At 38.2% G+C, this 72089-nt stretch overlaps 1 protein-coding gene across 1 annotated transcript; it reads right to left on the reverse strand.

Annotated features, from left to right (window-relative positions):
• Positions 1–6377: 6377 nt before the first annotated feature.
• LOC118257031 (atrial natriuretic peptide receptor 1-like) lies at positions 6378–41157 on the reverse strand. The gene is made up of 23 exons (XM_050716545.1): positions 41104–41157; positions 40101–40197; positions 36272–36404; positions 33690–33813; positions 31378–31482; positions 30651–30753; positions 29128–29273; positions 26476–26548; positions 23945–24092; positions 22947–23033; positions 22536–22679; positions 21516–21637; positions 19743–19884; positions 16297–16345; positions 15239–15343; positions 14174–14293; positions 13147–13240; positions 12345–12432; positions 11466–11605; positions 10227–10379; positions 9192–9290; positions 7083–7174; positions 6378–6542 (listed from the first exon to the last, which is right to left on the reverse strand). The coding sequence occupies exons 1-23, from the start codon at positions 41155–41157 to the stop codon at positions 6378–6380; spliced, it is 2583 nt and encodes an 860-aa protein (XP_050572502.1).
• Between the last annotated feature and the right edge of the window lie 30932 nt (positions 41158–72089).

Below are 72089 nucleotides of genomic sequence, written 5' to 3' on the forward strand. Positions count from 1 at the left end.
AACATGTTGCCAGTAAAGACATCATGCTAAAGCATGCAGTTTGGACAAGGAGCAATTTTCTGAATCCTGTAAGGTTTCTATGTAAATACTGTTATCAATAGTATTAAAACGTGTAGGGGATTTTCCTAATATGTAGACTAGAGGAATTTTCTTGACACATTCTTGACACACAGCATGGGGCATCAGCTGCAAAGGAGCTCTGCTGAGCCTGTTTGTAATCTGCAGACAGTCCGAACGTGTGATGCCTGCTGGGACAACTAGGTACGTTTGCTACTTGTCTGGTGTTATAAGCGCTTTTATGTCTTGTGTTCTGAAACAACACAGAGACCAAATCTAGAGTTCACTTGTAATGCTTTCTGGCAAACTTTCATCAGTAAACATTGCCTCTAGTTTATCAGTCCTCTCAGTGGAGGGATATCAGACCCCGTATTTCTTTACCAGACAGGAAAGTCCAGCTATCGTTGCTTTTTAAACCATTTGCTACTTTCTGTTGAGAACAGTTGTGAGGACCTTCCATGACTATCCTATTGTTAGATGCCTGCAGAGAGGTTTATTCTTATTTCTTAGAAACACTGCACCATGCGTAGGTGTATATATGTCAACCACTTGTTTGCAAGAGCAGGTAACAGAATGCATGGTGGTAAATCCATTTGAGATCTACACATGGGACCCCCTGTCTTTCAGTCATCTCACATCAATTTTCTGCCTCAGCCCTATTGCTGCTATTCTGAAAGTTTGAAATTCATGTCCTTTACAAGAAGAGAATTTATATATATATATATATATATATATGTATATATATTGTGTCTCTTTAAGGCCATCTTTGTTCTACCAACAGGATACAGAGAGTTCAAATGTCCCAGGACCATGTTTTGTCATAGCCCCTTTGAAATCACAGCTCCATTACCAATAGCAAACTCAGATTTTCCACTCCTTTGCATTCAGTAATTCCCCAAATCCTTGGTAAAAGCCTTGAGTCCTTGGTCAGTCCTGCTAGATTCAGTACTATTATCTTTTCAACGTACAGTTTTATTACTTAGGGAATGGAAAAGGGGTGAATACTTTGAAAATCTGACTCTGTACCTTGTCCTAGGGCAGCAAGAGCAGAAAAAGACCCACTGGAGCTATTCATGAAAGCAGGAGAGACCAAAAAGGCTTCACAAACAGTATTGCATTACTGAGTTATATTCTAGTCTCTTAAAAATTATGTCCAGTGCATTCTTCATTATGTGTGGCTTCTGTTCAGTAGCTTACCCTGAACAGGCTCCCCGGGAAGGGACAGTGAGCGTTCTTCTGCCTGGAGGAAGAATGCAAGAGTTACAGAAAAAAAAAATAGGTACGTAGCAGGGGTCTGATTCCAGGAATGCCAGTTTGTCTTCAGATTTCATCAAACCTCTTATTTACACATGATTTTATTTGACCATGAAACGCATCGATAACCATTACCAATTGTGCCCAATCAAGTACAAAAGGATGCAATGACAGTAGCTTTGTTTTTAACATTCACGGGCTAGGAAGAACCTATTCGATTGCCACAGAAATACAAAGTAAAATTCCAAAAGGTGTTAAAAGTAAAAAAAAAAAAAAAATAATGTAGAGCTTCAAGGTCAAACTTAGTGATATATAAAAACTGTTAAATCCAACAGTACAAGGTAGTTTCAAAAAGGGTACACATGTGCGTAAGACCTAGGGCAGTGCAAAAATGGGTAAAAATATAGAAGATGGTTCCCTTATTCACTGTCTGAACCAGAGGGCTGTGGTTAGTATGTTATGGGACACCATATAGACTCATGTATGCTCATTTGAAGTTTCAATTATCAGGGTTCCCACACCAAAAAAAATCTCACATTTCAAAATGCTTACTTCATACCTCTATATCAGAAAGTGCATTTTTAATAGGTTTTAAATTAGGAAGAGAGGGAATTTTCCCCCACTTTCCGTGGAGAGAACATTCGGTTGCAAATGATTTTATCTTTGTATTCCTTGCTAGAATGTAATAATGTTTAATCCCGTGTTTTGTACTGCCTGGTGTGAGGTAGGGCACAGTCGAGACAGGAGTTAGGAAGACAGAGTACTCATTATCTGAAAAGCAGATGTTAGCCAGCTGGAGAATAATCAGAATAAACTTGCATAGCCTTGCCTTTTTACTGGTCTGAAAGGACAGCCCCAGAAAGACACTCTTAAAAAACCAAAGACTCTTACTATGGAGGTCAGTTCAGATGGAAGGGCTATTAATTACTATTGGGGATCTAGGTGGGGTGGGAGAGAGATAACTACCTGCTCTGCGTCCTGGGGAACCTCATGCCAATCTTTTCCTCAGACCCAACCTTCAAGACACCGCACAGCCTCTGACTCCATCATTAGGCTCAGCACTCATACTATGCCCTTGTACTGTTTTTCATTCCACCTGATTTCCTTTCATTTTCTTTAAACAAACTAATGTTTCTTCATAGCTGTACGAAGAAGCAGACAGCTTTTCTGTTTACGCTAAAAGGAGCATGGAACAGGAGATATCTGCAAATATCAATAGCAAATTAAAGATATTTGCTGGGGATAAAGACTAACTTTTCATTGGCAAAATACAGTCTCTTTCCAATGCAAATGGTTTGAAAAAAGTCTAGGAAGTTTTACACCTGGAAATACATTAACCATTTTTTTTAACTTGTTGCGACTTTTTTAAATGTTGTGGTTATTCAATCTATTCCTCAACATTCAAAGTGAAAAAAAAGTGATGGTTTATCAATCCAATTAAAGACTTTCTTAAGTCATTTTTTTGTGTTATGAGATTTATTTAAAGTACATGCCTGCGTCCTCACCTGCATGTATATCGGGCTGCAATGGGCAATAATCATACAATAAACAAACAATAAAACACACAAGATTTTCATAAGATCACCACATCATGAATACATTATCGGTATCCATTGCATTATGTTCCATAACTGTAGACACTGAAATGACTGGGATGTGAATCTCTGCAGATTTAATGCATCTCATAGATGTGCATCATGCTGCTTGTCAGACTTCACAGAGCAGACAGCAATCAGTCGACAGAGCTTTTCTGCATTGCCATGGTCACGAGGACTTTAGACAGCAGCTTCCAGGGGAGCCACAACACCTCTCTGTATTTCTCAGGCAGTGAGAAATACTGGGAGCTATAGCAGAACCTTCTGGGGAGCTGAATTTCAGTAGCATTTGTCTCAAGTGAATTCCCACACAAGGATATAGATTTAGAGCAGCAGAATGGGGCAGCACTTTTGTTTTGCAGGTGATACAAAGACCACCTTGCCCTTGTATCTGAAGTTTCATGGTGGCAACCATCCTGTGTTCCCTCAGTGGGATCAAACCTGAGATGTCTGCAGTGTTCAAATCTGAGACACTTCTAATATAGCTGTCAACAGTTTTGTGACTTTATACTGGATATTGATTTGCAGTAATGTCTCCTTATATAGTTATATTTATAACTAGAATGTTTATATATAAATATATTATATTATGCGTATTATATATATATATATGTACATATATGCTTGTGTGGCCACAATACAGAGGAAAAAAAAAAAAGAAAAAAAAAAAGATCTCTGTAGTTATGTCATACCCAGAAGGTAAAAGCAGGGCACATCTCACAGGCTTTATGCTGCAACCACCTTTGCTGAGCTAGTTGTGTAGTACAACCTCTGAAGATTGCTGCATTTTATCTAATGCCTGATAAAATCTGTGTAACTCTGTAGTGCACGTCCCTGTAACTTGCCTGTTGTTTTGGTAGGTGGAAATGAAATATGGCTGTAGGCATCGACAACAACTTTCAAAAGTCTTGAGTTAAATCTTACATACTTGCCAGTTGGCTGAGGACACTTCAGTTTGTATCCGTAACTTTCATTACTTCTGTATTCTGGAAAATGAACAGTTGTATCACAGTCAGACGACAACTGACATTAATGAGGACTACTGTTTGAAGTCTCAGGAGAGATACCACAGATTCAACAGAACTTAGAAAATAATCTGGTTCTCATTCTGGAGATACTCTCTTCAAGGAGAGGATCAAGAGACAGTGAAAAAACTGAGAGTTAGGATGGCACTGGTGCTCCCTGAGCTGCACCTCTTTTGCAAATAGCCATACAGACTTCAAGCCGCTTGAAGTCAACAGGAGTCTGTCCATTATCATCAGCAGAATTTGAATACTACCCAAGGATATCCGTGGTGGAGGCTGATCATCCAACAAGATCGCTAATGGTCACTCAGCATTCATTTATATCTAGAAAACTTTAGACTCAGAACACATTCGATTCTAAGCTTTTAATTCTGAGAACATTAAAATAAAGCAGGTGAGTTAAAACTGCAATGCTTCTCCAGAAGAACATATAACAAAGCACATGCTTTCACATTCATATTTGATAAAAGATCCTTTGGTATGCACCTTTCTAGTAAGAACAGAAAGCATGCTAACTCATTAAAGGGATAATGTAAACTACATTATACACCATGCAGTACTATAATATGGCAGAGAGTTTCAAAATATCTATGTAGCATTGGGATAAAGGAAAAGTTTTTATTAAAGGTCAGCGCTATACTCTGGACAACTGAAAGGTTTATTTTGCTAAGATTTCAAATACGATAACTGTACTGCACCAGGTACTAATATGAAATTCAAAAATAGAGAAAGGAACTTTTCAAGTTTATAAAAAAATACGAAATGAATTTAAAATTCAACTTTTTAAAAATTAGGACAGGTTCCATGTTGGGATCTCATGTGCTAAGATAGCTCTATGCATGTTCCTTGCCAATATTGCCAGTATTCCCACAGATTTCTGAGACAGAATTTCACTCAGTATGTTCTATTTTTATTTTTTTTAAACTATTATTTCAAATAAGTCTTCTGTAACATGGAAGGATTTAGGTTTCTACTTCCATTAAGCATCTCGGAGCAATCTAATGCTATTGCTGCATTTACTTCCCATAGAAGCTGAAGAAGAAACTGTAATGTCAATCTCTTCTTACTATCACATACCAAATATTCAGCATTAAAACTATGCTGACTTCATGGGAACATGGGCAACTAGTCAGCTGCTTGTTTGAGCTACACAAATTTACAGACAGAAAAACTGCTTTTATATGTATGTTTTTGTAAATGTACGTAGGATCAGGAATGGACTGGAGGGTAAGGAAGCAGAAAAAGGAGAGTAAATGCTGCTATGTCACTTACAGTCCTTCCTTTTCGCCTCCTCCCAGTCATGTTTGGCCAGCCCAGATGGCGTTATGGTGGAACTGCTGTGACTCTATGCTTTCTTCAACTATTTTACATATCTAATTCTGTTGCACTTTTAATCAGTTCACCTGAACTGCCCAAACTCTTCAAAAATATGTTAGCCTTGGAAAGTAATTTACTGCCATAAATTGAACCCTAAAAAGTACAGGCAGGTTTTACCATACATACACTTTGTCTTTAAAGAAAGTCAATACCAGCAATGCTTACAGACCATGTTCATCAACAGATTACTCCACTTGTAGTAATGCATCTCTCTTTACAGGAAATGCTTGTTCAGGAATGACCTTTTCTAAACCGTGTCCTAAATTACACAGTGACTCAGAGGTCTGCCTGGTTTCACAGTCAGATAACTAGCCAGCAATAGGGGGTTCACAGCCACTTTAGTCAAAGCAACCACATAATACAAGCTAATGTTAAGTGTAGTGTTTCAGAGAGGTCCCAGAGCAGCTGAAGACAAGGGCAGCTGTAATGGACTCTCCTCTGTGTAACAGCTTGAAATGCTTTCCATTGCTGTCCTAAGGTTTTCAGATCTCTGGACAAACATGGAAGGTATTACTGAGTGTCGAATCTATGGAACTATCCCAGACTTTCTTCTTATTCTTTTTATGCTCCTGGCAATGGAGATGAAACTGAAGCAGGAATCCAAATTCTCATTTGGGCTTGTATTGACTACAATTGCACTGCTTCACTCCCTCTTTGACTGGGCCTTGTTTTCTATCACAATCTACATGTCATGTTTTTCCTTTCTCACCACAAAACCAATCACACCCACAAGGTTTATCATACTACTAAACAGTAACACTACTCTGTCTATTTCTTTACTGTCAGAGCAGCTACAGGCTTGAATGTCCAGCCGACCGGCTGTGAGGCAATGGTGGCTACTGGCCATTACCCAGTAACGCCCAGGTTTTTTGTTTGTTTGTTTGTTTTTGTTTGTTATATATTTTTTTTTATCTTGCCACTGGTAGAAGAGGAATACCAGTGAATAAAATCTAGGCTAATACAACCACAAGGCCAAAGGAAGGGACATGCTATCTATTTTCTTGCTTTCTAAATCAGCAGGGTCATCTAACAGGCTGAAAGTCGTATGGATGTTGAAGTCAGTGAGTGGCTAGTAAGCAGGACTTGAGAGAGGATCACCCTGAAAGACACCTGGTATCAAACTAAACGAAGTTCTGTTGGGATCTTGAAGAGTCACAGATGGGCTGGGGACTTCCTTCTGGGTGGCAGAGGTTTTCTTACCTTCAAGCCAGTAAGTTACCATGTCTCCTTTCCCCTGAGGAAGAAAATGAATCATGGGGTTAAAATACCACCCATCATTTTTGTAATAATCTTCTCATATCACCTTAAGTAAGTCCTGAAAGGAAGCTGATGTGCCTGTCAGCCATTTTACATGTAGGAAAACAGGCACCAAACCTTGCCTTGAAAGACCGTGCTCTAATGGAAGCACCATGGATTAAAGCAATTATTTGAAGTCCCATCCAAAACTGCGTCCACAAGTATACTAGTCCTCTTATGGAAGTGTTACTATTTATATTTTCTCTTAATTAACATATTTGATTTCATTAAGGAATGACTTGACAAGCAGTACTTCCAAGCTGGGCTTAGTCCTTCACTCTCTGAATTATCAGGGTTGTCCATTAACAAGCCCATGGAATTGGTCCTGATTTAAAGCCTAAGCCCCTCTTTTAAGGGTCAGGAAATAAAACCCATGGATTTTGAGATACAGAGGACTGCATGGGTTAAAATTCAGGAACTCCAGAGTACTTTCACACTCTCCTCTCTGAAAAGCTGAGTATAAATGTTGCATACACACCTTGACTTGTAAATTCCCACGGCATACTAACACATACTCTCCAATCTGCTCCAACAGCTGGTATGCACTTGAACTGCACTGTATTTTAAGAGCTGGAAAAAGAGACAATTGTCATATTGTTGTAATGATTTAACCATTCAAAACAGACATATATCCCTCTGTGTGCCAAAGACTTCAAGGCTCATTAATGAACTTCCTCTTTCTGTTTTCATGTCTTTGCTGTCATTCCTCTGTTATTTGAAATGTTCACACACAAGCTCCGATATCCTGGCCTCTTTGTGAGGGCATCTCGGGACAAATACATGGCTGTCAGCAAACTCTACTCTTCACATCCTGCATCCAATATTATTTTTCTACTCCTCATAGCCACCTGACTGAAATTACTGACAAGCACCCTTTTCATCTAGTGAAGAAAGCTCTACATGCATAGTTTTACATCATGGTTAATAAAAGCCCAGTGCTGCCATCATACAAAAAGTTTTCAGCGAAGTCTAACCATAAAGGAAAATGCCATTCTTGCTCTGTCCCCAAGCCTGTAAATAAAAACAGGGGTAAGGGATAATACTACAATACTTCCACTATTCATTTATCTATTTATCTGTTTATTTTTGACAATGTTTTTTTCCTTAGCTGAGAAACTATCTGTACCTAAACATTGGCTGTTTGCCTTTTGCAAATGAGAGAATAAAGATCAAAGAGCAGGACAGATAGTATGAGTTCAGAATACTCCTGCTTTTGAAAAAAAAAAAAAAAAAAGCAGCAAATTTTTGCACAATGTGGAAAATTGCCCCCCAAATCTTTTATTTTCCTTTTATTTTTCTTTTATTTTTCTTTTTTTCTTTTTTTTCTTCTTTATGAGATACATACAGAACAAAAGATGAAATATCAAGAATGACGGAAGTAGATTTTGAAATCATCACTTTCAAAACACTTTCAATGAGACCATACAAGGAGCCTGAAAAGAGGATGAGGAGGAGAGGAGCTTTTGGGGAGAGTGACAGGAGGAAAAATGCTGCGTGTGTTCCACTCATTTGCTTTGGAAAAAAATGTTTATAATGGTAAGAAGGAATGGATCTGGCTTGATTCTCAAATCCCCAGGCTAATCCTCCAAAGCCATGATGTAGGACCACTCTTCTTCTTCCTGCTTTGTTTTTAGTGGATCATGCAAAATATTGAGTATCACTTTCTATCCTAAAATTAAATTTGACAACACCTCAGATTTCACCTAATTCAAAAATTCATTTTAGAAAGCATCACAATATAAGCCATAAAACTATTTAGCTTCATTTCATGACTGAAAGAAACAAAAACATGGCATCCATGATGTCTGGCCTTGATTCATTCCCTCATTCTTTATTATTTTATTTTTTATTTTATTTTATTTTATTTTATTTTATTTTATTTATTTTATTTTATTTTATTTTATTTATTTTATTTTATTTTATTTTATTTTATTTTATTTTATTTTATTTTTTCCAGTTCTTGTTGTTCAGGCTAAAATATTTCAGAAGCTGAGATTCAGATACTCATACTGGCTGAAAATAAAGCTTGTTAGCTATACATGGGGTCCTGTTATCCCCTGGGAAGAAGTGAAGATAACTCCGTGGTTTAATCTACAGAGATTTCTGTCTAATCTCTTTTTTTGGGAAACACATATATAACCTTCTATATTGGCTAAAGACAGACACAGCTCCCATGGCATCTTACTATCTCCTGTGTTCTTCCTGGGATGAAAGTTATTAGTTAAAAAAAGGATTCATGAAAATATTTTTCCTATAAACGCAGCTGGGTGCAAGGAAAGAATATAAACAGTTAACCTACACATTTAACTCTTTCTTTTATCTTCTCCAAAATCTGATTCTTGTACACCATTTCTTATTGTAGAGAACTGCAAAGCCATGATCCCCCTCTAAGACTTGGGAAATCAAGGGGATGGTTACAAAGGTTGTAGAGAACAGCATCTGCAAATTTGGCTACAGAAATCAACACCATCCTTACAGAACTTGAAGTCATTGAAATAGGACAGGACTCGACATTTCTCAGCATAACATTTTTGCAGTACTCATTAAGGGGTGGTCAGAACTGCAGCTGCAGTTTGCAGCTTGATACCTTCACTGGTAGATTCCATCCTGGAAGCTGTGTTCACGGTATCTCCAAATAAACAATACCGTGGCATTTTGGTCCCAACAACCCCAGCTACAACTGCCCCTGTTAAGAAAATAAAATAAAATACGTTGTGTTTTTAAATCACATACTCAGCCATAGAGCCTCCTGGCTGCTTCCTACATTTCCTTATATCCCATTTATTAAAAAGATAAGGAAGAAATGCCAGTACTATCTTGGATGGATTATGCATCATGTTTACATATGCCTTGCAGAGAGCCATGAAGGGAACTGCAAAAGGGCGTCAAAAGAGAATAGTGGAGGAAGTAAGGATGGGATGGAAGTATCATGCATGAGTTTCTGCACCTGCAGAAATCATTTTTCAACACTACGAAAGAATATTTTGTAGGACAGGGAGATAGGAATGCTCACAGTAGGAGCTGCCCGCAAAACATCCTCTAGTCATGTGGAAAAGTGGGAATAGGAAACAACCTGCTCTTGCTGAAGGCAGAAAATGACCATGTGCTTCAAATATTAGTTTTGATTCCTTCATGTCAGCCCCAGGGGATTTGAAATACAGAAGATCTGATCTTTGCTGAGATAACATAAGCCACTCAACTTGCAGATGCTGAGCTGCACAATACATGTCCGACTCTGTCTATCAAAAAGGAGCTGCAATCATATATAAGCTTAGATCAGGGAGCTGGGAGTCTGAGAGTGAAGGCTAGAACAAAGACTGAAGAAGCAACTCACTGTTCTGAGAACAGAACAGATGAAAAGGACAAGTAACAGACACAGAATGCAGTCCCCACTTAGATCAGTACCTTAAAGTACTGGGACCATACTGTGTTTCCAGTGTTGGATTCCAAACTGTTTTCCCAAAGTTACATGTACCCAATAACCTATTCTGCTGGGATGACCTCTATAAGGTGCTCCATCCCATGTCAGGAAATTTGCTTCATTTTTAAATGGAGAGGAAATGACAGTACGGAAACATTTGTTAAACCAGAGGGGGATTCTTTCACAGCCCTCTCAACATACCTGAATGTATTCCTGCTCTTATCTTTAGGAGGGTGTTGGGCTTGTGTGGGATCTTAAACGTCTTGCAGACGGCCACAAGGTCTAAAGCCATGCTTGCGATCTCACCGGCATGAAGGATCCCATTCTCTCTGGGTACTCCCGACACTACCATATCTTTAAATAACAATGCAACTGTGTTAACCTTTGAATTACACACATGATTACCAGATGCTGCTAAGTTAGAAAAACATAAAAGCACTATTTCCTCATATCCTGAGGCACAGCTATACCTGCTGTGCAGAGACAGACAGAAACAAGAGAAGTACAGAGCAACAGCTCATGTATGTAATTACACTGCCTCTGAAAAACATTGGATTTCCTTCTTACTTTTCATAAGGCATATCCCTCCCTCCCTCTCCTGAGGATCTTTGGATCTTTCAAATGGGACAGATAGTGGGCAGGTGGCTGCTTAATACCTTTTGTCTTTGGGTATATGATTCCCACCAGACCCTGTCCTATACCTACTGGCAGCGACTCTTACTGTGTGGGTGAAGAAACACGTCTCTTCGGGATTTCTCAGGTGCATTTTTTCAAGAATTCTGTGCTCTATAAAGTGTTCAATCAAAAACCTAGCTTGTTTTATTTTGTTATGTTTTAATTCTCTACTAGCTAAAGAATTCCTGTTTGTCTCATCCAAAACTGCTGGATTCTGCTGGGTTTTGGATGAAACTCAGCTATAATGATAGTCAGGTGCCAGAAGGTTTCTACAATGGCAATTAAAATGTTGTTTTCCTAAAAATCCAAAAGGAATAGGCAGCCAAACCCATACAGACTGGGGCAGAAGGCTGTCGCTGTCTTTGAACAAAGACAGAGATAGTATAGCTTAGAGAATGTCATTTATGTTCCCATGCAGAAGGTAAATTTTTCAGTCTTGCTGCTGTGAAACAAAAGTTTCCAATTGGGATTAGTCAGTTGCCAAGGTTTAAATTTAGACCTTGCAGGTCATAGGAACTAAATAAACATCAGGGATTGTTCACTCAGCCCAAACATCCCATCCACAACATTCACCAACTGCAGAACTGATGAAATGTATGTAGGAAAATGTTGCTAAAAATTGCTAAGGGTGTGCTAGGACTTCTGCCCCAATTGTTTTGTGTCTTCCCAGTGGTAATAAGCTTTGCAAATCTCCTTCACCTGTTCTTAATTGTCATCAGTCTCTACCCTAATGTCCCATCATTGCCCACAATTCAAGGAACTTACAGGCATCTCCTATTGTCTCCACCTTATAGACATCATAGTTATCTATGATTTCATCAAAAGCTGTATAAAGCTTGTTCAAGAGATCTACCACTTGGTAAGGTGTGCTGCTGCTGGAAAGCTGAGTGAAGCCAACTATGTCACTGTAAAGCACAAAAAGAACATAGGCATTGTCTTAGCCACAGCAAACTGGTAATCCCAGACACACAATAATAATTTCTCAGTTGAATTTGCTCAATATTAATTTTTTTTCAGTATTTCCTTGGCTGAGTATCTTACAGAATAGTTCTATCTTCAAACATTTGCTTAAAATGAAAATAAATGCCTCCCATTTAAAAGGACTGACTGACCTAAGTCTTTCTGCTTACGAATGGCATAAACTTTTTTTTTTTTTTACGGCTACACTTTAATCTCTCAAAGACTATTTAGTCTTCAATTTTTGATTATGTACAAATGAAGAAAGAGAACTTAATAGCTATCCACTTATGACAGGTGAAGATGTAATACAGTTGTTGCTTCAAGCACACATAACCACACCAAGTGTCAAAACCTGTAAAGGTATGTGGACTCTAAGCAAAGATATGCTTCCTCTACACAGCTAAATACTGGAACCTTTACTTAGGCCTATCCTGTGTAATACATACATAGAGTGATTTTAGAGCTCCGCAGTAGTTTCATTTTTTATCTGCATTATTTTAATGAAAAAAATAAGAATGTGAGAATTTTGAAAGACGTTCATTTGCAGAGTCAAATGTTGCCACCTGGTACAAGCAGTGGCAGTTTTGATAGAGATTTGGTGCTCTGCTAGGAGCTTCACCTCTGCTAAGAGCCTAGATGTTTCTTCAGGAGTCATTTCTATTACTATATTTCATTTTTATTTACCTGAAAAAGATGGTGGCACTTAAGTAACTTTGAGCTTGTGCACGTTTCCCCTGCCTGAGATCATCTGCTACTTGCTTTGGCAACATACCTGTTATAGAAGGTAGCATACTGTTACTATTTTGACATGGATAAAAGAACACAGCAATCATAACATGCTTGTTTAAAGGTATAAAAACAATGTTCATAAAGGTGAAATATTTTTAAGGAGAAAACAGTCCAGCAACAAAATCTATTCTTTTTTAAGGTGAGAATTCACAGTAAATCTCACTGATAACAAATCCAGATTTTTCAGATGACCCACGATTTTTAGTTAAGATAAATCAATATCTATACATTCCAAGCTTGTTTATTATCTCTTAGATTTTCTTGATCTTCATTATTTCTGATCTTGCACTTTCATGTCCTTTTCCTTTTCCTCTCCTAAGAGTTATGCCTATTCCACATTTCTTTTATCCTTAGGAATTCCAGAATATGTGCTTCCATCAAAAGTAACATCAATCCAAAATTCCCCAATATTTACAACTATACAGAAGGACTGCTAAACAGGATAAAAATAAGCCAGAGCATTGCAGATTATCCAGTCAAAGTCTCCCGATATTAGAGCATTGACTTTTACTGGGGGGAATATAAAAAGCAGTTCAACATCTTTTCAAATTTGCAAGGAACATATGCATCAATTAATCACCAACTAAACATTATTTTTTAAATAATCACCTATTAAGGCATTTCTCTGTTTGTAATCAGAAATTTAAAATCAAATATTATTGAGAAGAATATCCAGCTTTTTTGCTACAGAACTTACTATACAACAGACGATCAGTCTTCTGTTTTTCATGCATTAAATCCTGAGTTCTCTCAGAAACCAGTATCTCCAGGTGTTTACTATATTTCTCCATCTAAATAACATGGAGAAATGCACAAAATAATCCATTTACTGAAACAGATTCACAGTTGGATAGGATTTAAGCATTTGAATGATTTTGCTTTGAAAATATTTAGATAAGCAAAGGCCCAGGTCTGAGATAACTAAATTTTCCTTAAAAAATCCAAAGACAAGATTTCTCCATAGGTAAATTAATGATTCCAGATTTTAAATTGTTGCTTACACCTAAGAAGGCGGACATCAATCCTAGAGATTTCAGAGTCTATGTAAAAATTAGAGGACAAATCCAATACAGAGATCAAGCTACGGATGTATATTAAAATACGTTACCAAAACCGAAGAAGAATGTAATTCTCAACCTTTTGTCAAAATCTTACAAAGCTCTTTCATAAACTTTCCTGCTATGCTATGCTATACTATGCTATGCTATGTTTTTTGCATCCTTGCTCTGTGGGAGGCAACAAGCTGTGGAGACAAGAGTCTCTTTTCTCCTGGTGGGCTTAAGATGCTCAAAATGCATCTGTAAACATACTTGAGGTATGCAGGGATTCTATACCCCCAGTTCTGTAAAACCACCCCCTAGCCACAGGGGAGGCTGTAATTTCCTGCAAGTACATAAAAAAAACAATGGCATTTGAATGAAGAAACAAAAGTGTTCCCCTGTAAAGAAGTTGAAAAATTTAAGAACTGACAGAAATGGGATGAGAAGGAAAAATGGGCCTCAACAGAACTGCAGCTTATTTTTTTTTTGCAGTTTAAATTACAATTAATCTGCTGGAGGTGAGTGAATGACTGAGTGTTTTTATTAAATATAAATGAGATCAAACAAAAAAAAAAACAAAAAACAACACATACACAAAACCCCACACCAAACAAAACCAGAAGTAGAGATGTGAAGGCCATTGTAACCAGATTAATTTGAATTGGATTAAAAATCTAAAATTACCAGAGTCATCATCATGTCAACAGGGCTAACTTTATTAGGATTCATCTTGTATAACATTTTCTTGACTTGTTCAAACGTAGGCCTTTGGACTGGATTATTTTTTCTGCACTTTCTGATTAGCTGTGACACAGAAAGAGAATGAGAGAAACAAACAGCCTTTTGTCATTTCATGCACAGGTAGTGTTTCCAATTAATATTATTTTTTTCTCGGTGCTAAAAATGTGTGTGAAGCCCTATCTACAGCTTGTGAAAAATAGTAGGACTATACTGAGGTCTCCTGAACTATACAGATCTATACTGTATAATTGAATGAAGAATTTAAGTTCATGAAAATTCAGCTAGGGGAAATCATGAAGTAGATGTTCGCATTAGTCCTGCCAAACTCTGTTTAAGCTCTTGTCTTGTGTTTTAAGTCATTGTTATGCAATTGGAGTCACATGAAGACTTGTCTGTACAAAATATTCACAAGCATTTAAAAACTCAAATACATCTTTAAAACATTAACTTCCCACTGAAATCGAATACTGCTTATGAGAAGCTTGATACATTTCAGTTGCTACAAGGCACAGAAGATTAATTATTTAGCTCTTAAACTGAAATAAGGATGCCACAATTTTGTTCAGATTTAATTGAACAGAGATGGAATGAGGTTTCTTTTTAGTCAGTTTGAGGCTACAAAAAACATAGATCTTTTGCATGAGAATCAAATTGAACTCATACTTTGCCTGAAACATATACTTCAACATTTGAAAGCACTTCATCTGTAAGCTAAACAGATACAACTAATATAAATTATGCATGGAACCAACACATAGAATAAACTGAAATTGCACACAAATCATAACTGAATATTAAGAAAAAAAAAAAAAAAGATTATTACACTCAAAATTTGAGGGGACAAATTGACTGTTTTTTTTTTAAAGGATATTAAAGAAATTTCATTGTGTTTTGTTTGAGATGTGCTTCTTGATTTCTGAGTTGCTTACGTTCATTGCCATGAAAGTTCAGTCACATTTCTTAAGTCTACTTCAATAAAGAATTTTTGTATGTAATATTATATCTCACCTCTATGTAATCTGTGGGACATGGGCAAGAATTCTCAGCCTTCCCTGAAATTAATTCTGCCAAAGGTGGACACCAAGAATATTCAGCTGAATGCACATCATCTTTCTAGAGAAAAAGGGATTAAACAAAGCTGAAAAGGTAGTGTGTTTTTATATATCCTTTTGACAATACATTACTGTGATCATCATTACTTTTATGACAACTTCCCATCAGCAGAAGATCACTTCTGTTTTTAAATAAGAGGACAGAGAGAAAGAAAATAACAATAATAATAATTATATATATATATATATATACACATATATGAAGTTCAGTCTAATCTGAGCAGCCTTGTTTATAAGCTTTTTCATAGCTGGAAGGGTTCAGTCTCAGTATTTGCACCAAGTAAACTAAAAATTAATACCTGGCAAGACATTTGGTGACTTTTGAGAATCAACAAGACCTTTGTTGGTCTGTTGTCACAAACCCTTAGAAGTGGAAGAATGTCAGCTTTGAGTTTTAGTTTTTAGAACTATTGTTGTGCAAATTATTTCAGACAGTACATTGTTACGTATCCAGAACCTCTAGTCTCACTTTCAAGGTGCATGTTTTTGTTTGCCACTTAGCACTGATCATGAGACACATGCAAACAAGACATTTTCCTTATAAAGAGGTCAGGTGCTCTTTTAAGATATTCTTACCAGTGCAATACTCCACTGAAAGTGTCTATGGATGGCAGGAAGGGCAAGGAACAACTGCATACAAAAGAAAGATGCTAAGGCATACCTTTGTCCTCACATTTAATGTCAGAGAGCTGACACAAAAGCAATTTTGGAAGTACAATTATTTTCTTCATACACTCTTCTCTAAAGTCCTGAAGGGGAGACTGTTAGGTTTATGTGGAAACCCTAGTTGCATGTTCCATTGGAACTGAATTTGCACCGAAAAATCCAGAGGAAAATGGGTGCTTAAACAAACAAACACGAAAAAAAGGTACAGGTGCTCAGCATTTGATTTGTATCTTCAGCAGAAACAGAATTAAAATTACCAGGCAGACTTCAAAGTTCACCTTTACTTACTGGCATAGGGTCACTTCTTGTGGCAATTTCTAGTAAAATGATGGCATAACTGCAGAATAAAAGGAAACCAAAATCTTAATGAAGTAACAGCTGATGGAGACAGTGATTTTAACTTTTGGGGATTTCTCATTCTTCCCCACTTTATGACTGAAAGCTCAGTATCCCAAAAGAGAGGATGGCAACTTTTCTGCTGTTACTTCTCTGTGTTTTTGGAGATATGTCACTGACAATTTAACTGTAACCTACTTGCACAGTTACCATTCTGAGAGATGAAGCATTTGAGTTTGATGGACAGCAAAGCAATTTTCTCTGGAATTTAATAGAACCCAGAAGGGATATGTGCAGGGACTACATGACACCCACCTATACAGAACAGGTCTGTGCTCTAATAAATGGGCAGGAGCAGGTTCATCAGAATCATCATCAAGAAGAGTGGTCCCTTTTTCAGCATAGATCACTGTTCTGGAAAATCGCCGTAAAGTTAACGATGAGACACAGTGTGCAGAGCAGATTGTATACAAAACGAATTTTTTCTGCTTCTTTCTGAATGATATTTTCATCATTGACATCTTCCTTAGATGAACCAAGGTTAAACACATTCATCAAGGGTGAAGAATGGAAAAAATGGGTTAATGACTTTGTGTTCAGTCTTGTTGCTGAACTCGCAAGAGATCTTTTGGAACAGTGATCTCTGAGAAGCCAACAACTCCTCCAGCCAGCAATACTGATAAAGCTGTTCTTGCCTCTCTGTATATTCAAACTGCATAACAAATAACACACTATATGCATCTTTTCCTGAATACATTTATTCTTATGGGGAAAACTGCTTTGCAATCTGTTGTACTGCTAATGGTTGGTCTGCTCAGCATGGCATCCTAGCCATACAATGGGTATAGCTATCTATCTTCTGTACTACTGGTAGGACACCACTACCAAACAGAATAGTGCGTATAAACCATACTGAATAATGTAGAATTAATCTGATGAGATTTTTATGTTCTTTTGGGGGGTGATTTGGTAGCAGAAAGGATTACCAGTCCTGGTGAGACAGCAAAGCTCAGATTTTTCATGGAGAATGATTAAATGATGGTAACTCCAAGAAAGCAGTATCGATTTCATTCATCTTTAGCAGCAGTGTTCAAGAAAGGTCCTAACAGAGCGGAAAGTGAGATTCACATAACCATTACAAATCACGAGAAGCCAATCTAGGAGAACCTGTGACTTGAAACAGCCTCTTCAGCTTGATTAGGAGGTTCTTTCATGTTCCTGTTCTCATTTCCATTTTAACTTTCCCATCTGACCAACACATTCCCTGGAGAACTTTAAAAGCATATGATTCATCTGTAAAAATTACAAAATTACAAAACCTGCAGTCTTTGCTCTTTCTTTATTTGGGCCATATCTTCAGGAATGTTAACGGAATTTTTGCACAGTAATTTTTGACACTGAGGATTTCAAGGCTAGGTCACTACTTCCTGGTTGGTGATACCACACATTTATCAGGAAGGCTTACCACTTGCTCGTATCAATGAACACAAACTGTGATAAAACGCAGAGTTTGAAGACTACCTCAGTTAAATAGAAAAACCTGTTAATACTAGAGAATACTTTTTCTTCAGTCTCTTTTTCTTCGTCTTTCTTCCCTGACTTTATATTTCATCTCTTGTCTTTTTTTTTTTTTTACCAAGCAAGAATTATCTGCAGTACAGCAAAAAGAGACCTGGATTTTTCAGACACAAGAACTGACAGCAAGATAGGTTCAGAAAGCATTCACTAAACCTGTCAAAAGTTCATTGTGTATTCATCAATGATATGAGAAAATCAGCTGTTAACACTATTTTAAGAGGAGTTCTTGGCAAGAAATGGTTTCCGGAGGCCAGGTTGTCTGCGAAGTCAAGTAATGTCATCTAATCTGAATATGGGCAAAGAGTAAACCAGGCAAGCTGCAAGGAAATAACAGTTCCTGGAAAATAGAATGCTTTCTGAATGTGGAGCAATGATAAATTGCAATGCGTAAGATGACTTTAAAATTACTGCTTAGTTGGAGCACAGTACTTTCGAAGACCAGTCAATACTGAAAAGTAAGGACCTCCACAGGACAGAACGACAATAACCAAATATATTAACATAGTGACAAACTGCTTTTTTGAAGCAAATTCAAATGGCATATTTGGACCACCCATAGATTTAAAAAAAAAAAAAAAACCTACAGAGACCTCAAATTCTTATTTACACAATCTGACCTGATAGAATAGATTAAAATAATAATGTCCTAGCAGGTATCATTATTGTATATGCACACCAGGGAATAACATACATGAATCCAGTAAATCTTGTGTTTATATACAAAATCACATCTTCACACTACATAATTTTTAATGTATCCTAATTGAAAAAAAAAAAAAAGAAAGATTTAAACAACATTTTCTGTTTCTAGAACTAAATTTTCAGTAAAAGCCCTGCAACAGTCACTTAAGGCCATAAGCATTTATTGTGGCCCAGTGTAGGACTCAGACTTTTTGATAAAAGACGGTAATATCTACCCTTTGGTAAATGTTGTTAATAAACAGTGCTAATAACTATGCCCTTGTCTACTCAATCTGCATTTCAATCTTTATTTGAATTCCAGTAGTTTATGTTCTGCTAGCTACTAAATTTGCCAGATTTTGCAGATTTGCCAATCTGCTGTACTGGGAAAAGGGAAAAAAAGGGGGGGGGAGGGGGGGGGAACAAAAATCTTGTAGTCCCATCTGTCCTACAACTTCTCCTTTGAACTGGTTTTACCTAACTACTGGAAATAAGCACAGAGGAAGAACACATTGAAAGAAGACACATTGGAAGACACCAAGAACACATTGATGCTTAATAGAGAAAATATGTGGGAAAAGGAAAAAATATTGATGATTTTTTTTTAAACGCAGTACGATACCTTTTTTATTAGATTACTATTCTCTGAAATTTCAACAGTAATCCTTTTTATCTGAAAAGTGGTTGGATCTGCTTTATAGGAGATCACTTTGCAATAGCTTGTTTGGCTGACAGGTTTAGCCTTCCACCACTGGCAAGGCAAAACTCGATAGCCAAATAAGTGATTGCAATGATCTCCCACGAAGATTTTCAGAAGGAGAGGGATTGACTAATTCACTTGTACATTCATTCCTCTTCCTAACTCTAATTGTTCTCTGCAAACAAAACATTGTCACTGTGTGCATGCAGCAAAACTATGTGTTTACACAAATTATAGAATGATGGAATGCATAAATATGTTATGACTCCTGAAAAATTGATGCCATTAACTCTTTTTAATATTGCCATTACTGAAAATCCTTTTTAAAATGCAATCAAACGTACCCCTGGAATGACCACAGAATTACACTGAGACTAATAGTGATGAAAGAATATTTGACTTGAGATGGGATTATTAAGTGACAGAAACAGGAAATTACCTGTAGACGTCTGTCATAGAATTGGGTTCAAAGTCTGAAAGGGAATGGATTTCAGGAGCTACGTAAACCTGTATAAAATGCTGCTGGTATGAGCTCGACCCTTCAGGAGAATCTTCTCTTCTGTATGACTGCAAACCATAATCTTACATGGAAGAAAACAAGAAATAAAACTGTTCAGCATTTCTCTGAACACACATGAATTGGTATATAGTGACACAACTTGACAAAGGAATTATTTTTCCCTCTTTGAAATACTCATCTCTATCTAAAAATGATGTGTGCCTGGTGGCCTTTTGTCTCTAAAACAAATGTAAGATCTGGACAGCAAATATTTGGATGAGATTGTTTAACAGCCTTTTGAGTAGGACAGTTAAACTAAATGGCCCCTTCCAAGCGGAATTATTCTGATTTCACAAAACTACATTCAGACACAGTGGGCTCCCTTCAGTGCAAGACTTAGTATGCAAATGTAGATTTCTGTTCTACTCATCCCCCAATCCTCATCTGTGGCAGGTTGTTAGAGTAATTACAAGTTAGACAGACTAAAGCTACTAGAAATCAGATGGTGAGCTTTACTTTCACACCACTAGCTTGAGAACAAAGGCAGATAAACGTGAGCAGCTACACTTTCAGCTTAACACAGAAGAGGCTCTCAACATCTGACTGCATTGTAGAGGAGAAAAAAAAAAACTGACATCTGTTTTCTTAGACTCAGCTGTCTGCTGAGTGTAGGGTGGGCAGGATGAAGATCTCTGTCTCTTTTATGGAGTGACCTCTAATTAAGATGGTCCTAAAACTTCATTCTTTATATTGGTGCTTATTGGAGTTTTTCTATTAGTCACCGTATCAGTTATTTGTGAGGTTTGTTTTGCATTATGAAATCTGAATAAGCCAAGAGTATTCAAATTCTCTACAGTGTTACCAGTTAACTTCTCAACAATCTCACAGGGACCTCATCTAATTCAGAGAAGCAGTGCTAATATGATGCAGTTGATGTAGTCTAGCTATCTCCATTTTTTATGTTTTTCCTCAGGAAAGGAGCAAAGCAAATATTCCTGCAGGCAGAAGGATAATAACAGAGGTAGAGAAGCAGCCATGGCCTTGTGTAGGGACTGTACTCTTAGGATGAACCTTTGAAAGTTAAATCAGTTGCTGTTGTTTTTAAGATAGCTGCAGGTTATAGAGTGTAATAACTAGTTTGGGAAGTGAGTAGGAGAGATGAACATTGCTTCCATTCCCTTTGGCAGCTGCAGAATAAAACACATTCTCCCCTGGTTTTTGTGCCCCCATAGACTGCCCTCCTGTACCAGGAGCAGGACAGATCTGAAGCTCCATATGTGGGAGAATAAAATTCAGCTTTGTTTACAGGACTGCAAAGCTCTGTGTCGAGTCTGCTTCTCTCCATAAACTATCTTTTGTTCACCAATCAGCGTTATTCCATATCTTCACAGTGAAGTCCATGGTTAAGGTTTTCTCTCTGCATCAAAACTGAGAATGAGACAGAGTTTCTGCTCAGACTGATGTTGATAGACTCCAACATTTAAGGGATCTGATGTGTGCATCAGTAACACGTCACAGGAGAGACTTGACATGGTAATGTAACATGAAGTTTGCATCAGCACAGGGAACTTTTAGTGAAGGCTGTTAAAGTCAGCACTTCCACCAAAACTTCACATCATCATGAATGTGCTTGTGAACAGTGTTCAGTGTGAAATCTACATGCGTTAGTAGGTTATCTGGACAGTTTTGAAATTTCATTTATCTTCTCTTTACCTGCAATTTTACAAACCCATCTGTCATCTATCACACAGTTATTAGACTTCAACCGTCCATGATACATTTTGTGGTGGTGAAGATAGGCCATTCCTTGGGCAATGTCAGTAGCAAAAGAAAACCTGAAAGACAAAACCCAATGAGCTAGCATTTCCACTAAGCCAGATCTTCACTCAAGAGTGGATACAAAGCCTACTGAAGCTGACCAAAAGGCTCCTCATGAAAGGCTCCTCATGACTGAAACAGCTCTGAAATCTGTCACTGCATGCCTGTTTTCAGAACACTTGAAGTGGGTGGCTGAAAGCCCTCAACTCTCAATTGTCTGGATTCACGGCCTTCAGCCTTTATTAAGACAGTTCAGTTTACTCTAGAACTTCTAGAACTTCCCAGTATGTTTGTATTCTTGCAACTTCTTTTCAAATGTTTACAAAAGAAACACATTTTTATTAACTTTCTCACTTTTTTGGAGGGCTTCCTCCCTTATCCTCTTTTTCTTTGCTGAAGGCAAACAATAGGCAGAAGTATAAAGAGCATGCCATAAAGATTATTCTCAAAAAAATGATAGAAGTGCCTTTGTGGAAGTTTCGTTAGGATGCTGTGCTCATTTTCTGTATCGGTAAATAAAATAAAGCATTTGGAGGTATGTTAATCATTTCACTTACGTGCCTTTACAGTGCTTTTTAATTAATTGCAGATACCCAAGATATTTGGGAAAAGGATGAATGGAAAAGGGGGCTTGAGAACAGTTTTGCAGAATAAACAGGGGTGGGTCGAAAAGTCATTGGCTTAGCATGACCAGCACTCAACGTATGATTGCTCAAAAATCCAGAAGACATGTTAGGCTAGATATTTGAATTCGCTCTTTTTTCTTTATTCTCACCACATTACAGTGTAGGTATATCTCTCCAAGTACTTCGTTTACAATTAGAATATTGTCCCAAACAGCACATAGCATCTATCAGCATAGTTTGTATCTTTTAGGTTTTCAATTTATTTGTTTGTTTATTTATTTATTTTTACCTGAATCCCCAGTTCAATGGGATGTCTTCATTGAGCAGAACATCACTTAGGCTGCCTTTGGGGCAGTATTCTGTCACTATGGCAACATTGGGCACTTCTATACAACCACCAATGAATTTGCAGAGATTGGGATGGTCAAGTTCCCTGTAAAAATTAACATAAAACACAGCACATGAACAATTTTCGTGGATGTCCCTCCTAGTTTTTGCACAGTAATGGGAAAGCCAAATGCTTTGTATTGAAATATATAAAGAAAAGTAAAACAGTCCTAAGGAGATTTTGATCTAGTATCAAAGCAAAGTTTGAAGGAAAGAAGAATATGAATTTATAGTAACCTTTGGACAGATTGTAACCTCTGAAGAACTAGTATAAAAATCAAATAGCATATGGTTCTCAGCTTTCCCTTCTTACCTTACTTGCTTTACTTCCTTACGTATGGATTTGGTCAGGGTGAATGCCTTCTTCATTATTTTCTTTATGGCCACTGTTCTACCATCACTGAAACAGAATGAAATGCTGTTCAGAGAGTTTTAGGCCAACTTCATAACTTCATAAGGCTAGGAAAATGGACTGGATATTTTTTCCAGAGTGGGCAGCTTCATATGTCTAGAGATGAAGCAGGGAATTTGAGCATGTCCATATGCAGGTGTGAATCTGAGTCTGAGTGCATGACAAGGTTCTGCTTCCATGATAAGGGAGGCATTAGTGCTTATACTCAAGCATCCTTGATCTGTGTATGCCATTTGAAACATGAGAGTATTAGAATCTAGGCAGCTGGATGATAGAGTAGCAGCAAAGGAAATGTCAGAGTAATAACCCTGCTATCCTTTATTTCTCTGTCTACTGTTTTGGAGATCCACCATTGATATTTAACATCCTTCTGCTCTCATGGGATGAAGCATTCTCCACAATGAAGCATCTGAGCTTGACAGGTAGCAAAACAATTTTCCCTTATAAGAATCCACTGCAGATGTATGCAGGAACTTAACTGATACCCACCATATAAATGCACTGACAAACTTCAGTTCATATAACCTAGCTGTGCTCTACCTCCATTTTAGAAAAAGGGCTGCATCAAAACCTTGATTCCAAATATATTTTAACAGTAGCCATCATTCATTAACATCATTCATTAATGTGCAAGACACATTATGCAGTCATACCCACATAACAAGTCCAAAAAAGAAAAGGAGAAATGATAATAAAAACAAAACCCATCAAGTTACACTTTCTACAGCCAGTAAGCAGTACAGAGGTCAAATGATGATATTAGCTTTCTGGATTTCACGTAACAAGAGAAGCACAAGCTTTTTGGAATACCTGTTGACAGCAAAGTTGCATGAACCAGAAAGTGTGGTGAAACAATAGGATAATAAATATTGCAGAAAATGAGTAATATGTTGACTTACTATCTCCCAGTCTGGGTGAAGTACTGTTTCTTGGACGCATTAGCAGCTGCTGTGCAGGAGCTCAGAGCAGTGATAGAGCTGGTATTGGATTCACTAGGTGCTGGGGGAGCACTCATCACGCTTCCTGTTGCTGCCCCTGCTATGGAATCTAAATGAGAAGTGGGATTAGTAAAGGCAGCTGAAGATGAATATTATTACCAAGGTAGAGACTCCAGAGGCAGACAAATATAAGGAAATTTCCAAATATTTGCATGCAGAACTGGTCTTGTTAATGTGTAAGACAGAAAACCATTTTTTTTCAGAATGTGACTACTGCATAAAAAGTCAAAACACCTCCAGAGGTGATGCACTGCCAGAGATCTTTCCAACCAAACCTCAGGATTCTATGCAAGTTTCTCTGCTTTCAGTGCTATCAGCCCTTGCTGTTATGGAGATGGAGAGGACAGAACCCAGGGAAGCAGAGCAAGCTCTGTGCCAGATTTTAACAAGTCTATTTGGAGCTCCTAGAGGACTGTAAAGTACAGGGGTGTGGGAAGTGATTCTGACACCAGAAGGAAGTCAGTGAAGAGCAATAATACAGTTAGATGAAAAAATCAGTAATCTCAACATCTTCTTTATTTTTTTTTTTAAATCTGTTGACCAGCTCAAGGTAACAAAATGTATTTCAAAGAAGATTTAATGAATTACATATCATTTCACCATCTCCACCAGGTCTGGCCAATTACTCTCAGCATTGACAAAATCTCCCAACTCTCCCTGGTATCATCAGCATGCAATAGAGTGCTGCTGAGGAAGTTCAGCATCAGGACTGTCATGTTCCCACACCACAGTTTTATCCACATGCAGTTCAAAACTGCATTGACATTTGGAGTCTTTCTATGGCATTCCACTTAAAAATATATTAGAGATCCCTGAGATAACTCTGATAATATATATATAGGTGCAATGGACCTTAAGAGGAGTAATTTTTCACAGCACAGGCTACATACCCTGTCTGCAACACTGCTGATGTATTTCCATCTAAATAACTGTACATTTCAGGCCACTGTGGCTATGGCTGGGTAACTCTGTTTGGAGGAGATATACCGTCTATTTCAAAGACTCTTCACATTATCAGTGCTCATTACTCTAAGTTGTTAGTTATTTTCCTAACTAGGTCTTAAACAAGGAGGTATTAAAAAGATGTTTAGATGTAGAGCTTAGTGATATGGTTTAGTGGAGGAATTGTTAGTGTTAGGTCATAGGTTGGACTAGATGATCTTGGAGGTCTCTTCCAACCTAGATGATTCTGTGATTCTATGATTCTGTGAATATTGTTGTTTTGCAGATTATTCCCCAATTAAAAAAAAAAAAAAGTTTTTCATCTTGGATTTTTAAAATTAATTGCCAAGCACTATTTTTTAATCATGTCTCTCATTTCCCTTAGTTTCTTTCTATTGTTTCTCCTCCTTTGTGGTGTTTATGACCTCTTATAATTGACTAACAGCTGGAAATCTACTCATGTTCCTTTTTTATGTATCGAAAGACACTTGTCCTTGAAAGTTCTACTTCCATTTTTACAAAATTGTATTGAAATTCATTTTATGTACTCAAATTAATTTCTAAGCCAAAGTCTGTTCTTGACTGCAACAAAGATATCATATTAAAACTACACAGAAATTAATGTTCAAGTCCAAGGCTGAAGGTATCTCTACTACATTAGTGCAATAATGTTTTGATATTTCTACTAGCAGCATGATGACATAACACAGCTAAAGCTGATATCTTTCTAGCAATTCCCTGTAGAGACAGAAAACAAGACAGTATATACAGACCTACCAACTTCAGCAAACTACAGATTTACCTCTTCTGAGGGTCTAGGCACTGCTTTCCTTCTCTCTGAGGGTCTAGGCACTGCTCTCCTTCTCAGTGCTAAAGCACTGAACAGCAAAGTGAATTGTATAATCTATATTTATTTTAAGTGCAGCATACTAAAAGATAAACAACATCTAATTTTATTCTTAACATGCTTAGTTACAACAAATTTAAAATTTATTTTATATCCTGAAGGTAAAATGAAAAACAAAACAAAACAAACCACCTCAGGTCTCAATGAATTACTTTTTGCAACAAATGTGCCAGAGTTCTCAGTATTCACTGAGAAAAATGAAGATCTTTCATTTGATTTGTGCTAATACAGAGCAAACTAGTGAGGCTAATTATACAAATCCATGTATCCACTGAAGCAAGTATAATTTATTTTATCCAAGTCCAGAGGTTATCTGTTTATTTTGGGATAAATCTGTCTTTTTAAATTGACAAATCACCATAAATAACAAAGAAACTAAAATAGCTTAGATAACTAAGGTTTCAGTAAAGAAAAATGCCAGTAATCAGCTCAGAGAACTTACAGGAACGAATCTTTGGATATGTCTTTCACAAATTTGTACATCTTTTGCAAGACCATTAAAACATGATGTAATTATAATTTAGATTATTTCTTAAAATTATTAATGAAACTGATAATAATAACAAAATGACAAGTTACTGACCTTGTTTGATGCATTTGAAGTCTATAATCCAGCTCTCATCCCAAAACAACTTTTGTTTCTGATATTGAAACCACTACAAAAATAAATAACATTCATTCCAGATGTAGCTCTACTGATTTTGAAAGAATTCATCCAGAGATTTATTTTTTTTTATATGAAAATTTATAAGTATCCCCCAAAATTATGATGTTTAAGCATACAATATACATCATACGAGTAACATTAGAACTAATATTCCCAGAGGAAAACAGAATCTAACATATTTGAAACAGCGTATTCCATACTCCGGAACCTAATGACATGTAATATTTTGCATTGGCTATAAACTCTTTCCATTATTGTCAATACATCTTATGCAGTGCATTTAGATCTCAGACGGGATGTCAAATGAGTTGTGTACATCACCTCATGCCATGGAAAACTTCTGTGCTGCCTAAACGCATGGCAAAAATACTCTAGTGCGCAGCCTCAAGAAAAGCATCAGTACATGTTATACCCTGTAACAAAATTACACCCTCACCAACAAATAAGACCATGTTATGTCAAATACTCTAGCATAAAGAATATTACATAGAGAATACTAATAATCGGCTATTTCTTAAAGAAGACATAGGTCTTATAAATAGCTGATTTACTGCATTTGCAAAACAGATATAAAAAGTGTAAAAAGTACTTTCAAAAGATGAGCAGCAGATTAAATTACACAGCTGCATACATGCAATACATGCAATCAGTAGCAAAATAGCAAACCAACGCCACATTTCACCATCACTATTCCATTTTATATACTGTAGAATTGAACATTAGAAATTATGAATTCACTGAAACGGGTAGCAAAAGTCTAGATAATACTCAAGAAACATGGTGTGGAGACTGTGCCCATATTTTGGCAGAAATTTATGACTGCTATTGAGTTCATTAAATAAAAATGAAGTTATCCCATTTATTTCAAAGGGTTTCTGAGAAAAGATATCTACATTTTATCTTGTAAAGGTATGACTGAACAAAGATACATCAGCTAGAAGTGACCACTATGCTTGCTACAGACACTTAGATCAAAGGAATCCTCTCCTTTGCTTGAATGATTGAAGAAGATATTAGATTCCCAGGTGGTTCTTATGTGATATTAATAACTGAATTGGTTAAAAAGATCTTTCCTATATTGTTTATTCATCACCTCAATAATTAAAAAAAAAAAAGCTATTACAGAAGTTAGCAGAATGAATAAGTATATAGCAAAGAAATAAAAATAAAAATCCCCTCCCCCCAAAAAAACACACTCAAACCCTACAGAAAAATAGCAAAAATAATAGGTAACTTTTGCTATATAAAGTAACTTTTGATTTAGATAAATCTATGCAAGGTCAGACTCCATTTTCCCTTTGTACAATGCAAGTTGTCTAAAACTGTCTGAACTTCTCATCTGTTCAACCACACATTTCTATCAGAGCATATTGTTTTATAGGACAGTTCCTATAAGCACATTGTCACAGTGTCCATGTGGATTACAAATGCTCAAATAAGAAACAGAGACACAGGGAGATTAAGGCTTGTTTTTCAGAAGTGCTTCAGTTCCTAACTTGCAAAGCCAAACAAAGGAACAAAACAGAAAAAAAAAAGTAAATTGCTATTGAGGCTTCCTTCTCCTCCCATTCCTTTTCAGCACATTCAACTACCTCAGATGCTCAGTGCAAATGCAGCATGCAATGAAAACAGACAAAACAAGAGTCTATTGATTTACAGGATCTATAGGCCAGACCCCAAATAAATGATTTTGTAATTACAAAGCCACCATAATGACTCTACCACTGCACATATTCACCTGCTATGTCTTTGTTTTGAAATTCAGATTTTTTTTCAAGGTGTGAATACATGAGGAATACAGATCCTCTTCACTGTGAATCAGTAAGTCATAATAATTTGCTGTCATCTCTTTATTCCACTCAAAGGGATGCAAAAGTACTTCTCCTATATTCATATACTACTCTCTCATTATTCTTTTTTTTCCATCATAATTCTGTTAAAATTGATAAATTTTAAGCAAAATGAATCACTTTCAACTGAACCAAACTAGTTCAGTTACACTAAGAAAATAACTGAATTAAAAAAAAAAAAAGAGAAAAAGATAGATCTCCTTATTCCTTTTGAACGTCTAGCTATCAGTACGTTAAAAATATAGTTGAAGGTGCTCTATTACATGTTGTATTTGAACTCTTAGACTTAATGACCTATGGTGGACCTGATGCCTTTATGAATTTATCTGATTTGTTTTTGAATTCATTTATACTTCTTGTCTCCACAGGGTTCTGGAGCAGTTATCATAATATAATTTTATTCTGAGTGAAAAGCACTCTCACTTCACTGGCAATCCCTCCTTCCAATGTTGTGAAAGACTGTTAATAATTACTGCTTCTTCCTTCACCATTATATATCCCTCTGTTACATTCCTCTTTAGTCTTTTCTCTTAGGGGAAGAAATTTCCTAGAACAATTATCCTCCCCTCATAAAGAAGCCAAAAATGGTTTATTTTCTAGCATGCAGGTTCAGGATGCGGAAGAAAATCTATACCTCTCCTAAGAGAACACTCATTCAAATCAGTGAAATAATGGGAGTAAGAGAGAAGAAATAAAAGAGGAGAGAAAGCTTACTTACCAGGACTGTCATAATGAAGGCAGTGCAGACTAAACCTACTGGTAAGGCGATTGCTATCCTAGCATCAGCTGATAGCGGGCATTCCCCACAATCTGCTGGACAGATAGAGCAGCCTTCTTCTTCCTCACAAAAGCCATCTCCACAAACTGATTAGAAAAGGAAACCCATATCAGGATATTTTATAGCAGTTTCATCCATCAACATGGTTGAATTCAGATTTAAACACTTGGTTCCTGAGGTAACCTCAGAGTACCAGAAAGAATACATTTTGAAGATTCCAGAGATAGTACTACAGCAGCTGAGTTTATTATTTTGGTTTTCAAAGTGATGTAGGATCTCTTTGATCAGATCAAATTGTTAATGACATGAGAATCTTTGACTTTTTTGTGTGTATAAATAATTTAATTACTACTCTGTTTCTCATTGTCCATCTGATTTGTTTGTTTGCTTGTTTTTCTGAGACAAGAAGTTCCTCAAGGCAGACATTGTCTTTTGAGTTTTTTGCACATAAGTCAGCCCTTGAGACCTCCAGAAGTAGGTGATTCTTTCTCAGAACCAGCAGACTATGGGTACTTCAGATTGAAACCTTGCTACCCATGCTTCAAGGATTTCTTTTCCTCCAAGGTCTTAAGAAAATTATCAGCAGCATCAGCTGTGATTTAAAACAAAAGCCCTAGAGGACAAAACTCCTTCTCCCATGTTCCGAGTGCTGTTTCAATTTTACCTCTGTGCCTGAACTAATACAGTTCTTCACTTCAGCCTCCTGAGACAAGCTCAAGATATTATTCTGTCACTACAAAATATTTAAAAAAAAAATCCTCAGCAAAACAAAATCCACTGTTTTCATCCACTCTGCAGTTTCTTTGGTTCTGTTTGTTTGTTTTTGTGTTTGTTTTTGATTTTAATAACATTGAGGAATATAAACTTCCAGAAGAGTAGCTAACAAGAAAACTTTGATGACGTTTCTGTTTAACCAATATTCTTCTTCAACTTGTGTGTTTAATTTACTAAATAATACCCACTTTTATATTTTGCTTTGCTAAGAGAATTGTTACTATTATTTCTGCTTCCCTGCATATTGTTATACTAAGTTGCATAGAAGTCTGATGCCTTTGGGAGCAACTGGATTTTAATGTGAACAACAGAACCAAGCCGGGTTTCTACCTTTCCAACATGCTTAAGGCTAATCTGTTCCCCCTCAGATTAAGAATGTCCACATCTTCACAACGTACTGGCTGGAAGAATATTTTCATATCTCTGTCAACTGAACCCATTGGTCATGATATTTGACTTTACATGTTTGGCAAGAATGGCTTCCTACTATTCTAGCTTCTTTCACAGGTAAGAAGAAGCTCAAACAATTTTTTAGATTTTCAGCATTAGAAGAATTTTAGGAAGATCTTTGTTTATATATAATTGTAAGGAAGGGTAGGAGTCACTCTTGCTCTTGGTATCCATACATGAATTATAAAAGCATTTGCATTTAATAAGCAATTCCCTCACGTCTTCACTCTATATCATACCTACTGCAGGAAGGACTGTGGTTTTTGCTTCCAGAGCAACTTGCATTCTCCCAACTCTGATGTGTGCGATGAGAGAGGTCACACCCACATGAACCAAAACAACCTGCCAAATAAGTGAACAAAGCTGCAAGGATCAAAACTTCATGTGCATACAGTAAGTCAGTTTAACAAGAATGATCCAATTATGGTGTCTTCCAAAAGAACATGTGCATTTTTTTTCAGAATCAGGAAGGTCAGGGGTGCTTGGTTGGCAAAACAAACTGTAGCAGGAGAGGCAAGCCATGTTGGAAAGCCAGGTCTGATTCCTCTCACTGGTGATTGTTCTTTCAATCAGGCAAGGCTTTCAGCCTATGCATCCCTGTCACATTTGCTTCCCTGTTACTTCTGCTTGGTAGAAACCCCTAGAGGTCATGCTAACCTGTAACACAGTCTAGTCAGTAGCGCAGTATTTTGTTAGTACAGGCCTTAAACAAAAAGGTTAGGCTATTTTCTTCTTTCCCATCCCCATTATTTCCACTAACTACATAAGGAGTAGCAGTATGAAAAGCTATTGCTTCCAATCGAATCAGTTTTGAATTGGTGATACTCAGCCATATGCACTGCTTACATATATAATACTGACATCAGTTAACAAGACAGGGAACATACACATGAACTGTATCAAACTACTAGCAAGTAAGCTTTACAAAGAGCAAACCATTTGTTGTATACAACAAATATACCTTACCTTGGCAGTCCAGTTTCTTTGGCTCATTTTGCCAGCTGTAGATAAAGTGTGAGTAAATATCTGGCCATCATCGGGAATCCACGGACCACATATTCCTCCTCTACCCTTTATCAGACAGATTGGTTATGTCACTAAATGATGACACAATGAAAATGCTAGGTCTTCCTTTTTTACCTTCGTAAAATGTCTTGTATTCTTTTTCAGAAAATAACAAATTCTATTAAAATGCCAAAGTACAAACAACATTGTTTTGTGATAAAATAAAAGTAAGAGAGAAATGTGCTTAAATTAAGTCAAAATCTCACAAAATCGCAATATTGTTTAAAATACATGAACCAAAACCTGGTCCCATATTTTAGCTCCAGTAATTCCATGCAGCTAATATATTTTTTTTCAGGTTTTGCTGCACTAGAACCAGAAACAGAATCATATCCCATATTTTATATTTTTTCTAAAGGTATTTTATTGCAGCTTGACTTTTAGTATGACAGGGCTTTTGTCTTTAACAAATCAGGAAGGGATCTGTTATGTGTCAATGTCTGTTTGCAAAGCATTTCGCACTAAAGCTCTGAAAAAGCAAACTTCTCGGCAATTGCAACCATTTAGGCTTATTTTGGCCATTTGGAGATCGTGCATTGTTTTGATGTTTCAAAAGACTTAAGGTTTCTACTAACCCCAGATATTTCCTCAGGAACTTCTTTCAATGCAGTGTAAAGCACAGACTTAATCCAAAGAAACAGTTCATGCAAACCAAAAAAAAATGCTTTAAAGGTCACAACATTAAAAAAAAAAAAAACACCCTCACACACACACAAAAAAAGCAAACAAACAAAACAAAAAAACATCCATACAACCCCCTTCTGGAACAACGGAAAACACTCACTTTGAAATGTATGTTTAGTCTTACACAATGACACTTATCTGGCCTTCTTGCTGTATGACAGCCAACTAGTTTAGACTTCTAAGAATGAACTGCAATATTTGCAATATTACAAGGAAGCCAGATGATGCATGTTGGATACGTGCTTTTATGTTTCACACACAGTAATATCAAGCAGAATTGTGAAAGTAAGAAATAATAGGCAGATGTTTAAGTTCTTCAGTATGGTTCTAGCCAAAAGCTTTGATGTGATGGTTCCAGCAGGGATTCCTCTGTCAAATAAAAGTCCTGGTATCAGCTAAGGTCCTCCGGGAGTCATTAATAAAACAGCTCCATACAAAGAGGGCAGCCATGAAGTAAACTAGAGTTCTTAGGAGGCATTAAGCCTTCACACAGAATGGTGCATGAAATAGCCACAAGACATGTAAGGCTATGTTTGTGTTTGATCATGAAGAATGTGTAAAGTTGCCACAGGGGAGATCAACTTGAAAAACTGGGCAACTGCATGAAGGTTATTTTTCTGGGTAAGGCTTTCCTCAGAGGAAAAGGAAAAGGAAAAGGAAAAGGAAAAGGAAAAGGAAAAGGAAAAGGAAGAGGAAGAGGCAGAGGAAGAGGAAGAGGAAGAGGAAGAGGAAGAGGGGAAAAAAGAAAAGGGGAAAAAAGAAAAGGGAGAAAAAGAAAAAGAAAAAGAAAGAAAAAGAAAAAAAAAGAAAAATAAAAAGAAAAAGAAAAATAAAAAGAAAGAAAAAGAAAAAGAAAAAGAAAAAGAAAAAGAAAAAGAAAAAGAAAAAGAAAAAGAAAAAGAAAAAGAAAAAGAAAGAAAGAAAAAGAAAAAGAAAAAAAAGAAAAAGGAAGGAAAAGAAAAGGAAATTTGTAATTGTGTATTTACATTCCTTTTTTTTTTATTCTAATCTAATATAGAAAAATCAGTTCATCTTAGCACCTGTGTATACAGGCTTCTATTCTACAAGTCACAGACAGTGTGACTCACACCAGTCAATTTTAGTAATTCAGGCAAATCATTCAGGTTCCCTCTATAAGATGCAGAGAGATAGTGATACTTGCAGCTGACAATTAATCCTACTTGTTTTAGAATGAAATGACCTATCTTTCTTTCTCTACTGACTGTAAAGAGATTTGAGTCAAGTAAACTTGAAGAGATGTAACTAGACACATTAAGAATAATGAGTACTTCTGAATACCATCTTGTACAAAAATACAGCTATTTGCTTTGCAGCTTCAGAATCAAGTGCAAAACTTTCTGAAACTGACAAATTCTCACAATTTTTTCAGTAAACTATAGATTTGGTCTAATTGTAATAACAAAAAGGCCTCACAAAAGTCATTGCAAAAAGTTTTTACAAAAGTTATTGCGATAGTGTTTCATCCAATACCACAAACAGAGCACATGAAGTCATACCCTTATACTAACCATGAAGGCCAAAGGACAGGAGTGAATGTTGGCATGGTGGACACAGCAGTTCTCGCTATTTGCATCTTTCCAGCTGGCAGGGCACTCATGCTCCTCACAGAATTCCCTTGCAGCAGTAGCATTGCTAGCCAAGGAGCAGAGAAATAGACATAATTTTATATTCATTACTTATTCCTCAAAACTGTAACAGCACAGAAAATCCTGTATAGAGAAATGAGTAACATAAACACATGCAGTGAGAAACACTGTAATGCCATTTCTTTCTCTTTTGTTTTACTTCTGGTTGAAGCACTCCTAGAGCAATGAAGATTGCTGTCAACTCTGGCAGATACTATACCTCAAGCAGCTACCAGCCTCCACTTATGTCTTGAGACTGACTGCATGACCAGATTACTTGGCATTGCTACAACTGGATTAGAAGAACATACCGCTTACTGTACTTCCACTATCAGAAATATGTGTCCCTGGTTACTTTCATTCTCGGTGTGTTCAATTGTATACATGAATCTATTCATGTGATTCCTATTTGGCTTCAGTCTTTGCTCCACAACCTGAAGAACCAATGATTAGTACGTTGGACAACAATATCAGACACAAATCCTAAAACCAAAAACTTAGAGGAAATAATGGTCTATATGTTTAGACTGTTCTGCAAAACAAACACAGAATCACAGAACAGCTCAGGTTGGAAGGGGCCTCAAAAGACCATCAGGTCTGACCATTCGCGGGAAAAAGGAGACTAGATGAAATTACTTTGGACGCTGTCCAACTGCATCTTAATAACCTCCAGTGATAGGAACTTGACCTTGTGAAAGTTGTTCCTGTGACTGGTTGTCCTCATTGTAAAAAATACATATATTTCTTGTATCAAGATTAAATGTCTACCAGTGCAACTTTTATCCTTTGTGTTTTTGCCCCTTGTCTTCCCATGTGACTCCTTGTTAGGAGGCCTCCATCCTCTTTGTAGCCACCCTTGGAATACTGTGATGAGGTCCTCCCCTAAGCTTTCTTATCTCAAGGGTGTAAAGACCTAACTCCTTCAGTCTTTCCTCATAGTGGAAGGCTTTCTTCAGCGCTTTGATCATCTTTGTGGCTCTTCTTTGGACCCTGAACAGCCTTTTTTGAATTGCAGGGACCAGAACTGGACATAGTACTCTAGGCCTGACAAGTGCTGAGTAGAACTAGTCGTAGGAGATTAGATTTAAAAGAGAAGAGTACATTACAAGAAATATATATAAGTTAGGATTTTTGGAAGTTCATCACAGAAAGATGAATGTAGTTCCCTGGATACGTGTCACAATGCTTCTTTCCAATGTGTTTTCTGATTTACACTTTCAGTTGAGCAACAACTTCCGTGAAGTTGGTTATGACCATAATAAACTGATTCGGCTTTAAAATAAAATCATTTTCTCCAAATATGGCTTACTCAGCAGATACAGCCAGATTTAGTTCTACAGTTTAGTTTGTATGTTATGCACAATAGCTCTCTAAACTGAAAGTGACGCCAGGATTTTTATATATATTTATTTATTTTTAATGTGAGAACAACTAGCCCATACTGAGTAGATTTAAGAGAGAAGACTACATCAGAAGAAACAAATATGTGTACGTACTCAAAGAGCAGGATTTTCTAAATTCCTTAGTGATTTAAGAGAGTGGTTCTCCTTGGAAAGACCAGGAAAACTGATTCACTCCAAGCAGTTAAAAAAAATGCTTTTTGGTCAAGTTTTTGGATTATTTATTTATATATTTATTATTGCAAATGGATTATATGTCATCTTTCAATCTTAAATGAAATCACCCTGGATAACAGCTTTTACATGAACTTCACCAAGTGAACACTCACATAGACAAAGAAGAACGTGAGTTTTTTTTCATAAACATCTCTTATAGTAGCCAAATACAGAACAGAATATGGGGAATTGTGGCTGCAGCCTCTGTCCCAGACATTGCTTTATATGGTTGGAGAACTGGTGTGTACAGTCCACAACTGTAAGATCACAGTGTACTAGCATTTTAGTGATCTAAAGTTGTACATAGACACATGCTGTACTTAATCTATGTTGTCTAGTTACTAACAGTCTCTGAAGTAACTGAACTGGACTCCTTTTGGACTGATTTCAATGCCATAGAAATTGAAATAAATTCTTCACTGAAATCACTGGATTCAAGGTTGGGCCAACCCCTTTCTTATATTTACGCTGTGCACTTTGAATATGCTTATTATTAAAACAGACATAGAACACAGTGAGTTTGGGACTCCTGCTAGAATTTCATTAATTTCCTCATGTAGAGAAGCTAACAAGTGACATTTACAGTTGCACTGAGACTGTTATACAGATGCAGGATGACACGTGCTGTCCTTGACATGCAAGTGAGTGTGCCATGATGGGTGTTGTGAAAGCAAAGCCATTCCAGAGGGGCAAATATCAGTGCAAACACTGCTAGAAGAGAACTCAAGAGGTGGAAGGAATTAGCTAGGAGCACAAGAACATGTGTTCCAATTATGTTATAGAAAATGTCTGTGCGTACAGAATCCCCACATACCCATAACTATGACAACATTTTATAGGAGGTAATACCTGTGAGAAAGGATTCCATTTTGCACTGCATATTGATAAAAGCCATCTGAAGCAAAGACTGCATAGGTCACATTGAAGAATTCCCCACTCACAGCCTTTTCTGGAGGTCTTTTCACCCATGCCATCTCCAGACCTAGAAAAAATAAAATTATGAGCCAATATATTTGCCGTACTTTTCTACTTTACAGTTGTATACAAATGTAAATCTTCCTCTGTGGTAGGGAACATTGTGTACTGAAAGGGAAGTACGTGTAATTTTCATCCATTGTTCCTTTTGCTTTTTCCAAGCCCAAAATACTCATCCATTTTAGTGGCTGTATAAGTAAGCACAAATGCTCATTACTACAATTCTGACATTCACTTAGAAAAGATCAAGCAATTGGAGAAATATGATAAAAAGTCTGTTCGTTTTATCTATAATAAATTTACTCTCAGCACAATGCAGTGCTACTTGTCCTGATACGTTTGCTTTGATTGGAATGGGTTGCCCAGGGAGGTGGTGGAGTCACTGTCCCTTGGGGTGCTTAAGGAAAGTGGATGTGGTGCTTAGGGATGTGGTTTAGTGGGTGATACCGGTGGTAGGGGGACGGTTGGACCAGATGATCTTGGAGGGCTTTTCCAACCTTGATAATGTGATTCTATGATTCCTGTTAGAGCAGGTAATAAGCACTGTTCATCATTCCCGGCTGCTTTCACTGAGGCACACCTCCTTATTGAAGAAGAACAGACAATTCCAGGACACATGAAATTCAGTCAGAAACTTTAACCTCACTAGATACTACTTATGCTAATTAAATACTTAAGAAAGCTTACTCTTTTTATAAAACTGTATAACTTACAGAGCAGAGGACAGTGGGAGTACTGCTGCTTAGACATCTGTCATTTTCCATTTTTATACCCTTACCAGGAAAAATAATTTAACTTGGTCATCTCTCTTGTCCCTGGGACACCTTATTACCTGCTCTGAGCCTGTGAGTGAAGTGAGATTAGAGGTGAGAGCTGTTTTTAATTCATATTCTCAAACAACGCTATGTAGTGGTTTGGGCTGAGATGGAGTTAATTTTCTTCGTAGTGGCTAGTATGATGCCATGTTTTGGATTTAGGATGAGAACAATACTGACAGCGCACTGATGTTTAGTTGCTGCAGAGCAGTGCTCCCACTGAGCCAAGGCCTTTCCAGCTCCTCGGGCTGCCCCACAAGCGAGGAGGCTGGGGGTGCACAAGGAGCTGGGAGGGGACACAGCCAGGAACAGCTGACCCCAGCTGGCTAAAGGGATGTCCCATACCATGAGGCATTGTATGAGACAATAAAGTACAGTGGCGGGGTGGGGGAGTGTGGGGGGTAGTTACCGCTGCTCAAGAACTGGCTGGGCATCAGTTGGTGGATGGTGAGCAATTGCATTGTACATCACTTCCTTTGTATATTTTATTTATGTTTATATTTATATATATTATCCCTTTCTTTTTTGTCTTATTAAACTGTTGTTATTTCAATCCACAAGTTTTTACCATTTTTTTTTTCTGATTTTCTCCCCCATCCCACTGGTGAGGAGTGAGCAAATAGCTATGTGGTGCTTAGCTCTCTGCCAGGTTAAACCACAACAACTATAAAAATCTTTTCACTCCTTTCATCAGCCTCTCTGCATGTTGTTGGATGAAGGTTTAAATTTTTGGCATGTCAAATAACATATGCAGGCATGCAGTTTGTCAGGAAATATTAAATCCATTCTGCAGAGGATGGGTAAGAGTGTTCCCATCCTGCTGTTCAAGAGATCCTCACTTTTTTGTTGTTGTTGTTCAGTTATAAATTCTCTTAATACTCTGGAGTTGTTTTTACACGTGTATTCTTGACTTGCACTGTTAGTGAAATAAGACGTTATTTTTTCCCTTAAACATAATTCCCTTTCAGATATAAAGAAGCAAATTCTAAAAGAACGTCTAGGCATCACCTCTCCCTTGCAAAGTAGTTTTGTAAAAAGTAAACAAAAGTTAAAAAAAAAAAAGGTAAAAAAAGCTCTCGCTACTAAGAGCAATTTGCACTAAAAGGTAAGAGAGCTGAAGTTCAGAGAATGTAAGAGAATGAATGTAGAAGGTCAGCATAAACTTCAGAAAAATTACTTTCTACTCACCTTTAAAGGTCTCACAAAAATAAACAAAACTCTTATTTCAATGACAGATACTCCCACATCTAAGTGTTTTGAAGATCTTGTGTTAAGTCAAATTGACAGCAATGAAGCTGCAGTAGATGCCTTTCACTTTGCTTTCCTAAGTGCCCAGGGATTGCAAGGAAGAATCACAGAGAAAGGCAGGATAAAGGTTGGAGTTCATTCTAAAACTGGTTGTAAAGGGTATATGTTAATCAAAAAACCTACACATATTTGTTTCCTTTTACTCAGTTCACACTGATTTATTACTCAGAATAGCTTCAAACAAGTTATATGTTCTGATAAGTAGTGGTTCCAATGTTAAAACAATAATAAATTCATACAGGAATAAAATCCTTGGTTGACAGCCAACCAGATAGTCTTTCAATTCCTCTGTTCAGTCTGAACTCTTCAGAAAATGTTTGACTATAGTATTGAGTTCAGAGTAGGACCCAGTAGTTTATTTCCTGGAGTGTTATATCACTACTAGAATTTCTCAGGTAAACTTGTTTTTTTCTTAAAAAAAGAAAAAAAAAAGTAAGGGAAGGGAAGGGAAGGGAAGGGAAGGGAAGGGAAGGGAAGGGAAGGGAAGGGAAGGGAAGGGAAGGGAAGGGAAGGGAAGGGAAGGGAAGGGAAGGGAAGGGAAGGGAAGGGAAGGGAAGGGAAGGGAAGGGAAGGGAAGGGAAGGGAAGGGAAGGGAAGGGAAGGGAAGGGAAGGGAAGGGAAGGGAAGGGAAGGGAAAAGGTCTCTGATCTAATCTTTTCTAACATAAACAGAAGTGTTCCTTTACACCAGTTATTTAGCCCTTTATTCCCAGTTACAGAGTCACAGAATCACAGTACAGTTGAAAATGGAAAGCATCTCTGGAAATCATCCAGTCCAGCCTGATCTTGTTCAAGGCAGAGTCACCTGTTGCAAGGCAGAGTCACATGTTGCTCAGTCCTTTGCAAAGTTGGCTTTTGAATATCCCCAAGGATGGAGAAACCACATCTCTGGGCAACCTCTTCCAGTATTTGATGACCCATAGAGAATAAAAGCTTTTTTTACATTTAAATTGAATTTCCCATATTTCAATTATTCTTTAATTATTTTTAAATCTCAAGCAATTTCAAATATTAAAAAAAAAATATTTTTTATTATATCATCATGTAAATTCAATTTTGAAACTGATTGGAATAAGTGGTTAAGATCTCAGATTTTAAGTACTCACGGAACAGTGTTGAGCAAGGAGAAGAAAGCACTATGTGTAGAAATGGTGATTTTATTTACTGGCTGGAGTGTTTAAACAGTCCACTTTTGAAATGACACTATAAAATTTCAGGAATGACTCAATAGAATTTGCTGCAATGCAGAGCTGCTGCCTGCTTTGTTTGGATTAAGTTGCATTTGGTTTTCTAATGAGAAATGAAATGTTTTCAGTTATTTTCTGGGGGAAGGGATTCAGCTGTTGCTATTCCTTTTTCTTTTGGAATCAATGAATATTGGACAAATAATTACTCAAAACTTTCCTTTGGCTATTTTCTTTCACTTTTTTCTCTAGAAAAAAACGTTGTTACTGACTCAGATGCCTTCCACCACATGAAACATTCGTTATGAGTTAGGTATTATTCTGAGAACTTCAATTTGGGTTTCTCAATCTTTCCTCAAGCAAGATATGATCTTCTATGAGCAGCTTTAGAACTCACCTCCGCAGTCCAGCATGTTATACTCATCTGGTTTTTCCAGGGGCCAACAGTCATAGTCTTTGTTGTCTAAATCATGCCATCCCCCCACTAACATCACCTGCCAGAAAAAAGCATACAAATTGACCCCATAAAACACACTATAGGACCAGGGGAAGGATGAGTTTCGTTTGTAAAGTTTGTATTTCTTCTAAAGAAAATAAAACAAGCATAGAAACAGAACCTGGCATATTTTGATTTGTTTCTGCAACTTCTGAAGCAAAAAGTGACAACTTTTTAGGGATCAGTTTATTACTTTGATCTAGCCAGAAATTAGACCTGAGATAATGTAGTGACTTAACTAAACTGTCTCTTGCAGAAGTTTTCCTCTATAAAAAAATGGGCAGTTCTAGGACCATATGCAGAGAAACATTTTATTTAAAGAGTTTTTCTCCTTGCTTTTAAAATGCCATCTTCCTACACTGAAATTCTTTCCATGATTATTTTTCATTATAGATTTAATAACAAAATATAATTAATTATACAAATGTTACAATATGTAATTATAGACAATATTAAGATTGCGTATGCCTATTACATGTAGAACACAGCATCATAATAGCATACAGAGTGAATTCGAACAGTTGCCATGATTATGCCTGTATATATATTATACATTTTATACATATTTATACTAATCAGGTATTAAAATAGACATTCTAGGCTATATATGAACAGATGATAATACACCCTGGGTTTAGTCCTCAATTAGTAAAAGAATTATTTTTCTCTATATATTATTGGAAAATAATCATCTACTGGATTTTGCAATTACTAATCCAGTTATTTAAGGAATAAGATAGAATTATATAATTTATTTTTTTTTCCAACGTATTCTGCTATTATCCTTGTATAGATGTAAATTAATAAAATAGCCATCTCACTGCAATAAGCCATCTACCATTCCTACAGTATGCATGGACCAGAGGAATACATTACAGTAAGAGGATCTACATAGTTTACCTACCAATAAACTGAAGAGGCTTCGGAGCCCTAAGGCAAATGTTTTGATAGCTCTCATACTCCCTAACATGCATCCAGCTCACCAAGTGTCTGGGCTGCTTCTGTTGTTGCTGTTGCTGCTGAATTAGATGCCCCTGCCTAAGAAGGGGGGTTGCTAGGCAAGCCGATCCTAGCAACTCCAGCTGCTGCAGATGTTCTGCCTCCTCCTCCTCTTTTACCCTACCCTACATCTGCTCAGTTCAGGGTGGAAACACTCCACCACGCTTTTGCTGAACCTCTCCGAAAAATCAGCACTTGCCTTAGGGGCAGCCCCGCTTTCAGACTGTTGATGTTTGTGCCCCTGTCAGCTCCAACCTGGAAGAGCAATGGGAGGATTTTATTTCACTGCCTTATTGAGCTTGGGTAGTATCTGACCCTTAGACAGCATCGTATAGTTGATGAATCAATATTGTGGAAATAAACACAGACACATAGTTGGGCCTGGGCAAAGAGATCTGTACAAGCAACGATCACCTGTCTATGACAAACTGTAAGACTACAGACTGAACTAGGTGATCTCCTGAGGTTCCTTCCAACCTGAGTTATCTTAAGTCCGATGACTCCAATTTCACAGTCCCTGGAGGTGACGGACAACTTTTGTTTGAGACATGACCTGCTACACAGGTGAAATAGACCTCTGCCTAGCCATGCTGAAAAGATGTGTCTAGTGCTATTTCTGTTTTCTGAAGTCACGGTCAACACTGAATGTCAGTTATGATTCAGCTCTTCCGGATATTTTCCCTGGAATGCCGGCTCAGCCCAAATTCACCTTAAGAACCTTAGTTGACATGCTTGAACTTCACAATCTGTCGCATCATAAATGCATGAAAAAGTTACTTTGATGCAACGTGTGCCCTACTCATCTTGAAAGTGGTTGTAGGTCAATTAAAAAAATCTGCTTGGATGCACTCATAAAAGCTTGAATGAACCAAGAGTGAATAAACGTATGAACTAACACGAAGTTTCAGGTTGGAATTTTGTGTTGGTAATGAAATCGTAAACCTCAGTTGTGTCGTGCTTCCCTGTGCTTCACTATGAGCATTTAACCCAAATCATACATTGCAATATATGGAAACCTTTAGACTATTTCATCTTAGCTAAATGACAGGAAGGGTAGAAAAAAATACAATTTTTGGCTAGAATTATCTGCTTAGAAGAACTCTACATATATTAACACCAGGAGAAGTTTTACTAGTGATTTGTTTCAGGATATCTTGTGCTTAATGAGGAATTTGTTGGCAGGAAAGCTAAAGATTACAACTTGTTAGATCCCACAGCAGCCAACAGATTACCAGACTGATCCTATTTTCTTTAATAGGGATGCCAAATATTCACATGGCATTAATATCATGATTCAAGGACTGTAAGGATCATACATTACCTTTATAGCTACTTGTCTGTCACAAAGTTCAGAATTCCTGGAAAGTGGCCAAGAACAAGAAGCTGGTCTAGGAATCCTGAATTAAAGATGGATGGAAATGAATGGTTGTTGATTATCTGACTTAACAATCTATGCCAGATATTTGGGAAGCACACTGCTGCTTCTGCATTTAAGTCCTAAAAAATTTAAAAAGAAAACCAGTGGTGACAGTTTTGCAATATAAATATACGCACCGTGCTAAAAAGAAGTGAGAGATTAGTAAGACATTATTCAGGTCTGTCAACAATTCTATGTATATGAAGGAAATCAGAAATGGATTTGAATAAAGTGAGATGGTCATCTTGAACTTAATATTTTTTCCATTTGCTTTTTTGTTGTTGTCGTTTGCACATTATCTGCAGCCCCATAATTGGCATTAACGTTGTACTATGAGTTATTTTATTAACAGTCAGACTCAGTCCAGTATAAATTATTCTGCCTACTGCTACTTGTTTTGCACAATGCATTAACACATCTCTTTGGCTTCCCCTCTCAGAAAGATTTTGCATCTGAAAAAAAAAAAAGGGGGGGGGATTTCTCCTGATTTAAATAAAGTGTCTCTAATAACTTCATGTTTACAGATTTATTTCTATTGGCTGTGCTCAGATGGTCACTTAAGAAACATGGTTTCCATTTAATTCCTTAACTTAATAAAAACTTCTAGCATCAAATAGAAGGAAAATACAGATATTTCAAAGTTCTATGAGCAATATCACTGTTGCTATTGATAAAGACGTACATTTTCATTAAAGTTTGTAAAAATGAACAATTCTATACCTAAAATATCCATATGCTGTATACATAGAAAAAAAATAGTAGTTAAAATATTGCTGAATAAAACTTGTTAAATATGTACTTTGAGATATTTTAGAAAAGTAATTTCCAGCAATATACCAGAACAAAACGTTCTATGATGAAACCTTCAAATATCTTTGAAGATATTTATTTAGTAACTCAAGCTTTCCAGACAGTTCTTGTCTTGATAACAAGCTGCAGTCAAAATAAAGATGTTTATACTATTTATTTTTTAGTTGGATTAAATTTTCTAGCAAGACAATTATTTGCCACATAAAACAGTCTCAAAAATCAATACTAGGCCTTGTTTGTAATTTCAAAATGATGGAATTTGAAAGACATCTTTTTTTCAGAATTGTTTTTTCTTTGAAAAATTAGCATTTTAAACACAATTCCTTAAAATATGAAACTCTACTATGTAGATTATGTTATGAGCCAGATGTTATCAGATCATTTTATGTGTATACAGGAAAAGACAGATTTAGAAACTGAAAAAAAAAATCTTTATAAATATTTTGATGGAGTACAAAAATGTATTCTGGATGGAATCAAGAGTGACAATTGAGGGAAAAATGTGAAAAATTGGGCAAGTATTAAGTAAAAGTGAATTGATAGGGTTGGTGAAAAATTTGCATACACATTTATGTTTCCTAAAGAGAGGTCTTTTATATAAACAGGTGGTTTAAACCTTCTATGCTATATTCATGTATTCACACACAGGGATATTATAACTGTTTTTGTTACAGAATTTGTTATGGAATATGTTTTTGTTTGGAATTTGTTATAAAATAACAAATTCCAGGCCGAAGTCAAGCATTCCTGACCAGAACACCACTGTACATTGAGGACCCAGTGAACCTGTGCCATGCTGGGCTGCATTGGGCTGCCCGTCCAGCGTGGCTGCCAGTCCAGTGTTATGCTGCACACACACCTTGGACCCAGCGATTATTCCACTTGTGTGTCCATGCTGTTATCTTTGCACAGAAAGAAGATCTCATGAGCAAGGTGTTTCTGTTTTCACTGTAGAAATTATAAGTAGAGTTGTTTCCTTGAAAGAAAATCGTATAATGTTGTGAATGACCACAGGAGGACACGCTGTGCTACGTACAAGGTCTGCACAACACACTCCATGTTGGTTGGATTCCCGTTCAATGCTTCAGAGCTTGGGGCTCCCAGCTTCTAAGGGGACTTAAGATTATTTTTGGTATTCTCTTTTTACAATCTTAGCTCTAATAAAAAGCATTCTAAATGATACCTTACACGGTCTGATTGCATTTTTTACTGCGACGTACCAGCCCAGCACCACGTGGCACAAAACACAGGCTTCACACAGTCATCATGTTTGCAAAAAGGCCAGAGCACTCTGAGACTTCCCTCTAGTGGTTTAACAGCAGAACAACGGGAGACCAATTCCCCTGTGTGCGCAGATTGGTTTAAGTATGGCTTCCTTTTGATGCAAAAGGATACCTTCAGTGTCACCTGTCTACGAGCAGCACAGAACTGGCTTTATCTCAGGTTCTCACCTGGGAATGAGGTGAGGCAGCAGCTGGTGGCCTTGTACCCCTTCCCTTCATAACAGCAGAGTGATGCAGTGGACAGAGCCGCAAGAAATTGCCAGGTTTTAGCATATTACCTCACATTACCACACATTACCTCAGCATAGCAAGTTATTACACACCCACTGGATCATGGTAACCATTTGTTCACATGTGATTTGCCTGCAGAAGGTGCTTTGCTGTTCTACCTAGCAGCCCACAAAAAGTGTTGATCCTGTATAGTAGTTCCACATTGACATAAAGAAGTGTACATGTCAAAAGAGACCTTCCAGCATGGACTTCTTGCACACTCTCCTTATGGTGCTGGTACTCCAGGCTTTCTGCTGGTTATTATTATTATTATTATTATTTAATTTCCCTTGTTCTGCTGCGTTAGTTTTAACTGGCTCAGTGTTTTTTCCTCCCACCCCCTGTTTTTCCTCATCTGTTCTGTCTGCCAACCAACTCATGTTCAAGTAAAGTAAAAACTGGATGTGAGCTCATGATGTGGTTCAGTGAAACTCAGATCATAGATGAGCCTGGATTAGCAAGATCAAGAAACAACATCTGATCCTCTCCAGAATTCTTGGTAGTTTAATTAAAAGACTAAATATTGTCATACATTTTGTATTGTACATTATTGATTGTCCTCAATTTGTTGGAAATGTTGAACTGGCACCAGATTAGCGTATGGTGAAATTCTGGAGCACAGGAAGCAAGCTTCTAAGCCTTGCATAAAGCACACCATCACATATCTTTGTAGTGTCTTTACATTTCTCTCACCCTCCCAAATACTGGAAGTTTGAAAGAACTCCAAAGAAAGAGGCCTTAGGCTAAAAGAATGATAATCATAAAATAAAAAAGAGGTAATGGCATACTTGTTCCTAACAATCTGAAAGCTTAATGTTAGATGATTAATCTTTGATGACAGTTTAACTCAACTGCAGCAGAAGGAACAAACAGTTACATAGTTTACACAAAGGAATGGAGCTGGGAGGCACTATGAAAGCATGACAGATTAGAGAAAGATTTTTGTGAAAAGGTAATTACAGGACATTGAAAATTACAACTAAGAAACTGCTTCTTTTGACTGCCATCTAGGATGTTATACATACCTCACAACACACACAAACCTTAAAAATGCAAATAACATTCATTGGTAGGGTGACAAGTAGTTTGCACTGGACTCTCAAGTTGCTGTGAATACTGAACAAATTTACACTTTTATAAATGCATTCGTTAGGTCCACTCTAATTGATACAGCATCTTAGGAAGGCTTGTTCTGCTGTTGCAGCAGAGTTTGATCTGCAGCACTACATAAGATTAAATATGTAATTAATCTCAAAAATGATTAAAAAAAATAACAAAACTTCAAGTATGAAGTAGCAGGTACGTGAAGCATGAAATAGCACATAACCTGCAGGTTGTATGAAGACGGTTGTCTTGGGTGTATAGCAAACTCGAAGTAGTATTTCCCTTTAAGAGAATACACTGCTGTTTAGAGAATTGACCAGTACATGAGCTGTTGTGGAAGGCATGTAACACGCTAAGATTTTCACTGTGTAAAGCAATCTGTATTTTTTCTTTGTCTAAAGAGAAGGTGGAAGCACTGATGACATCTGGAATTTCACAGAGTACTCATAATGAGAAATCTAGCAAGTAATAGTGATTCTCTAGCTGAAAATTCTGTTGGTCTTCATAATGTGATAAAACACATGATGGAAAACCCTTAAAAAGATTGGAAAAGAAAAAAAGAACTTGCAGTTCTCAGAGAATCCAACAGGAATTTCATTTTCAAAGTGATTAACTGTTAGAAAATCTTAGTCTAAGTATATAACTTAAAAGAGATTTCTGCACCAAGGGATTAGCTTGAATTAATCATTGGATTTCTGTTACTGTAATGCAGCATGTCAAGGCTGTAGTTGTTGAAGGGGCATTCCGTAAGACGGAGAACGTGAGAATGTATTTCAGTTTGACAGGATGACTGTCTAAGAGGCTTAAGGAGAGTTGGTCCCAGTTCAGCACAGAACAATTCTGTTTGGAAAGAAATTGAGTGGAACATCACTGATGTTCTCAAATGCCTCCCATCTTTCAGTCCTCCTACACAGGCAGAAATGTTATGGATGTCTGCGGTTCTTCAAAACAGCAATCTTGGCTGTTATTAAGACCTACTAGAGAGGATCTACTAGTCGGTGAGTGACAGCAGCTGAGGGATATTTCTGTTCTTACATGCATCATGCTCCATAGATGCACTGGTCACTCCACCGGTTGCAGTGACATTTGACTGAAATCTACAATTTGCCTTAATGGGGTTTTCCTTTCTTCCTCCTTTCTCACTGCATGACTCATTTCTGTTTACAGAATTCTTGAATGATTTTCTGCCCATATTTTTATCTACATTAGTATTGCACATTTATTGACGTTTCAACCCTTCCTCCACCCCAAATAAAAAGACATCCTTATAAGCCACAATAGTCTATGTATTTCTAGGGACTCATGAGACCAGTAATTCCTAAAAGATGTTGAGAGGTCACTGAGATGGGCATCTTTTGGCCTTTTTTAACTGAAAGATCATTTAATCTTTTGGATGATCTCTTTGGAAGAACCCAGAAATGAAACAGGGGTCCTAAACTATTTCCTCAAGTTATGGCCATTTCTGTACATGTCAGACTAGACAGATGTTTGTTTGACCTGTTTTTAATGACCTTTAGTATGACCTTTATCCATTCCTTGGTAGTCTAGTCCAAGATGCCTTACACAAAGTTTTTCTCACATTTCTTCACAAGGAGAAAGGGTTATCCCAGTTTCAGCAACATAATACTGAAATACAGAGTGATTAAAGAAAACATATAATGGTAAGCAGAATAGATGTGTTGACTGTAGGAATGAGTACATTCCCTATGGACAGAGACTGATGATCCCAAATGCAGACCAGGATCTTAATCACAAGACCCCTTTCATATTGTAATTAAAATAAATGTCACATTTCCAGAAAGAAGTAGGAAACATTCTTTGTTTATCATCCCAGTCTATCTGCTGATGGAAGCTTCATCTCAATTAACTTTGTAAATCTGTGCCTCAAGTGGAGTGAACTTGGTAAATGTCCAGTTTGGCATAAAGCCATCTTGCAGACTGTTTAGCAACTGACTAGTTGTCAGATCTAGTCCAGTGAGAGAAGGGAGGGTTTTCAAACACTATTGAATGTGAAAAGATTTCCATGCCATTCAGGATTCTCTGCTTCTTTGGGTACACTGCTTCCTCTGCTAAAGTCAGACATGCTCTCCTTCTAACAGAAAACACTGGAGAGCCAGCAACTTCTATTTCTGTCATGTTAGCACCCAAATGGAGATTAATCTACTATTTACAGAGTAGCTTTGACATAAGGAACAGTGTCTGAAGTGCTGACAGAAGACACGGGAAAGAAAATTGACTTGAATTTACCTAAATACCCAAGGTAATCTACCTGTAGGGATAACCTAAGATAGGCTTTTGTAAAGTCACATGCAATTATCATCTGATGTAGCACTTAGTCTCAATTTGACTGAAATGGCTGGCACGTATCTTTGCTTATTGCAACGATATGCTAGCCTCAGACTGAAGAACTTGAGAACACACTGCAAGGAAAAATGTAGGCATACCAAATCAGTATTATAAAGAGGATTTGTGTTTTCCATGATTTTACCTTCATATTGCTTAGGGCTACTAGCCAATTAGCTTTATCTACTGCCTCTGGTAGTAGAACCTTTTGGTATGTCTCCCTTCAGACAGCACACTCCAGAGTGCTGTCATAATTGGTTTCCAGTACAGGCAGGCTAACAAGATACATAGGGTGTCAGTATGATTCTGCCATCATGTGTTTTCTTTGCTCTGCTCTGACAACAATCAGATGGGAATTTAACTGTGTCTTCTCACTTACACCTCCCTTGCTTCCTTTATAATTTGTATAATTCCTTGGCTAGTAAGCTTCTCAAAACAGCCACCTTGCAGGAGATTCTCAAAGGCACCAATAGCAGCCAGAGGCCTGATGCCCACTGAAACTCCCTATGGTTTACTGTCACTTATTTTTTGGAATAATCTCCTCTCTCTTTATGGAAGTACATGTACAGTGAGTAATAAACAAGGCACTAACAATCCTGACAGAGGCTATCAGGACACTGGGCATATCCCTCCCTCCTGGAAGCTATGCTGCCTGGGCTCAGAGCCAACACTGATAGTTCAGCTATCCAGCTTTGAAGTTATGTGAGGGAGAGCTGCTTGAGAAGCCCTAGCAAGGGCTCTCCACCTTTCTCCTATTAGCTGCTTTTAGGATGGGCTCTCATGCTTTGAAAACGAACAAGTAATTGTTTTCATTGTAATTAGGTAATTATCAGCACAGAATTCTATGTATATTTTACTTCAAAAATGAGCATTATCAGAACTTTGGGATTTTCTCAGGTTTCTGTAGTATTTTTAAATGAACAATACCATCACTGATTTCTTTTGATTTCCAAGCATACTCCTATCCTAGAATATCTGCTTGAGACTGTCTGTGGAGTTAGAGATTTTTACTAAATTTACACAGGCATTTTATTTTCTTAACAATGATAGCTCTACACTAATGTGTGACCACTATCAATTGTCACATTGGTTCATAATATCACTCTTTCCCCAGTCATAAAAACCATCAAGGGGTGTCCTCACCTCATGACAACAGGGAATTAAAGAGCCAGGCTACCTGCAGAAAGGGTAGGAAAATGATGTACACTGTATAGACAAAAAAAAAAATAAAGGAAAAATAGTGCTCTTGTAACAACTCCTAGAGAAAGCACTGCTTTCGAGCGATCATCAGGCTTGTTCACTTTTATTTTGGAGAACAAACACCTGGGACATGCAGACTGGGAGTAAGGAGACCCTGAAATCAGCCTGATGTTAGTACATTCTGCATTTAAAGAAAGAAGAGGTGCATGAAAACCTGAATGCCCAGGGAACTGGTTTATTATTTCTTCTTCTGTGCTGATGAGAAAGGTATGCCATTTTAAATGCTGGCTTGTGATGAACTCATTAGCACATTGAGCGTGACTCATAAAAACTATTATAGAATATCTTAAGAGATTTTTTCCCTTTACATTTGAGCAAAAGGATGCTTTTCATCTCTGGCTTGGCTATTTCTGATACTAGCTAGGGCATGTTTCAAGGCATTCTTCGTGTTCCATGCAGGGCTTATGAAAAGGCTATTTTTACCACATGACTATTAGCAAGAATCTCCAGCCCTCCTGCCTCCCTCAGGGTCAAATTCTCCCCTGAAAGTGTGCTCTGATTATGTAAGAGATATAAATTGAAATTCCACTGAGGAACTGTGGCTAGGGTAAAGCTGAAGACAAGATTACTTATGTGGTTTTGGTTAAGCACAAGTGGCTCATTCTTTTAAATAACAGGGGTTATTTTTGTTACTTCTGATGTACCAGTGGTTCAATAAATACCCTGCTCATAAGTTCAGTTCTTAAACAAACTTACACCTGGTTCTTCAGGTAAAAAAAGAAAATGTGGGGGAGGGGAAGAAGAAGATGCAAATCTAACTGAATTAGTTCTCTCTTGTGATAGAGCTACATCTTTTTGTATTGTAACTAGAATGTATTTAAACCCCGATCTTTCTAGAGAATTCTTTTCTGTCTGAAAAGCAGTCTGAGATCACTTTCACTTCCAGTCATGGAATGAACATGACCTATCATCACTCTGTGTTCACAGCAGGCAGCCAGTAGGCCAGACTCTGACTTTCTCAAGAAGCAACACTTCTCACTCCGTTCCTGTGTGCTTGGGAGGCACTTCTGTTTAAAAATAAGTCATGTTATGCAAGATAATCATATTATATATAATATATGGTGCATTGTAGTGTACATATTGTAACTGTGCACAGAAACCTGGGTTAACCGATGTTGGTAAGTGTGTCCAATAAATGGGGTATAAATGTTAAAACCTGGGAAGATGAAAAAGGTAAAGAAAACATGTTTCATAGTTGCCTAGACATGAATGAACAATAGGACTGTATGAAGTCCTACAGGCTATATGTATTCTAACAAAATCTAAAGAGCTCAAATGTTTGTGGTTAAACGAGCAAGGAACAGAGCAAGAAATACCCAGGAGAGCAGGTGAAGAGTAGCAGGCAGGATCAAAAACCAAAGTTGCAAGGACAATGATTTACATGTACCTGGCATCACACAGTGAGGAAGTACTTTTACTTCTGTGTTGAACAAATGTGTTTCACTGGATTTCTGGGCTGAAAGTGACCTTGATGGAATGCAGACATACTCCAACTGCTCTGTTATGCTGTCCTCTTTTTCCTGACTGTAAACTCTGACTACTAGATGGAACAAGCTGACAGTAACAGATTTCCTGAGTGCTGGCCACTGGCGCTGCAGAAGACTGGAACACCACCCTGTGATTTCATAAAAGCTAGATACTGGGAGGTGGCAATGGGAATTCATGCAGAATGATACTTGACAGGCAAGCAAGGAAGTAGGTAGAGGTGCAGGGCTTACTGATCATCTCTGACGAACTGTGGTTCCTTCCACAGGGTTCAACACTAGTTTGGTCTGATTTAGCTAAGGACAAAAGGACTTTAAAGGAAGAATGAGTTGCTAGGGAGGGATGGGGAAGTGCTATTCAGAACTCTGAGATATGTATTTACTACTCAGGAGATACATGAAATGAACCAGAGTGACATGAGCCAGGGATGTCTGGACTTACCTCATGATGTCATTACCTCATGATTGTCATCTTCCTTGTCTCTTGTGAGAACTGGCATCAGTGTTTGTTACTGCTGCCTGCTATTCTGAAAACATGGTCTCCATTCTTCTTTGGGGTTTGCTGAAAGAATTGGCTTGTCTGAGATCTACAAGAAAAAAAGACACCTGTTGATGCAACAGAAGTCTCAGATCTTAGGGCAAATTGCCAGAATCCAAGCAATTTAAACATCTTTTAGGAAATGCCATGCATTGTTTTCGTTTCATGCATATGTTTTCATGTCGGCAAAAGAAATTCTAGTCACATTCCTAATATAGATTTTTCACCTATGTTTGCAAATCCATGGCTCTGCCTGTGCTTTCTAGTCTTACTAAGGGATTTGCTTTTAGAATGAAAGAGAAAGATCCATATTCACAGCAGGGACATTTAGACACAACCAAAGAGCAAGGCAAGTTTCTACCTGGTCTGCCATGCAAAATCAAAACTATAATTAAAGATCATAAAGGATCATGTATGATTAATGTGTCATAGTGGGTAACTCTGGTAATAAGGCCTTTTTATACATAAGTCTTCTGTAATAATTCTTTGAAAGCTCACTGTCTTGGATTTAGCTAGGGTAAATGTTATTATTCCTAACATGATCATTTTTTTTAGTGATTTCACTAGTCAGGATGTTGCTCTTCTATTAACACTTACTGTTTCTTACTTAAAAAAAAACAACAACAAAAAACAAACAAACAAACAAAAACAACAACAACAACAAAAAACTTCTTTTAACTCCTCTGGTCCTAGGATGAGAAAAATCACAAACATAATTCTGTAGACGTAACATTCATTCATTGTTACAGGAAACTTGCAGTTCTGGATAAGTGGCAAATTGTGTCTCATTTGTTCGAGGTAAAAATACTGATGGTTAGAACCACACAAAGAAATGACAGCAAGGAAGTGATTTCTTTAGAAATAAGTTTTTTATTCTAGCTTTGTCACAATGTAAAATGAAAGCATAAAATGAATGTGTATTACAGCAGTGCATTTATAAGATGTAGATAAATAAGAACAGAATAACCTTTATATTTTCTTATCCTACTCTAAATTCACAAACCTTGAGTTAGTGTTGGCTGCAGAACTGCGAGCCAAATTTCTCCCTCCCTAGATTGCATCAGGCATTCAGCACACCAGGAAATATTTCAAACAATTTCGTTTAAAATTGTTTCCCCCTAGGTGTGGTGTCCCAGAATGAATAATTGTGTGACACTGATTGTGTCACACTGATTTTACTTGTTTCAGGACTTTCTAACTTTTTTATTATTATTAGCAGTTGGCCTTTATTACTCTACTAAATTATGGGGAAAATATAGGTTATATCAATTGCCAGAATTAACTCAATTTTCCTGTCAGCAATTTTCACCTTCATTTAACAATTGGTAGAGTAATGGTAACAAAATGCTTGTACAATAATTCATTTACCACTATTTTTCTATCTCTAACTTCAATGCCTTTTCTTTGGAGGACAGTCATATTTCTAATGACCTCCATCTTCAACTTAGGTCTTAAGGATTTCACTTAAATCTTGCTTTTTCACTGTTTCGTTTAATGATATATTTTTTTAACCTGTTTAAAAGACTGTTAGCAACACTTACTCTAAGAGTTATTTTCTGCAGAAAAGAGGAAAATGAGTTCTAGGAGATGGTGTAGGGATATATTCTAGTGGTGGAAAGAAGCAACAATTTTCTTTCTAATGGAAAATGAACTTCAGAGGACTTAGGAAGTCCAAAAGTATAGTTGTTCAAGGGCACCTCAAAAACTAAATGCACTCTAAGTAGACAGAGGCAGGGCAACACTGACTTTACAACATCTGCTTTGAAGTTCCTAGGGTATAACAGAATAAACAAACAAACAGACAAAACCCTAGATCCCAGAGGTTAAAAAATAAAAATAAAAGACTCATCACTTCTTTTACTTACAGAACAACAACAATACTACAGTGCTAAGATGTCAGAGGGGCTGATGATTTGGCTGCTACTGAAATTGTGTTAAAGCATGTTCCACCTTTCTCTCTGTAAGCACAGCTGAGTGACAGCAGTACAATTTTAGTAAATCACTCCTGAGACAATGCCAAAGAGGCAGGTAAAAGCACTTGTGCAGACACTTAACATAAACTTACTTATGATGGTTGCTTAAAATAGGACTCCTAAATGCCTGGTCATTATCAATGTGGTCCTGATTTGCCATAAGTGAGAGAGCTAGTCAGTGGTTTTGCAAAGCAAGCTATTTGTAACCCCTGTATACACCCTTAGAAGACTAAAATCACAGAATCATAGTGTATACCACATTGGAAAGGACCAACAAGGGTCACTGAGTCCAACTCCTGGCTTCACCCAGGAACAGCCAAAAACCAAACTCTATGTCTGACAGTGCTGTTCAAATGCTTCTTGAACTCCGGCAGGCTTGGTGCTGTGAGCACTGCCTGGGGGAGCCTGTTCCAGTGCCTGACACGCTCTTGATGAAGACTAATTTAAGATATCTTGCAAGTGTTTTACAAGTTACTTGTAAAACCTTACTGGTTTTACAAGTCTCTACTTTTCCTTTCTAACCAAATGATCCGGGTAATTCAAACCCTAAAGCTTCCATTTCAAAAGATCTAGTCTAAAAATTTCTTATCCAGGTGTAAGCTGAAGGGTCTGTCATTTTATAAGTAAGAGAAGTCCTTAATGGTGGACAGACCAAAACTCCTTCAAGGAAAGAAAAAGAGGTGGGGAACGACCTGTCAGTAAATAGGCTGATACCACTAACTCAGGTGATTTAAATTAAAATGCTCTTAGGATGCCACTGACGTCAAAAACCTAAAGGAAATAGATATCCTTATGTGAACAGATTTTGAATGGTCTGGTGATTTATTTCCAGTGACTTTATCTATCTCCAAAATGTAGATGGCATTGTGCTCATATGATGTTAGAGGCCAGCAGACATGAGGCATATAACTCTGCCATATACCTGCCCTCTACCAGTGTAATTTGCCTAATTTCACTTATCTTCATCTTTCCAATTTTTGAAACAAGGCTGGAAGTAACTGACTAAATAAGAACCTGGAGATTTAAAAAAAAAAAAAATTTATAAGGTGAAAGTATGGTTGTTGCTGGGCAACCAATAAAAGTAAATAGCACTCCTTAAATCTGTGTGCATGTTTGTCTCTAGACAGTGGTTGCATGTTGACATTAAGTAAAATTCAGAAACCTGAATATCCTTTTAGCCTCTTTCATAAAAATGTGCTGAAATACCAGAGATTCTGAACACAATTTTCAAATTCTAATATCCCAATATTGTTATCAATGCTGGTGTTTCTGCTTCCAGTTAGACTGTGATAAATGTAGATCTAAGTGTTCATCCTCATCTATTTCCACTCCTGTTTACGAGACAGTTTTTAGTACCTGTGAAATATCTTTTTTTTTTTCTTTTTTTTTCTTCAATACAACCAGTCAAGTGGCAGCCCTAAACATTGCCAAAGAACCCAGTTCAAAACTCTATAATGCATTGGCCTGCCTACCTCAAGGTATTGTATAATCTTGGGAATTTACATCAGTTCTGATTCTTTCTTTTTAAAAAGAGATGGTGCATTGTGAGCAGTGTTGAATTAAGAAAAAGCAAGCCCTCTTTTTTTGTATGTTATAGGAGTTTACCTATAACCTTTTTTGGTCTTCTAATCATGGATCTAGTGTCACTGCCTCCTATCTAGTGTCACTGCCTCCTCTGAAGATACCAGATAGTGAAGCCCCAGATATTTATTTTGGAAGAAAGTAGAAGTTCCTTCATAAACAATTGACGATATCAGTTAAGGGCAATTGATCCTACTTTTCAAATCCTTGGCTACTGTGACTGCTTTGATAATTCCTTCTAATTTAAATCATAGAATCATAGACCGTTTGGGTTAGAAAGGATCTTTAAAGATCATCAAGTTCCAAACCCCCTGCCATGGGCCTTGACCTTGAACACTTCCAGGGATGGGGCATCCACAGCCTCTCTGGGCAACCTCTTCCTGTGCTTCACTGCCCTCACAGTAAAGAATTTCTTCGTTATATCTAATCTAAATCCACTCCCTCTTAGTTTAAAATTGTTACTCTTTGTTCTTTCACTATATAACTTGGTAAATAGTCTCTCCCTATCTTTCTTGTAAGCCTTCTTTATGTATTAGAATGCTGCAAGGATGTCTCCCTGCAGCTTTCTCTTTTGCAGTCCAAACAACCCCAACTCCCGCAGCCTGTCTTTGTAGGAGAGGTGCTTCAACCTGCTGATCATCTTCAAGACCTTCCTCTGGACCCACTCTAACAGGTCCCTGTCCTTCTTGTGCTGGGGGCCCCAGAAATGAACACAGTGCTCCAGGTAGAGAATGAGAATCACCTCCCTCACCCTGCTGGCCATGCTTCTTTTGATGTAGCCCAGGATACAGTTGGCTTTCTGGAATGCAAGTGCACACTGCCGGCTCACGTCAAGCTTTTCATCTACCAGTATCCCCAAGTCCTTCTCCACAGGAAAGCTCTGAATTCACTTGTCACCCAGTCTGTACTGACATTTTGGATCGCCACAACGCAGGTGGCTCCAGACCATAACTCTAGTCTGGAATACACAGTTGCTGTTACTGTGCTGACTTAGCAGTGCACAAGACAGCTTGTCCTTCAGGCAGGCACTTTACTCTTTATACTCTTTATAAGACAATATCACCAGATTATGCTATGCCTGCTAACTCCTGCTCAGCAACTGTAGTACCTGGATGATGCCTCTGTCCATCCTAAGATGCTTGTTAATGATGTGCACATCTATACATGAGCTAACATGTTGAGCAGTCTTTTTGAAAATTGGCTCCTTGATATGATTCAAAATAGTCTAGCATGCATTGAAGGTCAATGCTTAATAAAACTTGCCTTTCTTTATGGTCTGTGCTAGCAGATAAGAAATTAAGGCATGGAAACGTTCTGTGACTCGCTAGAGATCACAATGCAGGCTAAGGATACATTGTGAGTGCCATCATTCATTCCTTGGTAAGCAAGACAATTGCCTATGCTGAAAGACACTGGAATTCTGCATAGCTTCAGCACTTGAAAACTGGAACACTTGAAAGTTTGGTCTTCCAATCTAGTCAAAAGAAGTCTGTTGAACTTCTTGGCATTCCTAGATTTTGTATCTATTAGAGCTTCACTTTCTTTCTTGCCATTCTATTATTTTTCAATATTAACTGACACAGTAAGGAATCATGTTCACAGAGTATATGGTATTCTGAATCAACAGCACACTTTCAGGTCTCACTAATATGTTTAAAATATGAATGCACTATTCCAATCCATTGAAGTTGCATTATTTCTCAATTCACTACGGTGCCTGTGAGACTGAAAGTAGGAACATCTCAAATGAGTAATGAAAATGTTATCCCATTCATACAATGTCCTTACATACTTAAGAACACAGAGCTTCTTAAATATTTGATAGCACGTTAAATTAAACGACTAAAAGAAAATATGTTACATAACCTTTTGACCATTTAGCTACAGTACTGGGTTGAAGGAAATGCAATGTGCCTACAAAAATTAACAGATGTGTCAATCAGATATTAAAGAATAAAGAAAGCAAATTACTTGTCTAACCAAAACCAAGCCAAACAAATCAGACAGTTTTCCAAAGTACTGCATAAAGTTTCTTGCAAAGATGTTCCTTGAAAACTAGTTCAAAACTTTATACTTCCTTACGTCTTAGAAGATGAATAACAGCAAAGGAAAAATGTTCAAAATCATGTAAGACATTGAACCAGTTACTTGGCACTAGTCAGAATTTCCGGAGAACAACTAAGGACTGCATTCAAAAATCTAGAAACACCTGTCAGGAATTTACCAGTCTTGCTGCAATCAGCTGATTTCCAGAACTGGTCTCTTGGTGTCCTGGTGTACTGGGTCTGGTTGGGTCAGAGTTAACTTTCCCCACAGCATCCCATATAGTTTGTGCTCTGCACTTGTACCTAGAATAGCACTGATAGCACACCAGTGTTTTGTCTGTTGCTGAGCAGTGCTGACACAGCATCCAAACTCTCTCAAGGGTCCCCCAGAGCCAGCAAGCTGGGGTTGGGCAAGAGCTGGGGAAGGGCCATCACCAGGGCAGCTGACCTAAACTGACCAAAGGGATATTCTATACCACATGGTGTCACACTCAGCAACAAAAGGTGGGAAGGGGAAGAAAAAAGGGGGTGGGACTCTCATCATGGAGCTGTCTGTCCTCCCAAACATCCACTACATGTATTGAGGCCCTGCTTCCCAAGATGTCATCTCTTGTTGATGGGAAGTAGAGAATAATCATTTTATCACTTTCTTTGCTTCCACACAACATTTGCTTGTCTTTTTTGTTTGTTTTGTTGTTGTTGTTTTCCTCTTTCTTTTCCCTTTAATTAAATTATCCTTATCGCAACCTGTGACCCTGAAGGGAAAGAAAAAGAAAATTTTCTTTTCCATCATACTTTCTTCCCCCCTCTCCCTTTGAAGATGGGGAATGAGAGAGCAGTTGTGGTGAGAGAGCTGTCCATCAGGGTGAAACTACCACATCTAGGCAGCATTTTTGCTGACAGAATGATAGCTAAAACAGTCAAATGTAAATAATGACATCTATATCTGATAAGAGACCCATAACCTGCAGTTACTCAGTTACCAGGAGTAAATGGAAGCTGTAACAATCTGTAACTGCCACCTGCTGGTTACAAACAAAAGTCTACTCTTTGTCATAAAACATTTAATTTAAATCCATCTATAATCATAGGTGATGTCACTTTTTTCAGATATTGGATTTAGTTCAGTAAAAATTAATATGCAACTATTTGAAATAAAAAATAGACTATTTATTACTGATGAAGTTGGTTTTGTAGACATATATCTGCATCACAACCAGCATACCTGCAGCTAAAGGGTTGTGGAGAAGAGCTCCAACAGAAATGCGGAAATATGATCAACACACTTCCTTTCTGTCCCAGAGCTACAGCATCACTTCAGGTTAAAAATGAGGAAGGGTTGTGAAAAATGCTTCCATCTCAACATTGTTACCTCCTGGAAAAAGAGAGAGGGAGAGAGAGAGAGTTACCAGTCAGCAAACATTTCTCAGCTCATTTTACTAGGCTTGAAAATGTATTTCATCTTCAGTTTCGACAAGCTGTTCTGTGATTGAGGGTAAGGATCTTGCCCAGATTCCTAGGTTATGCTCTTCACTTTCACGTTTCTCATTCTTACAGCATGGTGGCAGCCAGAGGAGAAGACAGGGTGTGCAGTGGAAGCCCCAGAGCTCAGGGGTATGTATCTATGGGGGCACAGAAGCCTTCAAACTGCACCAGAACCTCAGCCTGATCGGGCAGAGATCAAACTAAAGGGCTGCAGGGTAGCTCATCTCCCAGCTGCATGTTCGAAATGCCAAATCCAGAGGATTTGTAAGAAGTCTGCTGTGAGAGAAAGAGCGTGTGGTATGCCATGTGCACCTCCCAATCTCCGCCGCACTTTTTTTTTTTTTTTTTTTTTGGGGGGGTGGGGGAAGGGGGAGGCTGCTCTTTACTAATTTGCTCAGGCCGGCTCTTCTAAGCATCCGTTTAACACGTTTAACATCGGTGTAACACCAGCAGATGGCAGATTTGCATAACACGTTGGCTGCCCCGAGCTCCCTGGTGCCCGAAGGAAGATGGCGGCCTAGGGCCACCGGGGAAGATGGCGACAGGTAGCCTGAGGGGATGGCCCGGCGGGTAGCGTGTGCTGTCAGGGCTGCCTCCTGCCAGGGGTGAAGGCTAGAGGAGGCAGGCAGACCGGCAGACCGGGTCAGGGGGCAGCTGCCTGCTGGAGCCCGGGGAGGAAGACACATGTAGTTGGAACTTGGCACACTTGGGGGACAGCTACAGGGTTGACCTTCACGTTGTCCGCAGCGTGGCTGCTGCGGGCTCTCCAAAACGGGTCCCCCCACTCCACCATCCTGATGGCCTCATTGCATAGACAGCACTTGCGTTTCTGGGGATTTTCAGCTGTTGGGTGGTGGTGTCTCCACCTGTCCTCCATCCTGCTTTCCCCTTCTGGCCTCTGGGGTGCAGACAGCTGCTCCTGCTGCTTTCCCCACCTACCCCATACGACAGAGAACTGCTGTTTGCTTCAGTGTATAAAGATCTGGATGATGTGCAGGGAAGAAAAAAGAAAAACAAAACAAAACAACAAAAAAAAAAACCAACAAGCAAGCAAGCAAATAAACAAAAACAAGCATTTTAGACACTCAGGTGTCCCCAGTTTCTACTTATTAATACCAGTGCTCAGCGCTATGCCTCATGGTTGCCTCCTCCATTCACTGTGGAAGCGTCTGGGTGATCACTGTGGCCAAAACTGTTCAAGTATTGACCACGGCATCAAGGTTAACACTAGAAAACCCATAGCCCTGTTGTGATTTCCTTGCTACTTTCTACTTTGGTGCTTTGCAGCTTAATTCACAGCATGAAAGCAAAATTCAGCCAGTACTCAGGTAGGTCTGTAAGCTGTGTGGCCATATCTCATGGAAAAGGGAAAAACACATCTTCCCCCCCCCCCCCCCCCCTCCCCCCATTTGATCTCTATTGAAAGACAAGCTGATAGAGCTTACATGAGCCAAATGCTTACTGGTTATTATCACACAGTAGAATGTCTTCATGCAAAAATGCATACTGTGTGATGTGGTCTAGCTTGCTGAGAGCTTTCTCAGAAAAAAACAAAAGCCATAGGTTCAGAAGTTTTCTTTTTCCCTGGAATTTCTGGAGTATTAGCAGCTGTGACAGTTCCAGTAGACTAAACCAAGTAGAAACAAATACTAAACCGGGAACATGCACTTCACAGGATACAAATATAGGTCCAGTACCAAACATAAGTAACTTATCCCAGATGGCGTTGCTGAACTGAAGTAACACAACATGACAAAAACAACAGTGTCTTCTATCCAGTTCTATTATAAACACATTTTTTAACTAGCACACCCATTAGAGAGTCATTTGGCCCTCTTTTCTGGCCTTTTTCCAGAGAAATGTCCCCAAAGAGAGGTAGAATTGCTCAGTAAAGCAAAGATCTCAAATGCAATTCTTAACTTTATCTGGTTTTGTCATGCAGCATATTGGTAATGTCACCTGCATAGGTGGCCCATGCTCATCCTGTGGTGAAACAGGCTCCTTCGGTGGCATAGTTCCCTTAAACTAAGCTAGTGTTTTCCTGTTGATGCCATGAGGATAAATTGGTGAGTTGGGTTTCATAATTAAGAAGACTATCATACTGAAATGGTGTGAATATATGGCCCTGGAAAACTCAGGGGAAAAAAATGTTATTAAAATGAAGGTTTCTAACTGGCAGTACTGATCTATTTAACACTGTTTACTAGTCAGTAACGTGATTGCTCAGGATGGTTAAAGGCTGCTAATTGTCTTTAGATGGTTCTACTCACTCTGATTTCTGTTGCAGTGTAACCTGGAAGGTCTCAAGGCAGGTCTGCAGGCTGTAGTACAGGTTGAAGAAGATCAGTGCATGAGGTGTATTGGGGTCCTTCACAGATGTACACAGCTATGGAGTCTGTTAAGTAATGGCTGCATGTCCCTGCTGATTGTGTGGTACAAGGAAAACTCTCCAAAAGCAAGTGCAGGAGGGTCCTGGGGCTCGACATGAAACTGCAGAGCTTTTCTAGCACCTTGAAAATACTTAATTAGACTTAAGTTTTGCAGCTTTCAATACTCCTTTCTGAATTTGCAATCATTACATTTTCATTTTCTATATTTCCAGTGCTATATTGATAATGTACATTACTTCTTAAATTTGTAGGAATTGCTAAGCTATATGTTGTACATATGTGCACTGGAAGGTATTAATGGTTAGAGAAATACTAAGAAAATAATATCTTTCTTATTTGGTAGTAGGTGGTATAAAGTCCTTATACATGTCAAATCAAACTTGTTCAATATAATGAGTTTTTTTGGGTGTGAGCGTTTTGACAATTTTGTCGCTAAACAATGTGTTGGGATTGATCCTGTGAGACTCTGCAGGCAGAACTGTTACACATAGCAAAGGGGAGTCATACGTGGTCATGCCCTTTTAGATGTGTGCATAAAAATTAGTATGTGCAGTCTCTTTCCTTCTACAGTTAGTCCATTGTTTGCTCTTCAGCTTCCCACCCTTTGCCAAGAAGGACAGGAGAGAAGAAAAGTCTTGAACTGATAGGCATTTGGAGCATGCTATGAGTCATGACCTTTTGAAGGGTGTTTGAAGTAGCAGACAGGAATACATGGCAGATAGAACAAAGGTTTTGGATTTTTTCTTGGGTACTGAGCTGAGCACTTCAGGAAAAATACATATACACTGTTCTTGTGAGCTTTGCACTGAATAGCAGCTACCAGCAAGTTATTCTGAAACCATTCTGAAGATTCATGGCTTATTTTAAAAGAGGTATTAGAGTATTCAGGGATGTTCTTTACACATCCATGAGTATTATAAAACTAGCACAGTCAGTAAGTTACTTGAGTAGTGAATTGCTGTATCTTGCATGTTATATGAATTCTGTTTTTCTCCAGGATGTGGCAGCCTTGGAAACTCTGATTTTGATTTTGAACTGTAAAATGTAAACAGGTTTTTGATTTCAGCTTGGTAGTACATTTGACAGAACCACATAATTTTGTTTAATTCAAATTCATGGCACAGTGCTTGGCTGAGATAATTCTGACATAGCAAGTCTCCCTAAATTACCAGAATGTTGCCTTTCCTTCTGGGTTGCATGGGGAGCACAGAAGTGACTCTGGGGACAGATTTGTTTTCCTCCTGCCTGCAGGAAACATGGGCTGCAAGCTATCTGGCCTCCTCGAGGCAGTCAGGGTGAAGAAACACAGCTATAAAGATGAGAACAGCCAGGAGATGAGCAGGGATGAACACAACCTTTCTGCTAGACCATGTAGCGCAGAACTATTGTAACCATGCCTGCCCTCAGATCAGGCTGCCATTCAGTTTAGAAAAGTGAGTAATTTCTCATTTCTGGCTAAATGTGTGATGCCCTGTCTCTGCATCTGCCATAGTGGCACGCAGCTGTACCGCACTGTGAAGATATTCTAAGAAAATATTCTGTCTCTGAGCTGTTCCCATGAGTCTCCCATCTGTACCTCCTGACAGGCTGTCACTTTGACAGAGAGCACAGAACACAGAGTGACTACATTTTGACCTTACCCAGCTAAGGCAAGACTTGCATTTAGTATGTTAAACAGTTTTCAGGAAAAAGGGACTGGATTTCATAGTGATCCAGTTTGGAGGTCTAGTACGTGGGGGACAAAAGATGGGTTGTGCTCTGGCACAGAATCCTGCCATGTCACTGAGTGGCTTCTCAAGCTCAGTTTGTCAGTTGCATCACTTTGCTGATAATGCACAGTGATCTCCTGCAACTTCCATGGTTTTCTAAGCTGCAGCCTTCTGAATTGTAACCTTACAAGCCTCAGTAATACAGTAAAATTTCAAATAGTGGACAAGCAAAACATGTATTCATCATAAAATGAATAACAGAACCAACCCTTACGTTACAAAATAGGTAGTTTCTGGAAAACTGTATTTAAAAAAAAAAGGCACTGTTCTCAGTAGCCATGAGAAATCTGTCCAGTATTGTCTCAAAAATACAAACTCTCAGATTTACTTGCTTGAAATTACAAGTTTAAGAGGCAAAAACAAACAAACAAACAAGTTCTTTACTAAGTTTTGTTGTTGTTGTTGTTGTTTTTTCTTCAGGACTAGCTAAGTCCTGAAGTAGGTCCCACAGCTCTAAAAAGATACAACCTGGGGTTTAACTTTAATATAGGTTTTTATTTGCTTTTGATTTTAAGGAAGAGTTCAGACAATATAAAGCAAAGCCATGCTCACCTGTAACAAGAGAAAGAGTTAAGGGAATGGCAATGGAAGAAAAGAAGAAAAAAGAAAAGTATTGCAAAACAAAAACCTTGCTTTGCTCTTATCAACAACTGTATGCCCCCCTGATGAATTCAGGGTACAAATTCTGGATCTGTGTAGCATGAAGAGTTTGCTACAAGAGCAGGACTCATTCTTTCTGTGTTGATAATTTCTGTAACTCTGCCTGGAAATATATATTAAAGTTGAAGATATCTTTCAGAAAGAACTTAAGCTGTATAAATAATAGGGGCTGCAGCATCTGGCATGAATAACAGAGACTTCAGAACTCATGGCATCTGTTTAATTGCCTGCTTTATGTAGAAGTCTAAATACTCCAGAAAGATTACAGGTTGTCTGTTAAATTCAGTTGCATGACAGCTCTCCATTCCACTAATCCTTGCAAATTTATCTCAGGAATACACATTTTAGATATTAACGAACACCACTTCAGACAACAGTAAAATATGTTCCCTTGAAAACACTGGTTTCTTGAATCCTTGTGTTGACCTACGTCTTTCTAACAAAACACAGAAGACAATATATTATAGAAGACAATACATTTTGACAAATGTATTTGACATTTGACATTTTGACAAGATGAAGCTGTATTTCAATGTTTGAATCTATGAAACAAAATCCTATATTTATAAATATAATATCTTCTTAAGCCACTGAACACATCCTGTTAAAATCTACTTTTGTCACCCCATGCTTTCTGGTTTGGGATGAGGGGAGATACTGGAACATGAAGGAGACATGCTGTTTAGTGTTTCTTTGCCTTCTGAGCTAAGGAACATTTCTTTGCCTGTCAGTGTTACGTACTTTTGAATTCACTGCAAAGCTCATCTGGAGTAAGTTGGAACTGGCTGATCTTTAAGGTCCCTTCTAACCCAAGCCATTCCATGATTCTGTAAGAGGGCACAAACCCTTCATAGGTGCCTGCTTGATCAGGCAATGAGATAAGGAACCTCAAACTGTCAAAGAAATGAGAGATAGAAGCTAAACTAGCATCTAAATTAAAGAGTGTATTAGGATATTGTGTTCAGAAGGATCAGAGCACACTTGGGCACTTGATGTAAAACTACATGGTTTTAAACTGCCAGGGCTGACAAAGACACTGGAGGCCACTTGCATGAAAGCACTCGCATCCAAATTTTCCAAGACTGACTTTGTTTTGACAAGCTATGCCAAAAGAATGTGTTGTAAACATGAAGACATCTGGTCTCATGTTTGAATGATATCTAATACAGTGGAATTTATAATCCTGAAAACTGTTCAAATGTGAAAAAAAAAAAAAAAAAAAAAAAAAACAGAATAACATTTACTCTGTTCTGTTGTTTTTCTAATTAAATAAAAAATTAATCTCTGTCTGAAGGAGGTGTGAGTGCTTGAGCAAAAACAGGAAGAGATAAAACATAACAGATGAAGTGGGCCTTGTAACCTTCTGCCCACTGGCAACTGCATTATCTGCTATAATATAGTTTGAGTCTAAGCCATTTTCCTGGAATGTACTTGGGGCTATTGCGTTCTTTCTTTTCTTATGGAAATAAATGGGAACACTCTGTATTACTGAGCTGAATCAGGTGTGAGCCACTGTGCAAGTGCTTCTTAAAAAAAAAAAAAAAAGGTAGACATATAGAGGGGGATGTTTCAAGCTGTGGCAAGTCTCATCTTGTAAACTGTGCTCTCCCATCATTCTCTAGCTCAACAGAACCATCCAGTTTTACACTGTTTTGCAAGCCGGATAAAGTGATAATTATTTCTCTGTATTGGTTTAAGGCTGGGGTATTTTAGGATTTGACAACTGTTGTAAAGACAGGAATGCCAATGAGGTTGACAGTGTTTATTTTTGTGAGTTATGTAATTTTATTTGCATTGCTCCTTCAGTAAAGATCCCAGTTGAGCAATGTGTTTACATTTGTGAATAAATGTACAAGCATTGAGGGATCAGAATTTCAAATCTATACACTGTTGGGAGGTTTACTTTAAGACATACACCTAAAAAGTCACAATCTGTGGACAAAGTTGTTAAAAATAAAAGAAAACAAACACACTGCTAAGTCCATGATGCAGGTAATGGTCTGCAGAAGCTTTTACACTCATGTTGTTGATAGGTGGAGCCTGGCTGAGTTCTGCAGCATCTGAAAGATGACACTGTGGTTGGATGGAGAAGTCCCTACCACAAAACCTGCTGATCCTCTGCTTCAGCCACCCACCAACCCCGAGAGGATGAAGGCATTGCCTTGAATGAACTGCTTTCCTACAGTCCCAGGTCAGAGTGGCAGGACAGACAGCAGAGGAAGTTCAGTCTGACACAGAGCACGTGTGTGCACATCTGAGCACGTTCAGCCTGTATTCAGTATGGAGCAAAGGAAAGCTATCCCCAGAGCTTTCTTGAGAGGCTGCTTCCTTTGCCCACTGCACACAATATTTGTCTGACTGCTTGAATTCAACTGCAAAGCCATGTGCTTTGGCCAGCTGCGTTCCCTGCTTAATACTGCTACCATTTGCAATTAAGTCCTGCATAAACAAGGCTATGCCTGTGCCTTTCTTTCCTGTGAGTACCCTCACAAGATCTTATTTCCTAGTCCTCTTGGCTGCTCATTTTTTCTGAGGGAAAGTAGGCTTTGGATTGTATCTTGCAATGCAAAGAAGCTACTGCATGCCAAACATGTTCTTGACTGCTCCCTTTTGTCTCTGTCAGTGCAGGGTTTTTTGAGTGACATCTACTGGCTCAAGGAGCTTCAAAGAAGTTAAAAAAAAAATGGCTTCCATGTTCCCATGGCCACAAAAGCACTGAGAGTATAGAGCTTTCTTCTTCAGTCTTCTCTACAGTTGTGACGGTGAGTCCCTGAGTCCTTGGACTCCTTTTGAGAGTAGTGGAGGATGGCTTCCCTCTTTATTTACTCTGTTTTGCCCTTGCAATGTAGATCTCTTCTTCAGTTTATTTCACTGACTAACTGGTCCTCTGCAACTGTGACGGTGTTGTTTGCATAAGTCATCCGCTGAAATTTAGAATTCCTTCTCTGCAACATTGTGTATTCTGTCACAAATAATGGGCTAAAAGTATTTTTCCAATTGTCCCTCATACTCAAAAACTTTCCTTGGAATATTAATAGGACATATGCATAACTCAAAGGTAATTCACTCCTCTTAGCATAGCACAAAGAAGAAAGCTCAGGGGACTTTATTGTCTTGTGCTGAACACTTTTACAGGCAAACAACAAAATAGAACATGGCATAAGTGTGATTTAAGGACAGGACTACCAGCTCAAGGAATCTTCTCACACGGAAGGAGATTACTGCAGAAAACCAGATGTCCTGGTATGGGAACCTGTACAGAACCTGAGGGGACTGGAGGTCCTTGGTCTACCTGTTATGAACTCTATTGGACATAAATACTCCTGTGCCTTCCTACTTCTTCTGCAGCAAATGGCATTGTCAAGTGCCAAAACTGAATCACAACTAGCTGAAAAGAAACTTCATGCATTCTTCTTAGGAACAAGTCACAGTCTTTAATCTAGTCTTAGCTGGCAAAGTGTGTCTAAGTTTCTTAACCAAGGAGATGCATCAGGAATCTGTTTCACACAACATTTCTAAAAAAACACAGAATATAAACGTGCCCTCTTTGTAAAACCACTGGGTGCCAGTGTTGTATTATTATGGCAGTATCGTTTCACTTCATTTCTCTCCTGTATGAATTGTTGCTGTCTGCCTTTAACAATGGCAATGACATCAAGTCCTTCCAGGTAGTGTTTTGTCCCTTGCATATGAAAAATCTCTGTAATACTAAATAGGGAATCCCTTCATGTTTGCTTTGCCTGAACATCTGGAGTTCTCAGGAGCTTCCCTTTTTAACCCCACTGTTTCTGTAAAGTCTTCTTAATAACTAGTGTATGAGAGGACCACTAATAAATGCAAGCACTGCTTTCCCACACTGCACACCCTGAGGGAGGTGCTCCCACCAGGTAGAGGGGATTCCTGCAGCCAAATAGGGTAGGATACCTAGGGTGGCCCTATGCCACCTTATTTTCCAAGGCAAAGTGCCCAGCTGGGTACACCCAGGCTGCCACTCATCTCAAGGGATTGCTGTTCACTGTGAGGTACTTGAGAGACAGCCTCTCATTACTTGCCATTGCCTACTGTTTGTTTTCTTCACCACCTACTACAGCTTTCTGCTTCAATGCTTCTACTACATAATCTTACAAGACCTTCTTACAATTAAATGTTGATGTTTTTTTTTAAACACATGCCAGAGTGCCTGTAAAATGGTACCACAACTGAAGTTTCTGTGACATGAAGCTGATACCATCTCTTTGGCTCTGGCTTGGAGAATGATGTTTAAAGGTTGCAGTGTTTATATTCAGGGTTGTATTTTTTCCATATGTCATCAGTCGGGCCAGGAAAGAGTTCTGCTAGTTTATTAACATGGGGAGTGGATTCGGTTCAAGAGCTCTGTGGTCTCACACTTTAGCTGGTCTGTGTGTCATTCTTTTGGATGCTGTTCCATTAAATTGTTGCCTAACTATATTGCTGATGTTGAACACTCTGAAGTTTTTATGAAAGCGGTGGAGATAGATAATAAAAGAAGTTCCACTGGTACAGCATACCTGAATGTGTGGTTGGCAATTAAGTTTGATTTTAAGGGACAGCAATGGTTTTTTTTTGTTTTGTTTTGTTTTGTTTTGTTTTTGCTAATGGACAGCAAGCAGTAACTAATGTATTCAATGACAGCAAGAATGTGAGAAGGCTATTTCTTAATATTTAATAGCTCAACAAAAATCTAGATCTAGATCTATTTATTATTTCCTGGTCTTGCCCAAATTCCTAGGTGCCAGATCTCTTCTGCAAGGCAGTTTAGTATGTAGGATGAGAAAATAAGTAGAACACCCTAAAAACACGATGTTTAATTAAAACAGATATTCTCCTGGGCATCATGCAAGGCAGTACAACACACAGCATGTCACTAAATTTTTAGAACCATAGCTTTTCTTGTTGTAAGTGTAAATAATGAATTTATGCCCCTCTTCTGTTGAATCCTTCTATTTCGCAAATATATGCAGCCTCATTCCTATTCATCTAGAAATTTTAGCTCATAAACTTTCCACTCTGAGTATTTACTATTTGGTATGCAGTTATATTAAGCACATAATCTTATTTTTGGATAAAATATAAGATGAAAATTCCCATGGTGAGTCAAGTCAGGCCATTGCAGAAGAAAGTCCCCATATTTAGAAGGAAATCAGTGAACAGTGAGGAGAGAGAGAAACACCTAGTTGAACTGAAGCAAACCTGAGGATGCAACTTAGCTATAGCATGCACTCTTACTGTAAAAGAGTTCATGAAGAAATCTGGCACTTTTATTTTTTTTTAATTTTTGGACAAAATATTTAATCAATTCCATCTTTTGTGTATGTATATGTGTGTGTGTGTGTTATCTATTTATTTATTTCCTTGAAATTCTTTATTCAAATTTGCCTGCAATCATGGCTGTTTCAGGGACATATACCCTCACGTTCACACAGACTGCCTCCTGTGAGCTTAGCTGAAAGGACAAAAAGTGTGTTCATGGGGGATTCCTGCAGACACGACTAACCACAGACTTTTGAATGCTTGCTCTCATTTCCCTCCTCTTCAGCCACCTCTAGTGCATGATGTGCTGCCAGACCCACACTGGTGATCATTCTGTTCCTAGTTTTATGCCACCCTTGCCTCCCTCATCTTGGAAGGTAGAGTTCAACCCACCTTGCCCACAACCAGTGGCATGCCATGTAGGAGTCTCATTTTCCCCTGCCACCAGTAGCGACGTGCTTTAATCTCCTCCCAGACAGCAGCCTACGTGCCAAACGTATCTCACAGCAGTGGCTCCATGCCCAGGGCCCCATATGGCTGAACACTTGCTTTCCAAGCTGTTGCCCAGGAGCACCTGCAGGAATAGCATGACTTCTTTAAGCAGTGGTGAGGATGCCTGGAAGCTCAGCTGCATGCCGGGGATGGTCAGACTAGCTGGCTGCGATGCTCCTGCCAAGGCACCGGCACTTCCTGCAGAAATGTGCCACCTGCTTCCCCCCGCGGCCTCGGGTTTGTGTTATGTCAGAGGCATGACAGATAACTCGCCCAGCTGCTGCTGCCCAGCACTGCAGGATGTGGCAGGGGGAAGGATTCTCTGGGGTCATTGTCAAGTCCTGCCGCAGAGCTGCCAGGAGAGGGGCAGCCATGGTGAGCTGTTACAGGGCAGTGATCCCAAACTCCCTGGTTATGGGTGCATGCTCAAGTCTACCCAGAGAACATTTAAAATTGAATGTGTGGATGACAGTGAGAGCAAGAGAGGAACAGCGGCTCAGCAAAGACCTGAAGACCGCTTTTGGAGATGATCTTAAAGAGCCTGCATGGTTGTGCATCAGAAGTGACGGCAATCTTTAGTTCTATCTGCAGTACTTGTTGCTGAAATGCAAAAGCAGAAGCAGTTGTGAAATAGGATCAATGAACACCTTTATAGTCAAGAAACAGATATTGACTTTTTTTTTCCCTCCTGCATAAACTCCTGCATAAACAGAATCATCCCCAAACTATATTTGCAGAAATCTTAACCATACTGAAATTCCTCTGGATACTATGAAAATGTGCCATGCTGCTTTTCGCATTGTGATCAGAGAACACCCTGAGGTCCAAAATGGCAATCCTATGACCATAAGGCGAGAAGATACCAGTAACATGAGTGGCAAACAGAGGAAGGAAATCCATTCCAGTTCCTACAAAAAAATCCAGTGGTTTGTTTCCAAGTTGGTAGTGGGAATAGGTTGGGTAAAGAATGTGATCTGGTGAAAAGTATGGATGCAAATGCAGTTGTAATATTAAGCTATTTACTTTATGCTATTGACTCTTTAAGTATTGTTCTCACTGATGACCTAAACCTGTATGTCTTTTTTTTTCTTTTTTCCCCACTCTGGATGATTCATTCCCTGGTTGAAGAGTTTGTTGCTGTGGGACGGGTGATACTGAATCAAACTGTTAGGAGATAATTTGGTTGCTGACGCAGCAGGACTTGCCCTTGAGCCTGTGTTGTGCTGAAGACCAGCTTGCTGGAGAGCAGCATCTTTGGACTGACTCCACTAGAAAGTTCTGGTAGTGGGTGAAGGTGTTGTGGCCCATGCAACCTGTTGTGCAGAGAACCTCAAAGACAGAGCCAGTTAGGCCAGGAAAATGGGCAAGACATAGATAAAAAATAAAAGCCCCTACGCTTGTAGGTCTCTTTGCCCATACCTATTTCTGAGCTCTGTCAGGAGCAGCAGAGGATACTTGGTGCATTCAAAACATAGGGCACAGAGAGAAGCAGATGACATTTAAAAGCTGCATTGTCCGTAACTTTTCTGAACTTGAAAAGGGCCTGCCGGTTATATTCTGAGATGTGCCCACATGCCAAAGAACAGCATCTGTAAAACTGCAAACCATAATCACTTCTGGGTAGTTCATGGCTGTCCTCCACATCTCATTGCATTTATTGCTGAGACCATTGAGGATCAGAGCCTGGAAATTTTAATTTCCTCTTGCATGTGTATAGGTAGCGCAGGCACATGATAACCTCAGGATAAAAAGTCATCTCCTGGGTCTCCACAGCAGTGTACACTGTGGCTGATTTCTGCCTTGTCCTCTGCAGTTTGACCCTTAGGCCAGGCTTGTAGGTTGGTCTTCAGAAGAAAACCAGTTCTGGTTTCTGCTGTGCTCTTAGAAAAAGAATTCTTCTTCTCATCAGATACAGAGGAACTACTGTGAAACACATGCCATATGTTGTAGGCATGTGTTTACATACATATTCATTTCTGTGCCTGCTGGAATCTCTGTTAAACAGCAGCTTTGGTTCTTTAGGGCTCTGACTATTCCACACTGTAAGTATTATACACTGGACTGTGCAGATCAGTTCTGTTTATCCCAATATTGCTCTAAATTGAGCTGCTTGTTCTTTCAGAAGTGAGGAGAGTGTCTCTTGAAGGGATTTTTCTTTTGTCTCGTAAAACCCACAGACAGTAGAATAGAAGTTGTGATAGCTACAACTGTGTGAGCTTTAGGTTGCTTCATTTTCTGAAAACATTTACTCCCACTGACACAGCTGATATAGCTGTGTTATGGGTTATTCTGTCAGTAATCCACAGGATCTGTGAATGTCTTAAAGATCCTCCAAGAATTTTCATTTGTTTTCTTCTGTGCAATTTATGGTTTATAATTTCCTGTTTTCCTACTATTTCCAAAATACATCCTTGAAGTTTCCTTTCAAATGATAAAAAATGTAAGTAACTCACTTAGAGAGAAACTCGCAGTTAATTTGCTTTCTGGCACCTAAAGGTCAAAGAGCAACAGGACCTCATTGCAAGACCATATGGGAAAACTCTTGGCTTGCCTTTTTACCTCTTTCTCAGTAATCCCTGCACTCACGGAGAAGCAAGACACTAAAAAGTGCTCACAGCTTGCAAAATAACGGAGCCAATATATTGAGGAGCAAATTGTTCCATCCTTATATCCATGGCGTGATTCACATGACTCGAGTGTTGATGAAGTTTCCTCT

The sequence above is a fragment of the Cygnus atratus genome, chromosome Z (assembly GCF_013377495.2).
Source record: "Cygnus atratus isolate AKBS03 ecotype Queensland, Australia chromosome Z, CAtr_DNAZoo_HiC_assembly, whole genome shotgun sequence".
Taxonomy (NCBI): Eukaryota; Metazoa; Chordata; class Aves; order Anseriformes; family Anatidae; genus Cygnus; species Cygnus atratus.

Coding starts and splice junctions, on each gene's coding strand:
- LOC118257031 (XM_050716545.1), bottom strand. CDS start 41,157: ATGAGAGCTATCAAAACATTTGCCTTAGGGCTCCGAAGCCTCTTCAGT. Junction 31,483..33,689: donor CCTGTCCTTTGGCCTTCATG/GTTAGTATAAGG, acceptor TGTCTGATAAAG/GGTAGAGGAGGAATATGTGG. Junction 14,294..15,238: donor GTCCCACAGATTACATAGAG/GTGAGATATAAT, acceptor TCTGTGTCACAG/CTAATCAGAAAGTGCAGAAA.